We start from the raw sequence: 72,089 nt of genomic DNA, 5'->3' as shown, positions 1-72,089 counted from the left end.
CGAAATGCTGCAAATTCCACAAATGAGCATTTTCAGTTCTTTAAAACATATAAAATGTTTAGAAACTCTACTGTGCCTAATAATTTGGAACAGTGCATTTTGAGGGTTTTTTTTAATTTTGAAGATTATACTGTTATCTTTGGGAGGTTTCTTCAATAAAATTCGATGTATACTCTAACGGTTGATGACTTTTATTAGACTGACTATCATTTGCACTGACCATTTAGGAAAATCAGAGAAAAATATAATTTGTATAATAATTTGGAACATGGTGTAGTTTTACCATAAAGTGTACAGGAAAACATAAACAAAAAACCAAGTGTGGTGAAATTGCAAAGAAAATGCAATGCACAATTGTTTTGGAGTCTTATTTACCACGTTCACTATATGGAAAAACTGATGTATCTGTATAATGCCTCACATTGGTGTGAGTCCATTGATACCAAATATGTATACTTTTATTTTTATCTAAGGGGTGGAAAAAAATTCTGAAGTTTTTCCAAAAAAAGAATAGCACTTTTGTCGCCATTTTCCGAGACCCGTAGCGTTCTCATTTTTTGGGATCTTGGGCTCAGTGATGGCTTATTTTGCAGATGCTACTTTTTGATATCCTGTAATTGCATTTTAAAAAATGTTGCAGCAATCACAAAACACGTAATGTTGTCTTTGGGAATGTTTTTCTTGTAACACTGTGTACCGATCAGTTTAATTATTTAATACTTTGATAGATCGGGCATTTCTGAATGTGGCGATACCAAATACTATATGTGTATTATTTTTACTTTTTTAACTTTTATTGTTAGTGAGGCGAAAGGGGGGGTGATTTTAACTTTTAGGCTTTTTTTCATATTTTTTAAAACTTGTTTTTACAATTTTTATTTTACTAGTCCCCCTAGGGGACTTTATCACTGCACTATACGATCGCCTGTGCATTGCTGCCAATCAGAGTAGCAATCGCTCTGATTGGCAGAAATGCTCATCTCCTTCCTGTGGAGTGTCGGTGCTCTGTCGGCTCTCACAGGAAGTAAGTCATGGCAGCATCAGGGGTCATCAGCTGACCCCGTGTCTCCATGGCCTCCCATTGGCGGCCCGTGATTGCATCACAGGGATTGCCAGTGGTGGCAGCTGCAGCCATTTAAATCGCTATGTTAGTAATTGACAGGACCATCTAAGGGGTTAAAAAGCGCAGGTGGATCTCCAATCCACCTGCGCCTGTTAGCCTCACAAATCTGCTGACACAATCAGAAGACATGTGAGGGGATTACCTTGGGCTCGCCGCCGGAGCTTGTGGTAACTGGAGGCAGAGGCGACCAGGGACTTACCAGTAAGTCCTTGGTCATCAAGGAGTTAAAAAGACCTCTAAACAGCCTGTTTACCCGGTTGACCCTCACAGCCCTCATTGCTCAAGATCCACCACACCGCAATTAATTAAAATAGAGATGGACCACAGAAACCCAACAGAGTGCTCAAAAACCAGAAATGCAAGGAGCCTGGAAGTTGAAATTCACACTGCTTTGTTCATTTTTAAAGGGGCAATGCTGACAAAAGATGGCCAAACTCATCAGGTGCTACTCTGCGCTTTCAGCAGGGCATCAATTCTTTGACTACCTGTTTTAACAGTTTCCACGTAGCAGCAAATTTTCTGCTCCAGTGGTAGAAAGTCTAGATGCTGCATTTAAAAACACCACAGTTGGATTTGGATTCAAGCTGGAGGTACGCAAGCTAGACTTGCTACTGTCAGACCCAGACATTTAACCTTGAAGCGGCTCACCCATGCTACTCAGTTTCTATCCCGGGATTCTGAAGCATTTATTTTGAAAAAATAATTGGTCAAAGCAAGCAGCTCTGTCTGAATACGACAGCTTTGAATAATGGAATAAGACTCTGTTTTCTTTTTTGGGTTTGGTGGTACTGCGGAGTACACTGCTTGATGGTGGTTTTGACAGCTACTCAAAGCTGCTCGATGCACTCCTTACTCTCCCATGTGCCCAGTATAATTTTTCTATGCTGACCTCCCAGGAGAAGATGTCCTTGTATAAGCTGTGGAGTTCTGTTTGTTGTTTTAATTCAGCTTTGTTGTCTCTCTCACAGTGTTGTCTTATTGTAACAGTAAGGCTGCTTTCACACATCCGGCTTGAGCTCTGCGGCTCAATCTGGCTGTGAAGCCTATGCAACGGATGCGGTGAAAACACCGCATCCTTTGCATAAGTTTTTTACATGCGGCCGGTCCGGTTTTTGCCGCTTGCGGCATGCTACTGAGCATGCGCAGTGGCAAAAACCGCATGCGGCGGCCGGATGCGGTTTTTGCCGCATCGCGCCGCATCCGGCATCCATAGGGATGCATTGGGGAAAGCGCCGCATCGGCCGGATGCGGCGCGATGCGGTTTTTTTTGCCAGAGCAAAAAACGTGCCAGGGAACGTTCCATCCGGCCGCCGCATCGGCTAAATCTGCCGCATGCGGCAAAAACCGGACCGAACGCAAGCCCATGCGGCACAATGCGGCACTCATTAAAGTCTATGCAGGAAAAACGCAACCGGCAGCAAAAAAAAACGGTTGCGGTTTTCCTGCAAAGTGCCGGATTGTGCCGCATTGCAAAAGCCGGATGTGTGAAAGCAGCCTTAGGGGCACTTTGCACACTACGACATCGCAGCTGCGATGTCGGTGGGGTCAAATCGAAAGTGACGGAAATCTGGCGTCGCGGTCGATATCGTAGTGTGTAAATACTTTTTGATATGATTAAGGAGCGCAAAAACGTCCAAATCGTATCATCGGTGTAGTGTCGGTCATTTCCATAATTTCGGAAGGACCGATGTTACGATGTTGTTCCTCGTTCCTGCGGCAGCACACATTGCTGTGTGTGAAGCCGCAGGAGCGAGGAACATCTCCTTACCTGCGTCCTGCGGCTCACACCGGCTATGCGGAAGGAAGGAGGTGGGCGGGATGTTTACGTCCCGCTCAGCTCCGCCCCTCCGCTTATATTGGCTGCCTGTCGTGTGACATCGCTATGACGCCGCACAACCTGCCCCCTTAATAAGGAGGCAGTTCACCGGCCAGAGCGACGTCGCAGGGCAGGTGAGTGCATGTGAAGCTGCTGTAGCGATAATGTTCACTATGGCAGCTATCACCATGATATCGCAGCTGCGACGGGGGCGGGGACTATCGCGCTCGGCATCGCAAGCATCGGCTTGCGATGTCGTAGTGTGCAAAATGCCCCTAAGACTAAAGTCTTGCTACCCAGTTCACTAGCCAGGGCTAGCTCAGGGTCAGCATGTGTTTAAACAAATGACTGCTCACTGGGGATGAATCCATCTAAGAACGATAGGGAGTGCGGGGTTCAGACTCAGGTGAGTATTTAGGGGTCACCCCCTATGCCCTTTTTCTATCTTCAGAGTCCCATTTTACTTTTTTTTCCTGTTTTTTTCCCTTCTTTTGCGCCACATGCCTGACTGCCTAGAATTAAACATGCACTCAGATGAGGCTTGTATAGGGCGCTAGTCACACAGTTATGTTTGATGCACAGTGTCTGGCTTTCAGCCTATTGATGATGTCTATACTATTAAATCAGGCGAGCTGCCCAGCACTATATATGTGCACCACACAGGACAGACACCGCAATATACCCAACCAACAATAAAATTCCTGACAACATCCTGCATAGAAATGGAAAAATGTGCAATAAAAAGATGAAAAAGATAAAATGCAAGAGGTATTGGTCCATATCTTCACTAAAATACGCAAGCTCACAACCTATTTCAAGGGTCCCCATACTTGCAAGTCCATATGGTAAATTAAAAAAGGATATACATTTAAAAACATAACAGAAACAGCCATAACCAACATCAGTCCAGATTACCAATGCACTAGCAGGTTGCAGCAGACTCCCACGATAAAGGTAGGGGGCAGCACATGTGAATTGGTAGGTTGTGAGTGGTTGTTTCATAAGTATTTTGAACATGTGCTGCCCGCACCTTTATCATAGGAGTCTGCTGCAACCTGCTAGTGCATAGGTCATCTGACCTGGCGTTGGTAACGGCTTTTTATTTTCTGTGATTTTTTTTTTTAATTAATGTCCTTTTCTGTGAGCCATTTTTAAACCTCTGTAGGTTTTGGTAAAGGGTGTGAGGAGTAGACAACCAGTGGAAAAGATACTTCTTTGGTGTCCTAATAAAATTGCGGTGTTTTCAGCTTGTAATAAAAAAAGATGATTTAAAAAAGTGGAGATGAAATTAATAAGAGAAACAAAATCTCATTGTGTTTAGGTTCCAGAATTATCTTCAAAGGTTCAGTCACTTGATGAAGTGGACGTGTGCTCAGCAGGTATCCAACCGAAGCGCAGTTTAGATGAAAGCCTATTTCCAAATTTTACTCAATTTTTCTCACCACAAAATGATCATAAAATTTCCATTTAAGCCTGAGTCCACCATGCCATGGATGGATATCAAACCTGAGAATAAATACGAAACTTGATAGGAAAAAGGCTATGAAAATTTTTGTTTTCTTTTTTAACGCCTTCACGACCGCGGGCAGTAAAATTACGTCCTATTTTAACGTGACTTAACGACCAGGGACGTAATTTTACGGCCTAAACTTCATTTGATTGCCGTGGCCATAGCAACGGCTTTCAAATGATGTCCCCTGCTGTTTCTTACAGCAGACGACCTTTGCTTGACCCCAGGGGGGGTGGCATCGCCAACCCCCATCGACGATCGATGTGATTGGCTGTTCAAATCTGAACCGCCAACCACATCGTTCGCACTAATTTCGGCAAAAATAATGCCCGAATTAGTGCGATACTGTGAGATCCGGCTATGAGATGCCGTAGCAGCTACAGCAGATCATAGGTGGACCTCAAACATGTCGCCCCCAGCCCCTGCAGCACTGATTGGAGCGATCGTGCTATGACGCGCAATCGCTGCAATCAGTGTGCAGTGGGGCGGTCTGATCTGGAGGTGGCCGCCCTCCCCAGGCCTGTGCTGGTCTGGGGACTCTCCCCCAGCATGTCTGCAGCGTGCACTGGCTGGTACTTGTGGTACCATGCCACCGCTGCTGCTGCCGCCGCTGATGTTACCGCTTCTGCTCCTGCTCCAATGGTAAGTATTCCACTCCCCTTGCAGCCCGTGCGCGCTCCCGTGAAGGCCCGTGCGCGCTCCCGTGATGGCCCCTGCCCGTGCTCCCCCTGATCTGCGCCCTCCACGCCCCGATCTGCCCCCCGACATCCCGATCTGCTCCCCACGCGATCTGCCTGCCTCCTCTGTGATCTCTATTCTGCTTCCTTCCTTCTGCCTCTGCTCTCACCCACCTCTGCCCCCCCCCTCTGCTTTCCCCCCTCCCCCCTCTGCCCCCCCCCCTACTCCCCACCTGCTCCCCTCCCCCCCGACATCCCCTACCTGCCTTCATTGGGTCATCCGAGGTTTTCACTGCCCGATCTCATCTGCCTCCATCGCTGGGTCCTTCTGCTGATCTGTCCAACGTCCTGCCTGCTGCTTGTGTAAAGCTGTCCATCTGTCTGCCTTCTGTTCCTCCTGTCCTCCTGCAGTTCTTCTGGTCAGTGATCCTCCTGCTAATCCTCTGGGAACTGTGAGTATAATTTTATTTTTTTTTTTCTCGTATCCCCTGTCCATTTTTACACCTAACCTGTCCGTGCGTCCCGCCGATCGCTGATCAGGGATGCACATAACGGATCAGCATCCCTGCTCAATTTTTGGCGGGACTTTTTTCCGTATTCACAACGCTTTTTGTATCGCATCCGTCCGTGCGTCCCGCCAAGCGCTGATCAGGGATGCACATAACGGATCGGCATCCCTGCTCATTTTTTGGCGTGACTTTTTCCGTATCTGCGACACTTTTTGTATCGCATCCGTCCGTGCGTCCCGCCAAGCGCTGATCAGGGATGCACATAACGGATCTGCATCCCTGCTCAATTTTTGGCGTGACTTTTTTCCGTATCCCCAACGTTTTTTGTATCTCATCCGACCATGCGTCCTGCAGCGGCCGATCAGTGCACCGCGTCTGTGCGTTTGAAAAGTCAAATGGCGTTCCTTCTCTTCTGAGCCCCGCCATGCGCCCAAACAATTACTTTCCACCACATATGAGGTATCTGCGTACTCAGGAAAAATTGCACAATACGTTTTATGGTGCAGTTTTTCCTGATACTGTTGTAAAAAAAAAGCTATCTGGTTGATGCAAAAATTTTGTGGTTACAAAAAAATAAATAATTTTCACGGTTCAACTTTATCAACTTCTGGGGAGCCCCTGGGGGTACAAGGGGCTCACCAAACATCTATATAAATTCCTTGAGGGGTCTAGTTCCAAAATGGGGTAATTTGTGGGGGAGCTCCACTGTTTAGGCACCATAGGGGGTCTCCAAACGTGACATGGCGCCCGCTAATGATTCCAACCAATTTTGCTGTCAAATGGTGCTCTTTCTCTTCTGAGCCCCGCTGTGCGCCCAAACAATTACTTTCCACCACATATGAGGTATCTGCGTACTCAGGAGAAATTGCACACTACGTTTTATGGTGAATTTTTTCCTGATACCCTTGTGAAACAAAAAGCTACCTGGTTCAAGTAACAGTTTTGTGGTGAAAAAAAAAAAATTGTATTCATGGCTCAACATTATCAACTTCTGTGGAGCCCCTTGGGGCTCGCTAAACATCTAGATAAATTCCTTGAGGGGGTCTAGTTTCCAAAATGGGGTCATTTGTGGGGGAGCTCTATTGTTTAGGCACCTCAGGGGGTCTCCAAATGCAACATTACGTCAGCTAATGATGCCAACCAATTTTGCTGTCAAATGGCGCTCCTTCTCTTCTGAGCCCCGCCATGCACCCAAACAATTACTTTCCACCACATATGAGGTATCGTCGTACTCAAGAAAAAATGCACTATAAATTTCATGGTGAATTTTTTCCTGATACCCTTGTGAAAAAAAAAGCTACCTAGTTGAAGCAAAAGTTTTGTAGTAAAAATTTTTTTTTTTTTTTCACGGCTCAACGTTATAAACTTCTGTGAAGCCATCAGGTGTTCAAAGTGCTCACCAAACATCTAGAAAAATTATTTGAGGGCTCTAGTTTCCAAAATGGGGTCACTTGTGGGGGAGCTCCATTGTTTAGGCACCTCAGGGGGGTCTTCAAACCCGACATGGCATCCACTAATGAGTGCAGCTAATTTTGCACTCAAAAATTCAAATGGCGCTCCTTGCCTTCCGAGCCCTGCCGTGTCTCCAAACATTTGATTTCCACCACATATGAGGTATCTACGTACTCAGGAGAAAATGCACAATACATTTTATGGTGCATTTTTTCCTGATACCCTTGTGAAAAAAAAACTACCTAGTTGAAGCAACAGTTTTGTGGTAAAATAAAAAAATTTTCTTTTCACGGCTCAACGTTATAAACTTCTGTAAAGCCTCCAGGGGTTCAAAGTGCTCACCAAACATCTAGAAAAATTATTTGAGGGCTCTAGTTTCCAAAATGGGGTCACTTGTAGGGGAGCTCCATTGTTTAGACACCTCAGGGGGTCTTCAAACCCGACATGGCGTCCACTAATGAGTGCAGCTAATTTTGCGTTCAAAAATTCAAATGGCGCTCTTTCCCTTTCGACCTCTGCCGTGCGCCCAAACAATTGATTTTTACCACATATGGGGTATCAGCATACTCAGGAGAAAATGCACAATAAATTGTATGGTGCAATTTCTCATTTCTCCCTTGTGAAAATGAAAATTTTATGGCTAAACTAACATTTTTGTGTTAAAAAGTAAAATTTTCATTTTTTCCTTCCACATTGCTTTGTTTCCTGTGAAGCACCTAAAGGGTTAATAAACTTCTTGGATGTGGTTTTGAGCAGTGTGAGGGGTGCAGTTTTTAGAATGGGGTCACTTTTGGGTATTTTCTGTCACCTCGGCCTCTCAAAGTCACTTCAAATGTGATGTGGTCCCTAAAAAAATTATTTTGTAAATTTTGTTGGAAAAATGAGAAATCGCTGATGAACTTTGACCCCTTCTAACTTCCTAACGAAAAAAAATTTTGTTTCGAAAATTGCGCTGATGTAAAGTAGACATGTGGGAAATTTTATTTAGTAACTATTTTGTGTGACATATCTCTCAGATTTATGGGCATAAATTTTCAAAATTTTCGCAAAATTTCCTAAATTTTCACAAATAAACGCAAAAAATATCGGCCTAAATGTACCACTGACATGAAGTACAATATGTCACGAGAAAACAATCTCAGAATCGCCAGGATCCGTTGAAACGTACCAGATTTATAACCTGTCAAAGTGACACTGGTCAGGATTGCAAAAAATGGCCCGGTCATTAGGGTGTTTTAGTGGCCGGGGGTGAAGGGGTTAATATTGAGTGCAATGGAAGAAATTGAATGTATGACAGCATTCACAAGTTACATTGGTTCAGATGTAATTGTTTGGATCTGTACTAGAAATGGGTGAATAGTAAAGCCTGCTTTACACGGTACGACCGATTGTGCGATTTCACAATCGATCGTACCCGCCCCCGTCCTTTTTGCGTCACGGGCAAATCGCTGCCCGTGTCGCACAAAGTTAGTAACCCCCGTCACACATACTTACTTCTCGTGCGACCTCGCTGTGGGTGGCGAACGTCCACTTCCTGGAGTGGGAGGGACGTTCGGCGTCACAGCGACGTCACACGGCCGCCGGCCAATAGAAGCGGAGGGGCGGAGATGAGCGGGACGTAAACATCCCGCCCACCTCCTTCCTTCCACATAGAGACGGCGGCGGCCGCGGGAGGCAGGTGAGCTGCTCATCGTTCCCGTGGTGTCACACGGAGCGGCGTGTGCTACCACGGAAACGATGATCAACTAAAGTAAACGATATTATGGAACCTAACGAGCAGTACCCGACTCACGATTTGTGAGCGATACTGCGTCGCTAGGAGGTGTCACACAGGCCGGCATCGCCAGCGATGCCGGATGTGCGTCACAAAAACCGTGACCCCGACGATCTATCGCACGATAGATTGACTGGTGTAAAGCAGCCTTAACTATTCGTATTCAGAAAATGTTTACTGAATACCGAGTACTATTCCAGTATTCGTCACGACAAGAAAAATGCTCAGATTCCCCACTGACTTGCATTGGGTTGGTTATTCGTGACAAATATCGGAATAGTACTGTGGGATCTGTTACGAATAATCCGAACACGAATAGTTACTATTCGCCCATCACTAAACTCTACCACTGCCACTTTTTTATGTACTAGACAAGGACACTTAATAAGAAAATTATCTGATTTGCCAGAATAAAAAGATTGTTTTTCCCAAAGCCTCAGTTCTTTTCTATCAGTATTTTCACATTTTAATACGATGTCAACCTAAATAGGTACAAATTCAGATACATGAGATATTTTTCTTTCAAAATCTCTAGAACCAGTAGGTGGAGGAAATTAACGTTTCAATTAAAGACCTAAGCTAAATTCCACTTCTCTAGCGTCTAACTGCTGAGTTCACTAATTTGCTTTTAAGTACACTGTATAGTCTGTTTAAAGGAAAAGTGTCATCCAAAAAAAAAAAAAAAATTTAGCATCTGAAAAAATGTAAAGTATTAATATTTTATTGCTTTGCTTCAATATTATTTGTTTTTAGCTGAGCAAAATATAAAAAAATTAAAAGTTTGATATTTTCCACTCTTAAACACTAGGGGGAGCAGCTGCTGAAATCCTGCTGTAGAACTACTGTTGAACTAGCTTACCTTACAATTGCAGCAAAAGTGGGTGGAATCTGCTCTCCAGTGTGTGATGTCACCCCCCCTCCCAATCTGGGTGTTTGCAAAAAGATAAGAGAAGATGAAGGTTAGGATTACAGTGCGGAGCCATTTTGTTGGTGACCTCAAAGTGATCCTAATGTCTACAGTGTCACCAAGGACAGCTGCATAGTACTCCCCACATAGCGCTCTGCACGCCCCATACCAACAATGCTCTGCGCACACACACCCACAATGCTCTGCTGCATGCACAACTGCAATGCTCTGCCACACGCCAGCCTGCATTGCTCTGCCGCATGCACACCCCAAATGCTCTGTTGCAATGCTCTGCCGCAATGTACTCCAGCAATGCTCTGCCTCACGCATGCCCCCAATGCTCTTCCGCATGCACGCCCCCCAATGCTCTCCCGCACGCATGCCCCCCAATGCTCTGCAGAACACACGCCCCCCAATGCTCTGTTGCACGCACGTCCCCAATGCCTTGCCGCAATGCACGCCCACAATGCTTTGCTGCACACCAGCCCGCAATGCTCTGCTGCACGCATGCCCCTAATGCTCTGCCGCAATGCTCTGCTGCAATGCACGTCCACAATGCTTTGCCGCACGCACGCCCCAATGCTCGGCCCCACGTACGCCCCCCAATGCTCTGCCGCACGTGCACGCCCAATGTTCTGCTGTAATGCACACCGGCAATGCTCTGCCACAATGCACTCCTGCAATGCTCTGCTGTACGCACCCCCCAATGCTCTGCTGCAATGCACCCCTGCAATGCTCTGCCGCAATGCACGCCTGTAATGCTCTGTTGCAATGCTCTGTCGCACGCATGCCTGCAATGCACTGCCGCACACACGCTTGCAATGCTCTGCCACACGTACACCCCCAATGCTCTGCCGCACACATGCCCATGTATACCACTTCTCAGTATGCCGCACTCTGCTGAGATGAGGAGCGGAGGCCCGAGGTCAGCACACAAGAGTAGGGGGAGCGGCGGCAGGGAAGTGGCAAGGAGGGGGAGGGGAGCGGCGGGTAGAGGAGAGAGTGGCAGCTGAGGGGCAGGGGTGGGGGGACAGATGGTAGCAGCATACGCTGTGAGCTCCACAAAGATGGTGGTGATCTCCTCCCTCTGCTGTGATCTGGATAGCCTAGAAGGCGTATCCAGGTCACAGCAGGAAGCAGATACAGTGGTGGAGATAGGGTCGGAGAGCGACAACTGTCTTCTAAGCACAGGGGCTGCCATATTTGAGGTAACTGTCGTAAAACTAGAATTTAATAAAAACTACTGTAAATAAACAGTGAATTTAATTTTGTATTAAAAATACTTGATTTCATAATCACTATTATTAATACAAAAATAAAAAAGTGACACCTTACCGTTAAAGAAAAAATAGAATGTTACATATACAGTATTATTCCATTCATTATCAATCACCCACTCAATGACAGACTGCTTGCCCTGACAAAGACCTATCAATATAGCCTCTTCTATTGCAACATGATTAGGATCATCAAATACTTGGCTCATTGTTGCTAAGAATCCTGAATCAACATGCCGAGCCTAAATGAGAAGGCTTAGGGTACCTTCACACTTTAGCGATGCAGCAGCGATCCGACCAGCGATCTGACTTGGTCAGGATCGCTGCTACATCGCTACGTGGTCGCTGGTGAGCTGTCAAACAGGCAGATCTCACCAGCGACCAGTGACCAGCCCCCAGCCAGCAGCAACGTGCAAGCGACGCTGCGCTTGCACGGAGCCGGCGTCTGGAAGCTGCGGATACTGGTAACTAAGGTAAACATCGGGTATGGTTACCCGATGTTTACCTTAGTTACCAGCTCACACCGCTTAACTTAGCGTGTGCAGGGAGCAGGAGCCGGCACTGGCAGCGTGAGAGCTGCGGAGGCTGGTAACGAAGGTAAATATCGGGTAACCACCTTGGTTACCCGATGTTTACCTTGGTTACGGCTTACCGCAGGCTGTCAGACGCCGGCTCCTGATCCCTGCACATTCAGGATTGTTGCTCTCTCGCTGTCACACACAGCGATGTGTGCTTATCAGCGGGAGAGCAACAATAAAAAAATGAACCAGCACTGTGTGTAACGAGCAGCGATCTCACAGCAGGGGCCAGATCGCTGCTCAGTGTCACACACAGTGAGATCGCTAATGAGGTCACAAAAACCGTGACTCAGCAGCGATCTCAGTAGCGATCTCGCTGTGTGTGAAGTACCCCTTAGGCCAGAATCACACTTGCTAGTGCCTCGCGTGTTTCTCGCGCGAGTCTCTCATGGTAGAACCCGGCAGGGCCGCACACTATGCATACAGGAGCGTCTGAGCTGCATAGAGATACATGCAACCGACCCGCTCCTGTGAGAGGAGTGTGCGGCCAAGCCGGGTTCTACCATGAGAGACTCGTGCAAGAAACACGCGAGGCACTAGCAAGTGTGATTCTGGCCTTAACCAGGCTACAGCTTTATGTGTCAGTAGTGTAATGATAGCCCTTTCGATCTATCAGTAGGGAAGTGAGCATGGTGTGTGCACTGACTGATGTGTAATTTTCACTGGTTGATGATTTTATGAAATTTGTCACTATCTTTACCGAACATTAAAGGTTGGAGCAAATATGTGTGTGTATAGGACGAAGCTGAACCTCAATTTTGTAGTTCAAATATCTGCTCTGATTACTAAGACATTATTTGTTAGATTTACAATTATCTCTAATCCTTTGTAGCTTGTCCAAAAATTTGAACATTATGGTTGACCTGGCTTCCAATGGCAAATATTTTGTCTTCAATTTTTGCATGCTACATAGATGTTAGATAATGTATGTAAAATGATTGATTGCTCTCAGTGAGAGAAACAAAATTATAATCTTGTAGTTCTTCTGATACCTTTTAATGGCTAACTAAAATAAAATAAATGACACTACACAGCAAGCTTTCAAGACTTCTCTGGTCCCTTCATCAGGCATAGTATAACAAAATATCTGAAGAAACACAAATATATATACAAACAGAAGCAGAGGTGTGGCGCCCCTGAATGTTAGCTTCCATAGAGTACTACTTCTAACCCCGGATTCCTGGAAGACCAGTGCTGGTAAACGCCACAACACACACACAATCCACACCCTTTTCCCCAGACTGGGTGAGAGGCTAGAGATGGACCTGATGGGTGGTCACCTATTGGCTGGGACACATCCAATCCACTAGTCAGAAACCTGGGAGGAGGAGGGGCTCGTCAGTGAAGTGGACAGATGACAGACATCTTGTCAGAAGTGATAGTGGAAAGTCAGACAGAAAGTCAGTCAGAAGTTGACGTGCTGACAGGAAAGTGTAAAGTGACCACTGAGTAAAAGGAAGTACGGTTACAAGGGAGAGTACGGTGCAAGTACTCACTGGACCGAGCACCAACGGGGTACAGAGCCCTAGTTCAGGAAGACGCTTCAGGCTCACCTGATAACACTCTGCCCGGTGAGGGGACCATCAAGGACCTTACTGACGTTAGTGTCTGGGGCACAGCAGCAGAGAAGGAACCTGGGAACGGGAACAGAGGTCCGACCCAAGAGAGGTTCAAGCTGCCTGCCATATGGGCCAGGACGGAGACAACAGGAAAAGGACCCCAAAAACGCTCTAAGCCACAGGGACCCACCAACTACTACAGGGTGCATAGAAGTAAAGCTCACCAATTCACTACATCGGCACTGGAACAAAGGGAATACCAGATTGGTAAAGACCAGCACAAACCGAGTAGCAGCAACTTCAAATCAGTGAGTAAAGCACAAATTAAACTGCAGCCCCTGTGTTGTCTGAATTCTTCCTACACGTCTGCACCAATATACTACAACCACCATCATCCTCCCCTGGGGTCTAGCTCTACTTGCGGAGAGCCATTACATCCAAGCTGCCCAATACAACCAGCCCCAGTAGTGAGAGACTTTGTAGCAGCAGCTTTCCCCATTTAGCCGCATACCGCAAGTGGTGTCAAGAAAACCATTTTTATTTTTATTCTTCCCTTATACAAAACCCCTTTTAAGCGACCCCCAGGGTCACGGAACCGGGCAACGGCCACCCAGTGAACTTTCCCCATAATATACAGCCCAGGACCAAGAACCCCAAAGCCCTGGGGTGCGTCAGCTTTTTGGCGTCACAAACAGGATTGAAGTAGACCCAGTAAAACCGGGTGACGTGTGAGTTATGGACTGTGTTTTGTGATTGAACTTGTGGATTTGCCCACCATTTTGTGTGACCAAAAACAACTGCGCCACATAGAGGATGGTGGTGAAAAGGGCGCAAAAATAAGCTCCGCCCACGACACTGTCAAGGCCAGACGTAAGGGGTAGTGACCTGACCTGGAAGCTCCCGAAGTGCTCCAGTTCCGCGAGAGAGTGGTAAGAGAAAACCAAGGGGGAAGCAGGATGGAGGCGCAAGGCGACTAGGATGCCACGGGGCCTGGTCTGGCCGTGGAAGCGGCAGTGCCTGGAACAGTGGCACCGATCATGCCGATCACCCTGCCGTATGTTATAATTGTTATTATTATTTATTATTATAGCGCCATCAATTCCATGGCACTTTACATGTGAAAGGGGTGTACATAATAGGGACAAGTACAATAATCATAAATAATACAAGATACAGACAGGTACAGGAGGATAGAGGTCCCTGCCCGTGAGGGCTCACAGTCTACAAGGGATAGCTGAGAATACGGTAGGTTAGGGTAGAGTTGATTGTGCGGCGCTGTATCAGACTGAGGGTTACGGCAGGTTGTAGGCTTGTCGGAAGAGGTGGGTCTTCAGGTTCCTTTTGAAGCTTGTCAAGGTAGGCGAGAGTCTGATGTGTTGAGGTAGAGCATTCCAGAGTATGGGGGAGGCACGGGAGAAATCTTGGATGCGATGGTGGGAAGAGGAGATGAGAGGGGAGTAGAGAAAGAGGTCTTGTGAGGATCAAAGGTTACGTGCAGGTAAGTATTCGGAGACTAGGTCAGAGAGGTAGGGAGGAGACAGGTTGTGGATGGCTTTGTATGTCACGGTTAGTGTTTTGAACTGGAGTCGTTGGGCAATGAGAAGCCAGTGAAGGGATTGGCAGAGAGGAGAGGTCGGGGAGTAGCAGGGGGGACAGGTGGATGAGCCGGACAGCATAGTTTAGAATAGATTGTAGGGGTGTGAGACTGTTAGAAGGAGGCCACAGAGCAGGAGGTTGCAATAATCCAGGCGGGAGATAATAAGGGCATGCACTAGGGGTTTTGCAGCTTCTTGGGAAAGGAATATACGGATCCGGGAAATATTTTTGAGTTAGAGGCGGCAGGAGGTGAAGAGGGCTTGGATGTGTGGCTTGAAAGAGAGATCAGAGTCTAGGATTACTCCCAGGCAGCGACCACGTGGCACTGGGGAAAGTGAGCAGCCATTTGATATTGATGTATATGTCATGTGGAGGGGTTGAGTGAGGAGGAGGAAAGACAATGAATTCAGTTTTGTCCATGTTCAGTTTTAGGGATCGAGCAGAGAAAAAGGATGAAATAGCAGACAGACATTGTGGGATTCTGGTTAGTAGGGAGGTGATGTCAGGTCCAAAGAGATAAATCTGTGTATCATCAGCGTAGAGATGATACTGAAAGCCGTGGGACTCTATGAGCTGTCCCAGGCCGAAGGTGTAAATGGAGAACAGCAGGGGTCCAAGAACTGAACCTTGGAAGACACCGACAGATAGGGGGCGAGATAAGGAAGTGGTGTGAGAGTGGGAGATGCTGAAAGTTTGGTTGGTTACGTATGAGGAGATCCAAGATAGCGCCAAGTCTGTGATGCCCAGAGATGAGAGAATTTGTAGAAGAAGGGAGTGGTCCACTGTGTCAAAGGCAGAGGACAGGTCCAGGAGGATGAGAACAGAGTAGTGTCGCTTGGCTTTTGCAGTGAGTAGGTCGTTAGTGGCGTAGCTGTTCAAGTATGATGGCAAACCAGATGCCTTAATCGGGTTGAAAAAGAAAATATGCACCGTATTAGACATGTATGCAATGACTGGCAAACAAAGAGCGCCTGTTGTGCTGGGACATTTAACGGGTGCAGCAGAGCTGGAAGTAGAGACCTGGTCATATGTAGACCAGGAATCAGTAAACACCATCTTTGAAAAGTTGCAAATTGCTTTTGAAACCCGTAGAGAGGCACAGCTGAGAATGGGATTTTACAATTGCAGGCACAGGTCGCAGGACAGTATAAGAGACTATGCTCCAAGATTACAAGCAGCACTGCGGACCTTGAAACATGTAGACTCCATCAATGCCCAAGAAGGAAACAAAATGATGATTGAACAGTTCCTGCAGGGGTTGCAATCATTTGAGGACCGTAAACAGCTGTGCATGTGGGCTCTGGAACATCCAGATGGGGACTTTGTTGTCTTAAAGGACCTGGCAATAAAAGCACTGCAGCCTCCGGCAACCATAGATCCTGCTCCTCAGTCGTGGCAAGCCAATACCTCACCCCTGACAGTGGAACCCTCTTCCTTAACCATTGTGGAGACTAACAGACAGGCTGCGACACCTGGTGCTTCTGACGATCTGTGTTCCCAAGTGCAACAGCTAAGCAAGGATGTAGCCAAGATCCTAAAAGCGATGCAGCTCAAGCCAGAACCCAAGCCATTGGAGAAGATCCAGCTGGCTGACTGCCCTGAGGACATCCCATGGATGCGAGGAAGGAGGACCCCGTCATCTCGAGGAAGAACCACTGATCACTACGACTCATCTAGACAACCCATCTGCCGTTATTGCAACAAGGCAGGCCCTATTGCAAGAGCGTGTCCTTTAAACCAGCAATCCCTGGGGCCAGGAGCCAAGGGCCAACCCCCAGGAATCGGACGACAAGGTTCATCTGACTGGCATGACAGGTATGTGGGAGGATGACCAGTTCTGTCCATCATTCTGGACAGCATTCCCACATCTGCATTGTTGGACACCGGCTCACAGGTAACAACCATCCCGTATGTACTCTACAAAAGATTCTGGTCTCATACTGAGCTCACACGTCCTGATTCAGGCCTCATCGTTTATGCTGTTAATGGATTACCAGTGACTCAGATAGGGTTCAAATAGGTAACCAGAAAAGTGGGGAGGAAAGAGCTAAAGGGCCAAGGATTGATTGTAGTTAAAACTGATGCTAGTGAGAAAAATCCACAGATGATTTTGGGTACAAATGTAATTGAAAATTGTTTGGGAGAGGTGTTGTTCTTACTCCAACAGACTGCTGAAACAGCCGGCGTCAGGCAGCAGAGGGTCCTGCAAAAAGAAATCAGAGCCCTCCTGCAGAGGCAACAGGTAAACCTATCTGGTGGGGAAATTGGTAAAGTAAAAATAAAAGGGCATTTAAATAAACAAACATTGCGCTTAGAGAGTGAATCCTTAATTAGCTTTGATTAGTGGTGTGAAAGTTTTATTGTCCCAATATCCATGTAGGATCAGAGAGCTAGTGCCCTCACAGTCTCTGGCGCAAACCCCTCAGATTTTGTAGTGTGTCATAAATCCTCCTGACAGATTTATTCCTGTGTGGACAGAGTCAAACATTGTAATGAATTTGTATTCCCAGACCCTTTGATGATTTTGTGATCTGAAGTTACCTTTAACTTTCATGTGGTTTATGTTGTGTCCTGAAGCACAGAAATGTTTGGCCACAGGTAAATGTTAAATGTTTTTTTTTGTCTGTAACTGTGTGATGATGAGCCCTCATCCTTGCTCTCAGTCTCTGTCCTGTTTCTCCAACATAAAACCCCCAATAGGACATATAGTGCACAGGATTAAGTACACCACATTGGAGGACGAACATGTGAATGTCCCAGGAATCTTATAGTCCTTTTGTATGTTAGGGATCTATATCTGGTCCTTGGTCTTTACATGAATGCAAATTTTGCAACTCTTTACTTTGCGAGGATAAGTTCTTCTTGGTGTATCTGAGGGCATAGAACTTTAGATCATGATGTTTCTTAAATTAGGAGGTTGCCTGTAGCATAGCAAGGGAGGATCTTTGAATATTGTTTTTAACTTGTTATTCTTGTGTAGAACATGGTGACGTTTCTTACCCATTTTTCTCAGTACCTCAAGCTGTGTATGTAAAGAACTGTGGCATATGATGGTGCTATATACAGTTGAAACCAGAGGTTTACATATACTAAAAAGACACATATGCATTTTTTTCTCACTATCTGACATAAAATCATAATAAATCTTTCCTGTATTAGGTAATTAGGATTACCAAAATTATTTATACTTGCCAAATACCAGAATAATAAGAGAGAGAATGTTTAAAGGCATTTGTATTACTTTCTGCAAAGTCAAGAGTTTGCATATATTAAGGGGTACTTTGCGCGTTGCAACATCGCAGGTGCGATGTTGGTGGGGTCAAATCGAAAGTGACGCACATCCGGCGTCGCTGTCGACATCGCAGTATGTGAATCCTTTTACATACGATTAACGAGCGCAAAAGCGTCCTTATCGTCTGATCGGTGTAGGGTCCGACATTTCCATAATTTTGCAGCAGCGACGGTTCAATGTTGTTCTTCGTTCCAGCAGGCAGCACACATCGGTGTGTGTGAAGCCGTAGGAGTGAGGAACATCACCTTACCTGCGTCCCGGCTTCAATGAGGAAGTAAGGAGGTGGGCGGGATGTTTACGTCCCGCTCGTCTCCGCCTCTCCACTTCTATTGGCCGCCTGCCGTGTGACGTCTCTGTGACGCCGCACGACCCGCCCCCTTAGGAAGGAGGCGGGTCGCCGGCCAGAGCAACGTCGCAGGGCAGGTAAGTGCATGTGAAGCTGCCATAGCGATAATGTTCGCTATGGCAGCAATCACAAGATATTGCTGTTGCGACGGGGGTGGGGACTATCACGCTTGACATCGCAGCATTGGCTTGCGATGTCGTAGTGTGCAAAGTACCCCTAAGAGTATTATGCTTTTAAACAATATGGGACAGCCCATATGATGATGTCATGTCTTTCGAAGCTTCTGATAGGCCTATTGGCAACATCTGAGTTAATTAGAGACACACACCTGTGGATGTATTTTAATCCACATCTGAAACACACTGCTTCTTTGTGTAGCATCATGGGAAAGTCAATTGAAATCAGCCAAGATCTCCAGAACATAATTGGAGACTTGCACAAATCTGGTTCATCCTTGAGTGCAATTTCCAGATACCTGAAAGTGCCTTGTTCATCTGTGCAAACAATTATACCCAAGTACAAACCAGATGGAAATATCCAGCCTTCATACCGCTCAAGAAGGAGACTGGTTTTGTGTACCAGAGATGAATGTGCTTTGGTCAGACATGTGCATATCATCCCAAGAACAAAAGCAAAAGACCTTGTGAAGATGTTGGCAGAAGCTAGTGAGATTGTGTCATTATCCACAATGGAACAAGTACTGTATCAACATGGGCTGAAAGGCCACTCTGCCAGGAAGAAGCCATTACTCCAAAATAAACATAAAAAGCCAGATTCATATTTGCAAGTGCACACAGGAACCAAATCCTTAATTTTTGGAGACATGTCCTGTGGTCTGACGAAACTAAAATCGAACTGTTTGACCATTATGACCATCATTACTATTGGAGGAAAAAAAGGAAAAGCTTTGAAGTATAAGAACAACATTTCATCATCATGAGGAAAGAAGATTATGTGGGAATACTGAATCAACATCTCAAGACATCAGCCAAGAACATAAGGCTTGAGTGGAAATGGATCTTCCAAATGGACAATGACACGCAGCATCCAAAGTGGATTGCAACTGCCAAGATCTCACCTCACAGGAACAGGACGATCGCATCGCAATACTTGGATTGGCAGGCGGCTCTCCTGACTCGAGTGCGAGAGGTACATAGAAATACATGCTATAAGGTCAGGGTCAGGAGAGCCGCCGGCCAGTCTGAGCATTGCAATGTGATCATCGTCCATGTTATATGGATGTCTGAGTGCACAGTTTGAATAATAATTTTTGTTAGCATATACAGTATAGGATTTAAGAGTCCTCGCATTTGAGTGAAAGTCTATGGGTAGTCTGCATAAGAATACTTAAGAACTGAAATCTTTATTTGTTATTGCAGCCAATTTCATAATGTTTGAGTAGAGATATAATTCTAGACTTTAATAAAACAAGTAAAATTTCAATCATAATAATGAGATGCTTTTTTCAATCAGATCTTAGATTATACCAGGATGTGACCTACAGGGGCTCAATTATTAGGTTACAGGCCACAGGTACCAATTACTTGAGATGTTTCTTTCAATATTTTTGTAACAGTAATCTTGAGCACTTCTCCTTGCAAAACTGTGATAATGCCTTGTAATCTTGTAATAAAATAAATTATTAGTGGTAAAAATATAAAGCTATGCTGACTGTAATTAACCCACCGGCACTACCACCCAAAAAAACCCAAAATACACTGATTTCAGGATTATTAGGAATCCCCATGTCTAATGACATTGCTAAAAAAGAATGCAAATATATCTGTTTTAATAAAAATCCCAATGAGTGTCCTAACAGTCTTTGCTTTTTGTGTAAAATACATTTCTGTAATTTATTCTGTTAGTATAAAGTTAAATACTACCATCTTGTGGCAATAAAAGCATTACAACAATTATCCATTTATATTGCTATGTTTCCTTTTTGTTTTTAATATAGCACCCATACTAATGCTTCAATGAAACTAGCACCGTGAACCAGCTGTTACTTCTCCTCCAGGCAAGAAGCCAGAAAGAATACATTAAAGTAGAACCCCAGCTGTTCTTAGGCTGGGATTCCCCACTGTGGCAGCTGATGTGGTCTGCCCATGTTCAGTGGCTAAAAGGCACAAGAGTTTAAAGGTGATGCTTAAGCTTTACATGCAATGGTGTAGCCGGTTTTACCTACAAGGTTTCTGCCACATGCTTCTGCCACAGCATGGAAAGCCAACTTCATGAATAAGCAACAGTCCAAGGTTTCCCTGGGGACTTGTAAATTTTGTGTTACCCACTACCTATGGGAATAAAATCGAGCTGTATTCATGCATTATGGAGTCTGAATGAATCTCTATGAATAAGAACAATGGTAGCTTGTAATTGCCTAAAAACAATGTTATACTATTATATTAGAATATTTATGTATTTATTTATTTTTATTTTTGCTGTAAATAACTACTTTAGCTGTTAGTTGTGTTTAATTTAACACATAGAAAAAATGTTCATTCTTTTATGAATCCAAATATGTTCATGTGTCGCCCTGGGCAAGCCAGGGGACACAGATACAACACACACACACCCCACATTCCCTGCAGGTACACCAGCTAACCATAAATCCTTGTTGCCTTCCTCCAGAGGTTGATGATGCACACCAGGGGGTGGGCCAGGCGGTTGGCTCCGCCCACCAAGGAGCTCACAACTCTGGAGGCAGGAAGTTCCAGGCAGTTAGAGTCCAGCTAGGGACATGAAAGAGTGAACAGCAGATAGCTCAGGGGAGAGCTTGAGAGAGGAGTGTAGTGAGGGAGGAGGAAGTGGAAGGAGTGAAGTTAGCCCAGGCAGGGGCTAGAGTAAACAACAGTAGTAAAGGAGACAAGCAAGAAAAGTGACAGAAAGCCTGAAGTTGGTCTGTGGCTGTGTGCCCGGACGGAGTCAGCAAGGTCAGCAGACAGCGGTGAAGATCTGCAGTGGGACTGTCTGGAGGTTGCTGGAAGGGCCGCGGAGGCTGTGTGTATCCAGGGCCTGGAGCAGTATACAAAGGGCAGTCAGCACCAGAGCAGGGGCTTTCGGATCCCAGCAAGGCTTGGAGTCGCTGTAAATTGCTAAATCCGTTAGTGAAGGGGACGTAGATCTCCCAACACGCAAGTCCCGATTGACGGCAACAGCCCGACCATTACCGGGGAGACACCGCCACCGCCAAGGCACCAGTTTCCCCAGGGCCAGCGCCTGCGGGCAAAGTGTAGAGCTCCTCCGGCACAGATTGCAGTCGGGGAGCGGGTAACCGGAGGGAATCCACCGATACCACAAAACATTTCAAAGGTGCAGGGAAGAGACCGTCACCGCTAACTGCAGGGAACCGCAGCACCGTGAACCGTCCGAGGGACCCGTCCAACCAGCCGTTTGTTTACCGAGAACTGTGTCGTGTTTACTGGCTGAGTGAGTACCTCAGTGCCGCAAGGCACAGCGCTGCCCCTGCGCCCCTGCACCCCACTGGGCCCCGGGATCACCAACCCCTACCCACGGAGGGGTAACACAACACCTGGCTGCTCCCATCACCATCCCCGGGATCCCCATCCAAAGCAGCGGTGGTGCAATCACCACAACCGTGGGTGGCGTCACGAACTATAACCCCAACAAACATCCCCTTTTCACTCACGGGCGAGGAGTGTCGCTCGAGACACCCCGGGATCCGGCCCGCAGCTCGAGCCACCAGGAGCAACTGCCGGACCCGAGCAGAAGGGGTGAGCGCGGTGTGCTGACACCCTCCTCCCCGCCCGCGACAACTTGGCGTCACGAACAGGATCTTACCGCTCTGCCGTCAGGTAGAGGTGCGCCTTGTTACCGCCGGAGGCATCCGGCAGAAAAATTTCAGAAGCCGCCATCTTTGGCGCGAAAAGTTCCCGCTCGAGCGTCTTCTCGAGCAGTAGAAGCGCGAAGGCCAAAACCCCGCCCCGAGAGAGGAGGGGCCGGAAAGAGCTAAGGGGGACGGAAACAAGATGTCTGCGCCCGACGGAGCCGCTGGAGGAGCGGTGGTCGCAGCCGCAGCGGCACCCGCGGATGGGAATGGGCCTGCCCAGGTCCCGGCCGTACTGGCGGGAGGTGCCGCGGCCCCCGCGCTTGCTCAGGTCATGCCGTTTTCCTTGCCCTATGCGCCCGGAGCTGCCTGGCTACCGCAGTATGACGGGAAACCGGATGCCCTACAGGCCTTCCGGAAAAAGCTTAACCCGTTGCTAGAGCTGTACCCCCTGACTGATAAGCAACGTGCAGCGATAGTGCTAGGCCAGTTAACCGGTGCGGCGGAGCAGGAAGCGGAGACCTGGGCCGAGGGGGACCGGCTCTCTGTAGCCACCATCTTCGAGAAGCTGCAGACTGCCTTCGAGACCCGGACAGAAGCTGAGCTGAGGATGCAGTTTTACCAGTGCCGGCAGCGAGCTGGGGATAGCATTCGGGACTATGCTCTACGTCTGCAGACCGCCCTCCGCACGCTGAAGCGGGTGAACTCTATTAATGAGGCGGATAGCAACAAGATGTTAGTGGAGCAATTTGCGCAGGGGATGAGGTCCCCTGAGGATCGTAAACAACTCCGGCTGTGGGCCCTGGAACACCCTGATGTGGACTTTGCTGTGTTGAAGGAGCGGGCTATCAAAGCACTACAGCCCCCAGCTGCCGAAATTCTGGAACCCGTCCCGTGGCCCGTCGAAACAGCTCCTGTTGTGGCGGCCCCAGCCAAACCAACCTCCTTACTACCTGCAGCCTCGAGCAGTACAGTGGAAGAACTGGCAGCCCAGGTCCGTCGCCTGGACGGAGACTTTGCCAAAATCCTTGCTGCACTACAACCTCTGACCAGATCTCAACCCCCAGCACAGATACAGCTTGCTGACAGTCCCGAGGATGTCCCCTGGATGCAGCGGAGAAGCACTACCAACCCGCGGAACAGACTTCCAATCTGCTACAAGTGCCGTAAGCCGGGCCATGTTTACCGACAGTGCCCGTTAAACGAGCAACCCCTGGGGCCCCGGGCCAATCCTCAGGAGTAGAACACCGTGGCCCCCCGGACTGGCAAGACCGATATGTCGGGGCCCGCCCTATCATCCCTGTGGCTGTGGACGGCATACCCGTGATGGCTCTCCTGGACACTGGATCACAGGTAACTACCATACCGTATACCTTGTACCAGCAGTATTGGGCCACAGACGAGCTGGCGCCTCCCGACCCTAGTATAAGTTTGATTGCCGCTAATGGACTTCCATTGACCCAGGTGGGGTATAAAGAAGTGGCTATGACAGTGGGGCAAGCTGAACTGCAACATCAGGGCATGATTGTGATCATGAATGAACCCAGTGATCATAACCCGAAAATAGTGCTGGGAACCAATGTGATGGAACACTGCATGGCTGATGTGTTGAACCTTTTGCAACGGCTAGCCGCCACGGCGGCGGGGAGCCGGCAGAGGGCTGTGCAGCGTGAGATCCGCGCCCTGATGTACCGCCAGCATGTAAGCTCAACCGGAGGGGAGATTGGTGGAGTGCGAGTGATGGATGTTGCTCCATTGACTGTGCCCCCTAGGAGTGAGATGATGATCTGGTGTAGGGCAGCAGTAGGGCCTCAGGGGCGTGACTACCCTGCGATGATGGAGCCCATGCCTTCCGAACACTGGCCCACTGTGGTGGCCGCCCGGGGGGTGGTAGATGTGAAGAAAGGGAGAGTGCCTGTGAGAGTGTTGAACTGTGGGGAGGAAGAAGTCAGGCTCCCCCGGTATGCCACCATTGCCAAACTGCTCACCCTGGACCCTCACACTATCCAGGAAGCCCGTCCATCCACACTCCCACCTACCACCAGCACTTCCCCACCCAAGGGGGACACCAAGGAGTGGCACCAACAGCTACATGTGGGCACTGATGATACCCCTACACATCACAGGGCAGGGGTACACAGGGTAGTGCAGGAGTACGAACAAGTTTTCAGTAAGCACCCCCTAGACTTTGGGCAGATCAAGGGGGTCCAGCACCACATTCCCACGGGTGAACATCCCCCTATCAAAGAGAGGTATAGACCTATTCCCCCTGCACATTACCAGTGTGCCAAAGATATGTTGAAGAATATGAAGGAGGCAGGGGTTATTCGGGACAGTTGTAGTCCCTGGGCCGCTCCGTTGGTTCTGGTCAAGAAGAAAGATGGTACCATGCGGATGTGTGTGGACTACCGGAAGATCAACCAGATAACCCATAAAGATGCCTATCCCTTGCCTCGTATCGAAGAATCTTTGGCTGCACTGAGAACTGCAAACTACTTCTCGACCCTTGACCTCACCAGCGGATACTGGCAAGTGGCCGTGGCCCCCGAGGACCGGGAGAAGACCGCCTTCACCACCCCGATGGGGCTCTGCGAATTCAATAGCATGCCGTTTGGGCTGTGCAATGCCCCCGGGACCTTCCAACGGCTGATGGAGTGCTGTTTGGGACATTTAAACTTCGAGACCCTCCTGCTGTATTTGGATGATGTGATTGTTTATTCCCAGACGTATGAAGCCCATCTGGAGCACCTGGCCGAGGTGTTCGCGTCCCTTGCCAAGTTCGGGATGAAGTTGAAGCCCTCGAAGTGCCATCTGCTGAAACCCAGGGTACAGTATCTAGGACATGTGGTGAGTGCGGATGGTGTTGCCCCCGACCCTGAGAAGATCACTGCCATCCAGAGCTGGCCGAGACCGACCACAGTGAAGGAAGTAAGGCAGTTCCTGGGCCTGGTGGGGTACTATCGGCGTTTTATAAAGGGGTACACGAAGATGGCTGCCCCCATGCAGGATCTCCTCGTGGGACAGACCAAAGGTGGTAGACCCATTGTAGCCCCACTGTTGTGGGAGGACCAGCATGAAGAGTCCTTTGGCCAGTTGAAAGCGGCCTTGACCGGAGAGGAGGTCTTGGCGTACCCTGACTATGGGCGCCCGTTCATTCTCCACACGGACGCCAGTAACGTGGGGCTAGGAGCGGTCTTGTCCCAGCTCCAGGATGGAAAGTAGAAGGTGATTGCCTACGCCAGCCGGAAACTCCGGCCGACCGAAAGGAACCCTGAGAACTATAGCTCCTTCAAGCTCGAGCTATTGGCGTTGGTGTGGGCTATCACCGAGCGGTTTCGCCACTACCTGGCGGCGGCAAAATTCACCGCGTTTACGGACAACAATCCGTTAACTCACCTGAACACGGCCAAGTTGGGCGCGCTGGAGCAGCGGTGGGTAGCTCGGTTGGCCAACTATGATTTCACCATAAAGTACCGAGCTGGTCGTGTCAACATCAATGCAGATGCACTCTCCCGGATGCCCCATTTGTCAGAAGAGGGGTGTGAGGACGACGACCTCGAGGAGATTGAGTTACCTGCGTTTCACCAGCCGCCTACTGAGAGGATACAGGTATGTCAGCAAAGGGTGGATCTGGACCCGCGGCCCAGTCAAGAGTGGCAGGACGCCCAGGACCAAGCGCCGGCTGTCCGCCTTGTCAAGACTCTGGTGGAACAAGGCGCCATGGGAATGGACCCCAGCGCTCCAGCCGAAGCCCAACGCTTGTGGAAAGAACGAAAACGGCTTTACCTACACCAAGGGAGGCTGTACCGTGAGCTGATCAACCCGAAGACCCATGAGAAAATATGCCAGTTAATCGTTCCTCAGGCTGATGTCGCTACTGTACTGCGGGCATACCATGATGGTGCTGGCCACTTCGGGTGGAAGAAGCTGGAGATGCTGTTGAGGGAGCGGTTCTATTGGAGTGGGATGCGTGAATCGGTGGAAGCCTGGTGTCGAGAGTGCGGTCCTTGTACGCTGAGGAGAAAGGACGAGACTAGCCAGAGGGCGCCGTTACATCCCATCGTCACCCATCAGCCGCTAGAACTGGTCGCCCTAGACCATGTTAAGCTCACCCCTAGCCGAAGTGGGTACACCTACGCATTGACCATGGTAGACCACTACTCAAGGTTTATGGTGGTAGTCCCCGTCAAGGACCTGACTGGTCGAACTGCCGCTCGTGCGTTCCAGGCTTATTTCTGCCGACCTCATGGGTACCCCGAGAAGGTGCTGACTGACCAGGGCCCGGCTTTTGAAGCAGAGGTGTTTCACGAATTCTGCCAGTTGTACGGCTGCAAGAAGATTCGGACCACCCCGTACCACGCCCAAACCAACGGCATGTGCGAGAAAATGAATCACTTGGTCCTGGGGCTCCTCAAGACGCTACCGCTGGAAGAACGGAACATGTGGCCGGAAAAGTTACCCGACTTGGTCGACATGTACAATAACATCCCAACCAGCTCGACGAAGTGTACCCCAGCGTATCTGATGAGGGCTCGGCCTGGCCGCCTGCCGGTGGATCTGGAGATGGGGTTGGAAGCCCCGGAAGCACTCCCCTCCACAGCAGAGTAGGAAAGTCAGAGGAGGGCCCAGTACCGGCAAATCCAGGAGTATGTGGAGAAAACCCTCAGTCGAAGTCGAGAACAGCAAGAGCACCGGTTCAACCAGAAGGCGCCTGCAGGTCCTTTCCAGCCGGGAGATCTGGTGCTGAAACGGAAAAGAAAAGCCCACAAACTGGATGACCAGTGGGAGCAAGTCCCTTACGTCATACAACCCGCTGAGTGGGACAATGGGAAGACCTATCTGATCAGTCGTGACCAAGGGGACACCCTGGCCACAGTTTCTCGGGACCATCTAAAGAAATGCCCCCCAGCGCTGAAGGCAGAGGCCGAAGTCCCGGTTCCTCCACCAGTGGAGAAGGCAGCAGAGGTAATCCACACTGTAATGGGTGACTTCCCAGCAAACTGGCCTACACAGAACGGCGCGGTGATACTTCCAGTGATACTGTTCCCACAACCCGTGGATGAAGAAGTAGTGGAAGCGGTCAACCGTGAGCCAGAACTAGTGCCAGTGCCCAGGGATGAACCTGTACCCAGCTCCCCTGCACCTCCGCCTGCCCCACACTGTAGCAGTGAGGAGGAACCGATCGTTCCCTCTACCCCACTGTCTAGTACCACTGACACCGGGCCCCGAAGGTCCACCCGTTCCAACTTAGGTAGACCCCCACTTAGGTACAGGGAGACAGTTCTATGAATGAAAAGGGTCCGCGAATGTAAAAGAGTGTTGTTTGAAAAAGTTTGAAAGTTTTGAAATGATGAAAATGAAAATGACCGAAGAAGTTACCTGATTGTCTGCTTGATTGAACCGGCAGGAGCCGGCACCGTTGTCCCCGTGGGGACCGTTTAAGTTAATTTGCATGGGAACTAGCCATGGACAAGCCCGTGAACTCTGCAGGGCAACCACAAATGTTAGTGGCTTGTAAATATGTTGGGTACCGTTACCGTTTCCGCAATGCCGCCTCCGGAGAGGCAGGTTGGAGGGAGGGCCCTGAGCAGAGCAGGCCAGGGCCCAGCTGCCAAAGGAACCGGTGGCCACCCTCTGGAGGGGAAGGACAGATCCCGCTCGGGTGACTTGTGCTGGACTGTGGGTCAAGGGGTGCTGCCTGGGTTTTAGGGGCAGCATCAGGGCCAGGTTGCTTGGGTGGGAGAGAGCGGAAACCGTGACCGTACACCGTTGCAACGTTAAAGTAAATGTGCCTCCCGTTTTGGGAAGAGTTTGTGATTAAAAATGTATATTATTTACCGTTAATAATGTTATACCGTTTTACATTTTCAGAAAACAAAAAGGAAAATAAAACCGGTGTTGGACGGGCAGCCCGAGGACGGTCTGCGTTTTGCTAAGGGGGAATGTGTCGCCCTGGGCAAGCCAGGGGACACAGATACAACACACACACACCCCACATTCCCTGCAGGTACACCAGCTAACCATAAATCCTTGTTGCCTTCCTCCAGAGGTTGATGATGCACACCAGGGGGTGGGCCAGGCGGTTGGCTCCGCCCACCAAGGAGCTCACAACTCTGGAGGCAGGAAGTTCCAGGCAGTTAGAGTCCAGCTAGGGACATGAAAGAGTGAACAGCAGATAGCTCAGGGGAGAGCTTGAGAGAGGAGTGTAGTGAGGGAGGAGGAAGTGGAAGGAGTGAAGTTAGCCCAGGCAGGGGCTAGAGTAAACAACAGTAGTAAAGGAGACAAGCAAGAAAAGTGACAGAAAGCCTGAAGTTGGTCTGTGGCTGTGTGCCCGGACGGAGTCAGCAAGGTCAGCAGACAGCGGTGAAGATCTGCAGTGGGACTGTCTGGAGGTTGCTGGAAGGGCCGCGGAGGCTGTGTGTATCCAGGGCCTGGAGCAGTATACAAAGGGCAGTCAGCACCAGAGCAGGGGCTTTCGGATCCCAGCAAGGCTTGGAGTCGCTGTAAATTGCTAAATCCGTTAGTGAAGGGGACGTAGATCTCCCAACACGCAAGTCCCGATTGACGGCAACAGCCCGACCATTACCGGGGAGACACCGCCACCGCCAAGGCACCAGTTTCCCCAGGGCCAGCGCCTGCGGGCAAAGTGTAGAGCTCCTCCGGCACAGATTGCAGTCGGGGAGCGGGTAACCGGAGGGAATCCACCGATACCACAAAACATTTCAAAGGTGCAGGGAAGAGACCGTCACCGCTAACTGCAGGGAACCGCAGCACCGTGAACCGTCCGAGGGACCCGTCCAACCAGCCGTTTGTTTACCGAGAACTGTGTCGTGTTTACTGGCTGAGTGAGTACCTCAGTGCCGCAAGGCACAGCGCTGCCCCTGCGCCCCTGCACCCCACTGGGCCCCGGGATCACCAACCCCTACCCACGGAGGGGTAACACAACACCTGGCTGCTCCCATCACCATCCCCGGGATCCCCATCCAAAGCAGCGGTGGTGCAATCACCACAACCGTGGGTGGCGTCACGAACTATAACCCCAACAAACATCCCCTTTTCACTCACGGGCGAGGAGTGTCGCTCGAGACACCCCGGGATCCGGCCCGCAGCTCGAGCCACCAGGAGCAACTGCCGTACCCGAGCAGAAGGGGTGAGCGCGGTGTGCTGACACCCTCCTCCCCGCCCGCGACATTCACATTTCTTTTATGAGTATGAGATAGCCTTTGTTGATATGTGTTGATTCGAGGTGCGTTTTTTTTGCTCTATTCTAGAACAGAGAATCTGAACTCATGAGGAGGATGACTCTATTACTTAAAATGAATCTGTCAGCAGTTTTTTACTATGTAATCTGAAGACAGCATGCTGCATGGGTTAAAATATAGAATTCAGGGTTGCCTGGCTTGTCAAAATTCGATGTGTTGTTTATTTTCTATGTTTGTGTAAGCAGCAGCACTTTTTATTGCTTGAACTACCTTGTCACATGCAGGGCAGTCTGGCATGTCGCCTCCTCTGATTGACACCTCCCTGACAATGTACAATCTCCATTGAGATCATGGTGTAGGCGGGTCAGCTCTCCCAGCTGTGCTACATGACTAAATCTAAAAATTCTGATTGTGTCAGAATGACTGCACCCAGTAATCTAAAGCGTGCTTTACACGCTACAAGATATTTTACGATGTGACGGTGGGGTCACGTCATAAGTGACGTACATCCGGCATCGTAAGGTATGTTGTAGTGTGTGACAGCGACGTGCAATTGCGATTGAACGAAAAAACGTTCATCGCATGCACGTCGTTCAATCCTGACGAATTGAACGTCAGATTGTGCATCGTACCCGGGGTAGCGCACATCGCAGTGTGTGACACCCTGGGAACGATGAACAGATCTTACCTGCGTCCTGCGGCACCCGGCCCACAATGCGGAAGGAAGGAGGTGGGCGGGATGTTTATGTCCCGCTCAACTCTGCCCCTCCGCTTCTATTGGCCGGCTGCCACCTGACGTCGATGTGACGCCAAACGTCCCTCCCACTCCAGGAAGTGGACGTTCGCCGCCCACATCGAGGTCGTATGGACGGGTAAGTACGTGTGACGGGGGTTAATAGTTTGTGCGGCACGTTCAACAAATTGAACGTGCTGCACATACGATGGGGGCGTTGCAAATCGCATACGATATCGTATGCAAAATTGCAACGTGTAAAGCAGGCTTAAGTCATAGATCGTTCAAATCAGGATCTCTTTGCCTACATTATGCTGCTCTCAGATGAGACAACAAAAACCTGCTGACAGATTCCCTTTAACGGATGCAATCCTTAACAAAAAGGCTTCTGACGTTAAAGAGGTTTCACTAGTTTCTGACATTGCATCTGTTATTTTACCTAAACAAATAGTATAATCCTTTAAGGCAATTGCCGGTAAAGTAATGTGTCCTAAGCCATTAACAATATTACAAGAAAAGGGACAGAATAAATGTCAGACAAAGAATAAATGAAAAAATGTAAAACAAATGTTATTAAATTAAATATAAAACACAGTTGTAATAAAAAGCAAACCATGGCTATATCAGGCATAGAAAATAAACACTGGTGAATAAAGTAAAAAAATCGCAATAAGACAAACTAAGTGCATATGGAATAATGTATAAAAGTGGACAGTGGTGAGAGATTAAATAGTCAAAATTCCCACTCCCCAGCACCTGCACAGTTTGAACATTGCAAATAAAATGGCAGTAAATAATGTAAAAAAAAATCAAATTCCTGAAAAGGATAAGCGAGAGATATGCGGGCATCTGTGCAGTAGAATCTTGATGATGAACAGGAAGCGTCTCTCTTGCTTATCCTTTTTAGGTATTTGGCTTTCTTTGCCATAAAGGTGTTATTTATTATCAGATCCTAATCCGGATTGTTCCTCTTCCAATTATATTATTGCTCCGACCATTCATTCCATACCCCAGAAGAAGCCTCAGCAAAGCATGTGTCCAGTATGTTCATCCTTGGTTTGTGTATGTATTGTACAGTCATCACCAAAAATGTTATCACTCTTGAAATTATTCAAGAAAATGAAGTATTTCTCCTAGAAAATGATTGCACTTACACTTGTTTTGTCATACATATATCTATTTCCTTTGTGTGTATTGGAATAGCACCAAAAAACTCAAAAATTTCATAATCTAATATATATAGCTGAGTTTATGTGTGTATGTATATATGTGTGTATGTATGTATGTCCGCTAAAGGAATCCGCACTGTCGCATTTACAATCACGAAATTTTGCACAGACACTCCATGTGACTCAGGGAACGTCATAGACTATGTTTGATGGGAAAATGTAACCCCGTGCTTTACAGTTACTCTCCAAAATCCTGCCTCCATTAAAATGAATGGAGGTGGGAGCTACAGGCTATTAATAGCAACTGTCAGTGGTTGCTATAGGAACAAAATAAATTGTTAGTATAAGAAGCTTATGTGTGAGGTAATAAGATGTCAGAGGGGAGACGAATAGAGAGCGACAGAAAGAGACAGAGACAGACAGAGAGACAGAGAGAGGGAGACAGGGAAAGAGAGGACAGACAGACAGATATGGAAAGAGACAGAGAGAGAGAGAGAGACAGACAGTCAAGGAGACAGACAGAGGCAGACAGACAGAGACAGACAGGGAAAGAGACAGAGACAAGGAAAAAGATAAGGAAAGAAACAGGCAAGGAAATAGACAGGGAAAGAGACAGGAACAGAGACAGACGGGAAAAGAGAAAGATGGGGAAAGAGACAGACTGGGAAAGAGACAGATGGGGAAAGAGATAGATGGGGAAAGAGACAGACGGGGAAAGAGACAGAGAACGAGAAACACGGGGAACAAGACAGATGGGGAACAAAACAGACGAGGAAAGAGACAGACGAGGAAACTGGGTGAACTGGGGTGTCTGTATTGTGGGATGCACTTATATAATGCTGATCTAATAGTATGGGCATAATTAATAAATCGTAAGCCAGACGCTGTGCATCACACATACCTGTGTGACTGGCGCCCTATGCAAACCTCATCTGTGCATATGTCTAATACTAGCAGCCAATGAATTGATAGGTTGTGGGTAGTTGTTTCATCAGTATTTTTCCCCTGTGCTGCCCCTACCTTTATCATGGGGGCTGCCGCATCCTGCTAGTGTATTGGTAATCTGATCTTGTGTTGGTAATGGCTGTTTCTTTTTCTAGGATATTTTTTCCAATTTATGACAATCCATAAGCTGTCGCAAGGCTGGGAGAGGCATATTTGATAAATATTCGATTTAGAGTACTATCAAAATAGATACACCTTGTCACGATTGGTGTGAAAAATAGGCCAATTTGTGCATTAAATACCTTCCTTTTGGTAGAATATTCTATTTAGTAGGAGTGCAGTCCAAATGTCATATATTCAATGTTTGTATACAGGTATTGCGGTATTCTTTTCTTTCTATGCCATTCATTTTAACAAAGAAATCTAGATGTGGGGAACAGAGTGGACAATAGGGTGATACCCTAGGGAGGGACAGTGGGTAAGTGCTTAGTTAATGCTCACTTGGTGGACTTGTGACATTCACAACTCCTAAGTATGCATGAAGAAAAACAGCTGCTGCTGCCCTGTGGCTGGTGGATGAATCCCCTCAAAAATATTGGATTGGGTGAAAATACAGTAGGTGGGCTGTGCTACTGCAGCAAATGGATTCTTCAACAATGATAGTAATAACGTTTTTTATTCAGAAAGCGTTTCAACACCTTAAGAGCAACTTTATCAAGTGAAAATAGCAAATGCCCACATTTGTTTTTTTTTCATTTTATAAAGGTATGTATGCTGCGTTGAAATGCATTGCTATAGATAGGTAGATAGGACCATTGCAGTGTCTGTGTTACCCTGTCTGATATTTCTCCTGTTTCTTTGATGCGTCCATCAATAGGCCTTTCATAACGATCAATTATATCATGATCAAAACTCTTTAATTTGATTTCTCTATCCTTGATGTCATCTTTAAGGCTTGTTAACAGAGATTGATCATGTAAGATCAGATGAACATCTGAACAATCAAGACTTCCAAGCTTGGTTAAAGTCGCGATCAACCTCCTAACCTGGGAAAATGTGTACCCTACGGCCTCTAGCGGCTATATTTATTTCAAGATTTCATTACAAGCTTTTGATTTTCCACCAAGTTTTGACAACTGCTTTGTGTAATTAATTTGAGAGCGAATTTTTGAAAAGTGCTATCAGTGTGAATTGTCACTATGTGCATCAAGATCACTAGTACAAAAAACTCCTGAGACCTGATCACTCCAGGCCGCCTCCTTGGCTGCCAAATCCATCCTAGTAAAAATTGTGTGCCATCTCTCAGAAGAGCTGTGGATATAAGATTCAACCAGAAAAACTGGAATGAATAAGAAAGGTCTGAAGGCACTACAAATGTGTAGAGATCAACCAGTGTGCATACCAAACACTATGTAGACATGAAAAGAGAAAAAGAAGTATACAATAAAACCAAGATCACCAAATAATTGAAAATTATTTTATTGAAAATACAAAAACAGAGCACAAATGAAATTATTTTAAAAACACTTTAAACTTTGACTGTAAGAAACTGAGATGTTCCTGTAATAAAGCTACACCTTGCCACCTCATCCCCCAAAAATATTACCTATGGATGTACACAGCAACCCAAAATATATGAGAGAAAAAAAACAAAAATAAAAAAATACAAAATGAAAAAATACAAAGCTACAGAATTGCCCACTTGAGTAGCAGCTAAGCAACCAATACATTATATAATATGAGAGACATTTAGTAATGAAAAAGGAAGTGATAAATGATTATAGCGGATATGCCAGAAGGAGAGCTAACAATCATGTAAGAAGCAGAATGTTGCATGTGATTCATGCAATATAATAACATGAAATGAATGACATGCTCAAACCAACTAGTAAAAATAGAAACAGTAGCTGGTGGTTGCATAAAACCCATGTGTTTGAAACTTAAAAAAAAAAAATATGGAAGAAATATGGAAGACATTAAAGCACATGGCAAAAAAAAGCAACATACATATTAGTAAAGCAGAAAAAATAGGAACATACGAAAATAGGAGAACCCAGGCTGTACATCATCTGTATCCACAAGGCTGACAACATCTGCTGAACCTGGAAAAAAAATTAAGAGTTGGTTGGGGGAACCTGCAGTAATAGGCAAGTAATTAAGGGTTGAGGTGATGACTAACCCCGCATGTATCGCCATCTGTGATGTGGCTTCTTCAGGTGATGTGATGTGTGATGAGTATTCTATATATGCAAAGAACTAATGCATCATTGAATTATTCAGCAATAGGATAAATTACTGGATAGATGACCAAATAATAATTAAAGCTTGTGCACTTACATGTAAATCAGGCACCGTAGAGTAGACTTGTACTGGCATCTGGAACTAACCAGTGCCCAGGCGCAGGTAAACCTATGTGTGTGTTCATGAGTAACTACTAGAGCCGCACTTACGTGGATATGGTAACATTACGATGCTAGCATTCGAAATTGAAGTGCCGCGATGTGGACTTACACGTGCCTCCAGGTATAATCAATGCGAATGCGTGTATAACTCTGGCAATGAAGATGCATGGCTTTATGTGTGCATGAGTAAGTGGCAAGGTCACTCATACACAAGTATATCAATGGAGCTATGTTTGTGAACAGATTGAAAATACATTGATTAGTCAATTGGAGCAAGGTGGTTATCATTATAGAGATTATATTGATCATTATAGTTCAAAAAAACTCACATACATGAATATAACCATTTCCTAGCAACCATATAAACATAATGGCGCTTGATAACTATCTGGTTCGTAAACATGAGTCATGAGTACAACTATTGCCTAGCAAACATGTGACGGCGCTTAATACTAAGGTACAATTGTTCAGATGGACAAATCTGTTACATTGATCTAAGTGAGAATCAGTAGTTATTACTACAATACCTGAGTAATTAAAAAAGCAAAGGAACTGAAGTACCAATATTGCCTAGCAACCATGTAATCATGACATCGTTTAATACTTAGGCGCAGTTTTTGAGATGAATGAATAGAAGATGGCATTCACAGAGATTGCCACTGGACCTAGGGATGGAGGGGACCTGCCAACCCCAACACCTACTTCAGCTGGATGTGCATCTGAGGAAGCACATCCAGCTGAAATGCATTCCTGCACTGAGACCCATCGGATTCCTGCACTGCAATACATGCCATCAGCCAAACAGAGACCGTTAGCTGACGTCAGTGTGCTCGTGACTTGGAGGAGCATAGCAGTGATGTCATAGTTCCCCATAGCAGACATGCTGATGTCAGCTGCTGGCCACTGCGCTGGCTACAGAGGAGGACACCGCGTGATGTGCGAGTCAGGGAAGGTGAGGAGAATGTTATGGGGGTTTTTATGCTTTTGATGAAGAACAGGGACTAAGTATACCAAGAAGGGTCCAGGCTACAGAAATACATATCTGGTGTGTCGGATTAGTGCAGCACTCAGAATACCGCCCTTCCCTTTTACAATTACCTACTGATTTAGCTCCCAGTGTCAGGGAGTGGGTTGCTGGTGTGACAGCGTGATCCGGAGCCTGCTGGCCCAACAGAGATCCTCGCGCTGCATTACCAAGTGGGCAGCAGTGGTGTATGTGATTGATCCCTGGCAAACTTGCTCCACTGGATTGACCTTGCAGGGAAAAGGAGGTGGAAAGAACTAACGATTATGCTTTGTTCCAAAATTGTGCCTGCTAATACATCGGGAGGGGGTGAGTGGAACTGCCATTGCACCTCACATGAAATGGTACAGATTGACACAGGAGCGCTTTCTCTTTTCTTTTATATCTGGATGCAGAACATATATATATATATATATATATATATATATATATATATATATATATATATATACCACTATAGCGACATATTTACCAAGATAAGGACATGTTTACTAGGATGGGGCCTAGAATAAGGACATATATACCAGGATGGGGGACATACATGCCAGGATGCGGCCCTACATGGGGACATACAGTGGGGAAAATAAACACTTGATAATCTGATGATTTTGCAGATTTTCTCACTTGCACACAATGGAGAGGTCTGTAATTTTTATTATAGGTACACTTCAACTGTTACAGACAGAATCCCCAAAAATCCAGAAGATAACATTGTATGATTTTTAAATAATTAATTTGCATTTTATTGCATAAAATAAATATTTGATACAATAGGTATACAAAACTTATAATATTGGTACAGAAACCTTTGTTTACAAATGCGGAGGTCAGATATTTTTTGTAGTTCTTGACCAAGTTTGCACACAATGCAGCAGGGATTTGGGCCCACTTCTCTATACAAATATTTTTCAGATCTTTCAGGTTTCTGGGCTGTCGCTGGGTAACATTAAGTTTCAGCTCTCTCCAAAGATTTTCTATTTGGTTTATGTCTGGAGACTGGCTAGGCCACTCCAGAACCTTGAAATGCTTCTTATGGAGCCACTCCTTAGTTGCCCTGGCTGTGTGATTTGGGTCATTGTCATGCTGGAAGACCCAGCCATGACCCATCTTAAATGCTTTTAATGAGGGAAGAAGGTTGTTGACCAAAATCTCATGATACATGGCCCCATCCATCACCAATTCAATACAGTGCTGCTGTCCCATTCTCTTGGCAGAGAAGCACCACCAAAGTATGATGTTTCCACCCCCATGCTTCACAGTTGGGACAGTGTTCTTGGAGTTTTACTCATCCTTCTTCTTCCTCCAAACAGTGAAGTTGATACTAAAAAGATCTCATCTGACCACATGACCTTCTCCTCTGCCTCCTTTAAATCATCCAGATGGTAATTGAGACCCATTAAATGGACATGTGGTGGCATGACCAGGGGGACCTTGCAGCGTAGTGTGTTACTAACGGTAATCTTTGAAAGTGTGGTCCCAGCTCTCTTCAGGTCATTGACTAGGTCCTCCCATGTAGTTCTGGGTTTATTCCTGACCTTTCTCAGAATCATCCTTAACCAATGGGGCGGGATCTTGCATGGAGCACCAGATCAAGTAAGATTGACAGTCATCTTGAGTTTCTTCCAGTTTCTAATAATTGAGCCAAAAGTTCATCCCTTTTCCCCAGCTGCTTACCTATTGTCCTGTAGCCTATCCACCCTTGCGTAGGCATATAATATTGCCCACGGTGTCCTGAGACAGCTCTTTGGTCTTGGCCATGGTGGAGAGATTGGAGTGTGATTGAGTGCATGGACACCCTGCCCAAAATAGTTTACAAGCACTGGCCCTCTCTGACGAAGGAGTGCGGTTCCCTCATGGCCCAGCATTCGCATATTCCTTCAATACTAACAATTGCAAAAATACCCACAATACTAACAGTACTGACAATACCAACTATAGCCACAATACCAACAGTTCTTTAGAATTCACTTCTCTTAAGAGTCAGTGAAGAAACACAATGTCAATGAGCCTACAAAGAAATATAGCACAGGGAGCAGATACTGAGCATACGTCAGAATTGATAAACAACACATGTTCAATAGAGCAGGGACTAGCCCAGTCCCTGAAATGGACGTCACTGAGGACATTACATTCAGGGTGGGTCAGCAGATGTGACAGTGACAATACCTGATGACCCTGATGATGTCCCGTTTAGTATTCCAGCATGCATTATCAAATGAAACATAATCGGAGGAAAAAAAAAGCAAAAAAGATATTTAGCCTAGAAAGGAAACAGTAGGGAATTATGAAGTATATTAGAAAATTGATTGGGTTATTATATTAAATTCATAGACTTTTAGCAGGGCCTAATGATTGTGGTCGCAGAGGGTGGAGGGTGCCTGCAGACCGCAGCACCTAGTTCAGCTGGATTTGCATTTGCGGATGCACATCCAGCTGAAATGCATTGCTTCACAGAGAGGCTGACAGCTAACTTTGGAGCCAATTACGGGGGGTGCATAGCAGTGACGTCATGCGTCGCCATAGAAGGCATGCTGATGTCAGCTGCCGGCTGCAGATGAGTATGCCGAGTGATGTTGAAACAGGGAAGGTGAGTAGAAGGCAGAATACAAAATATATTTACCAGGAGGGGCCAAGGATGGGGGCAGGTATGCCAGGAAGGGGCCCAGGATAAGGACATATATACCAGGATGGGCCCAGGATTGGGACATAAATACCAGGAGGGGGGACATATTTACTATGATGATGCCATAGGATGGGGGGCATATATACCAGAATGGGGGACCTTTTTAGCTGGAAGGGGCACAAAATGGGAGATATATATACCAGAATAGGGAACATATTTATTAAGAAGGGGCCCAGGATGAGGGACATGTATAACAGGATAAGAGGCATATATTTACCATGAAGGGGCTCGGGATGGGAACATATACCAGGATGGGAGATATATTTACCATGAAGAGGCTTTTTATTACTATTTGTAATATTTATTTATAGAGCAACATTGATTCCATGGTGCTGTACATGAGATGGGGCTACATACAAAATACATATATAAATTACAGACATGAACAGAGAACAAAGCTTTTGTAGTGCAAAAAAGAATGAAATTTATTATGGCAATGGTGACAATTCATTTTAGGTTAAAATCAATAAAAACAGAGACCAATCATTTGCAAGTTAGTGCATATTATTCCCCTATTTATGAGTACAGACAACGATTCCACTTGGATCACACATGGGAATTTAATGGTAACACATATGTATTTGTATACACCACGTGGTGTCCAAACAGGAATAAGGTCAGTAACATATAGATAGAGTCACAGATATATATTGCATATTGCCCATGGGAGAAGGGTATAGGGGAAAGTCCCAGGAGATTGAGGAAGTAGCAAGCATTCATGGATATAGCACTGAGAGTATTAGCAGCGATCAATCATAAAAGGATCCTCAAACCTGCCTAGGGAAATGCCAGGTACAGAAATGTTAACGCTGTGGATGGTAACAGCGGTCAGCATCATCAAAAAGTCCTCAAATCAACCAGGCTGGTTTGAGGACTTTTTGATGATACTGACCGCTGTTACCATCCACAGCGTTAACATTTCTGTACCTGGCATTTCCCTAGGCAGGTTTGAGGATCCTTTTATGATTGATCGCTGCTAATACTCTCAGTGCTATATCCCTGAATGCTTGCTACTTCCTCAATCTCCTGGGACTTTCCCCTATACCCTTCTCCCATGGGCGATATGCAATATATATCTGTGACTCTATCTATATGTTACTGACCTTATTCCTGTTTGGGCACCACGTGGTGTATACAAATACATATGTGTTACCATTAAATTCCCATGTGTGATCCAAGTGGAATCGTTGTCTGTACTCATAAATAGGGGAATAATATGCACTAACTTGCAAATGATTGGTCGCTGTTTTTATTGATTTTAACTTAAAATGAATTGACACCATTGCCATAATAAATTTCATTCTTTTTTGCACCACAAAAGCTTTGTTCTCTGTTCATGTCATTAATATGTTTATAAGCTTGTGCAGCAGGTGGGCTGCTGATTACAATCAGGCCCCCCGCTTTCTTTGTATGGCCTTGTGGAGTTTTTCCCTAACATATATAAATTACAGTAGACAGACTGATAGAGAGGTAAGAGTGCCCTGCCCTTACAGGTTTACATTCTATAGCATAATTGGGAGGAGACAGTAGGTAGGGTGGCTGATTATGGCAGTTCCGGTGGTGGTGAAGAGGCAGCGGGTTTATTGCAGACTGTAGATATTTTTAAAGAGATGGGTTTTCAAGGTCTGTTTGAAACTTATGAGTGTAGCAGATAATTTGACATGTTGAGGCACAGAATTCCAGAGGATAGGGAATTCTCGGAGGAAGTTGGAGACAGTTGGATGAGGAATGGATAAGTGTAGGGCAGAGAAGAAGGACTGGAGATTACATGTATATCGGGAGATTAGCTTGGAGGAGATAAATTATGGATGGCTTTGTAGGTCAGTGTTAGTAGTTTGAATGCTGTGTGCTGGGGAATTGGGAGCCAATGAAGGAATTTCCATAGGGGAGAAGCGGTGGAGTAGCAAGGAGAGAGGTGGATTAATCAGGCACCAAAGTTAAGGTTGAGTTGAGGAATGGACAGAGTCTGGAAATATTTTTCAGCTGCAGAAGGCAGGAGGTGGTGAGAGATTGGACAAGGCAGAGGGTTACTCCAAGTCAGCGGACTTTGGATACTGGGGATGTTGACGTATATACCAGAATGGGTGACACCATATAGACCAGGATGGGGGACATATTTACCAAGAAGGGGCTCAGGATGGAGACATATAAACCAGGATGGGGGACATATTTACCAAGAAGGGGCTCAGGATGGAGACATATAAACCAGGATGGGGGACATATTTACCATGAAAGGGACAAGGATAGGTACAGGATTGGGGACATTACTACAAAATGAAGGGGGAGGAGATAGCAACACATATCTTTACAGGGTTTATAACGCTACAAGGGCCCATACATCTGACCAACATGCTGAGGTGCTCAGGTCCAAATTTTGCATCAGGGATCATTGAACTCTAGTTACACCACTGACTTTTGTACATAGCTCCAGGGAACTTTATAATGAGAGCTTGTTTTATCTTTGTTTTGATTCTTTGGTTAGAAAATGGAAAATAATGTAATCCACAAATGTTAGAGCAAGAAGTCAGCTTTCTGACAAATAATAAAGCACAACACTAGGTGGTACTGTTGGCCTTTCAGCTGAATATTGTAGTCAAGCTACTTGGCATTTCATAAGCAAAGTATTTCTTCTCGTTTTCAGAAACGTGTGAAGCGTGAACATATGCTGCATATATCAAAGCAAGTGAGAATAGCTACACTTACATTTACCCTTGGGCTTATAGTTCACATAGCTTGCCAATCATTGTACAATATAAAGGGAAATTAACAAGGAGACCTAATAAAGCTTTAGGCAGATCAGTGATTTTTTTTATGTTCATTAACGGCTATTTACAGTATAGCTTGATAACATCTGTAGCTGTATTCTACACATATAGTATTATACTGATTCACAATAAATGCACATTAAATAAAGCACCTACTGCCTTCCATTTTATTATTTGTGGTTTCTGAGTTCTTATTTCATGTCTGCCATCAATCTGCAATACAACATGTGCTCGAGAAGTCTGAGATGGCCCCTTTTTTTCTGGGTTGATCCCCCTGAATGTGCAGTGGAGTGTTTCAGACTACAAAAGAACATTATGTGACTAGTCTAAACTCAGATGTCCCCCTGCTCTTACAGACTTCCAATGTGCATAGACAATGCTGGCAGAAATTTTACATACATGAAGTAAGACCTGAGAATCAGAGAAATTGCACCAGAAGTAGTATCATAAGTAGTATTATCGCTTTAAATGGAATCTGTCACCAGGCTTTTGCTACCTCATCTGAGAGCAGCAATGACACTCGAGAAAAGACCCTTACTACAACGATGTATCTAGTTTACTGAGAGCAGCAGTTGTGACCACAATCAGAGTTTTTTGATGTACCATGTGTGCAGAGCTCAGAAAACTAATCCAGCCCACACCACTGTTGTCTGTGTACATTCTCTATTAACAGTAAGCTGCTTATCAGTGCTGGGCATGTCATTGGAACAGGTCTCACAAGGAATCCAGTCTCCACAGTGATAATTTCGTGCTGATAAAACACTTATTATATTGAAACAACACACAGCCTAATAAGTGAAACATTTCTAAAATCAGTGTCTCTGGCCCTACCTCACGCAGTCCTCAGATAACATAAACAATACTGAGCCAATCTCCACTAGTAAATGCAAAATGGTGGAACAGTATTCCTTGTGAATTAATTGAAAATTCAGCTAATAGTAATAAAATATACCTTTTAATACATAATTTTAAAATTATGCAAGAACATAAGCCAACAAATTTAGTGCAAGACATCAGTGCAATAACACCACAACATATATATATATATATCTACTGCTCAAAAAAATAAAGGGAAAACTAAAATACCATTTTGTTGTTTAAGTGTTCCCTTTAATTTTTTGAGCAGTATATACAAATACATACCATGTTTCCCCGAAAATAAGACCTCCCCCAAAAATAAGACCTAGCAGGAGTTTACAGGGAGGCTTAAATATAAGACATCCCCAGAAAATAAGACCTAGCCACGGTCAATAATGTAGTGTCATGCAGCGGTAAAAAAGTTAAAGACATTGCAAGACACTTCATTATAGACAGCGGAGACCCCCAAAGAAAGAGGAGAGAAGAGCGAAGACCCCCCCAATCATACTCACCAGATGCCGACCGAGATCAGGTGAGCGCATCAAGGTCCTGCGGCGGAACACACACATCACACACACACACACATACACACACACATACACACACACACACACACACATCAGATCACACACACATCAGATCACACACACACACACACACACACACACACTACAGATCGCATCAACACACTCACCACATCCAGCAATATCGTTTGCTTCTCGGTGGCGATACTGTGCAGTGCAGTTGTACCAACCCCGTGTCAGCGGCCGAGCCGCTCGGATCCAGAACTGCGGTGGTTCAAGGGGTGGGGGGGTTGTGCGATCATGGGTAGAGGGTTTGCCCCAGGGCCCGGTGATGGTAGTAAAGGGGTGCCGTTGTGGAGGAAAGGGTTTTCTGCGTAGTCACTCAGTCCAAGAATACTGACACCGACAACTTGTAAACCAGAATTCTGAGATCCGCTGTAGCAGGGAGGGAGCACGCGTTGATCCGTGCCCCTTGGTGTTGCTTGTTAGCCTGTGACCTGTTCCGTGGCACTTTCTTCACTATTTTGACCCTGTAGTGTGGAACTAGTCGGGTCCCGCTTACCCGTATGGCTAACGGAGTGAGCTTGCTCTCAGGGTTCACGCTTGGGATTTTCTGGACTATGTATTGGGAAAGTCCTATCCCCTCGTTGCACTAGTACCCTGATTTTGGAGCGGGTGGAGTATGAATCTTAAAGACTTCACCCTCGTCGGGAAAATTTCCAGGACGCGTGAAACTACTTCCCGGCCTAGGGTCCACATACCCAGTCGTGCCCTGGCCCCTGCCTGGAGATGGCTCAAGGCCGGCTGACCTCCTTGGCAGATCCGTGTCCCTTAACACAATCCCCTGCGACCTGGGTTCCTGCTCCTACCAGGCCCAGACCAACATCTGCCACCTAGTATTTACAGGGAACCCTACTCCTCACCTCCTCTCTCCTTCCCCTCCCACACTCTACTTTTGCGACCTTTTTCCTCTTGAGAGCCATCGCTCACTCTCCTGCTCCTAACACCTCTGACTCTTCCCTACCAACCCCCCAAGTGGGTGGCCCTATTCCCTTCAGGCCCCCAATGGTGTGCCTGGTGGGTGTGGTGCAAAGTCTTCCTAGGGTTTTGACTGGCTCTGCTCTTAGCAACACCGAAGGCCAGGGATCCATAACCAAGGAGGATTTGGATACTGTGCAGAAGGGCAGATTGCACGTGGTATCTCCGGATGTTGTGTGTGCACACGATTGTACCGGTATGTGCAATATCGTGAGTGTGTGTGACTGTATGCGATCGGATGTGTGCATGTATGCTGTCTGATGTGTGAGTGTGTGTATGTGAGTGAGTGTATGCGATCTGATGTGTGAGTGTCGGCAGGAGGCAGTGGAGGACGGCGTGCAGCACAGCTGATGGGAGCACCCACCGGAGAGCACAGGGAGGAATGATGTGAAAGCTGTCTGTATGTTTATGTATGCTGTCTGATGTGTGACCGTGTTCTGATGTGTGAGTGTCGGCCAGACACAGGGGAGTACAGCTGCTGGGAGATGACAGGGAGGAATGATGTGGAATCTGATGTGTGTGTCTGTATGAGTATGAGTGAGTGTGATGTGATCTATGCAAGTGTCAGCCAGATGCAGGGGAGGCATGCAGCACACCTGCTGGGAGATCTGGGAGCCATTCAGACTCCTGGGGCTGGTAAGTATGACGATCCTGGGCAGGGGGGGTCTGCTTTTTGTGGGGGGTAAACTTACCCCCAACCATGTCTCCTCGAGAATAAGACATCCCCTGAAAATAAGACCTAGTGCTTTTTTCAGGGCAAAAAAAAATATAAGACAGTGTTTTATTTTCGGGGAAACCGGATAGAAACAAATTGTTTGATCTCACCCAATCCGTAGTTGAGATCTTCCATCAGAGTTCTCCAGATGGAAACTGCAGAACAGGTAATATTACATTATACCCTGTCATGTCGGGCAACACTAGGCAACACGCATATCACTGCCCACACTTGCTCCGCATAATCAACACATACCGTGTTGCCCAGCAACACAACGCAGGCACCGGTAGATGGATCACGTGCCCATCACTGCCAGACAACATGACGCCACTGTGTAATGTATAGCATAATCTGAGTGCTTGTGTGCCATCTAGTCTTTTCAGGCAAACACGCTCAATAGGTAATCCTAGACTGTTACGACAGTGTTATAACAGAGAAAATAGGGATTAGCTGGCCACTATCTCCAATGATGGGGAGTCCTGTCAATAATGAAGACTTTCGATCACCTTATCATCTTATTCCATAAAGACTCACTTTTCAGGCTAAATTAAAGTCATGCAAATAAGGCTAAAGATTTAAAAAATCATTTAGATAAAAGGCATTTTTTACTTTTTAAAATATAGACTCAAAGGAAATCTAACAGCTGATATGCACAATCCATGAATGTATGATTTCAGCATGTATGAAAACATACTTTTAAAGCCTTTCAAAAGGCAGGTACTCTGTGGATTCTCTCCACCTGCTGCCAATTACTGATAGTTCTCTACTGATAAACACAGGGCGAGACCCATCACTCAAGGGGAGCAAGCAGGGAGAAGCAACCGGGGACCTACCTTTTGAATAGTCTTGTATGTGGCTTGGTTCTGCCATATTTTAATGCATGTTTTTTCTCTAAAACACTCAAGGCTTCAAAGTCAAATATACAAAAGCGGTTCTTGATTGAGCATTGGGATGCTCGAGACACTCAATTCTTGATTGAGTATTCTTCTATTTGGGCACTATGCTAGAGACCCCGCTCCACATTTTTTGTGGCTTTTTTCCCCAGCTATTAAACATTGCTTGACAATATATAACACCCAATACACCAGGCTGAGCGCACTGTACACAGAGATAGTGTAGGGAGAGTTTCTGTTGGAGGAGGGAAAGTGTGTTATAGCAGCACAGCACCTGCTGGTACAATATTAAACCAACATTCCGTTTCAGGGCTACTTCAAATAGATTCTATTCTCTAATATTATAGCTCTTAGTAGCAATTAGTGTAGGGTTAGTTTCTGTAGTAGGGTTAGTGTATTAGAGGCATTTAGGCAGGGCTCACTGCGGTACAGTCCTTAGTGCTGCCACATACAATCAACAGTCCTTTTTAGGTCAAATTTAAATGCATTCTATTCTCTAATAATACCACTCTTAAGCGGGCTTTACACGCTGCAACATCGCTAGCGATGTCGCGAGCGATAGCACCTGCCCACGTCGGTGGCGCATCACGGGGTGATCGCTGCCTTAGCGAACAATATCACTACGGCAGCGTCACACGCAATTACTTGTTCACCGACGTCCCTGTGGCCGCCAAACAATCTGTCCTTTAAGGGGGCGGTACGTTTGGCATCACAGTGGCGTCACTAAGCGGCCGCCCAATAGAAGTGGAGGGGCTGAGATGAGCGGCCAGAATATCCCACCCACCTCCTTCATTCCTCATTGCTGGCGGCCGCAGGTACGATGTTGTTCCTCGTTCCTGCGGTGTCACAAATAGCGATGTATTCTGCCGCAGGAACGACAAACAACCTGCGTTCCAAACGAGGAACAATTTTTTAAAAATGAACGACGTGTACACGACGAACAATTTGACACCTTTTTGCGATCGTTACTGATTGTAAAAAGGTGTCACACACAACGACATCGCTAAAGAGGCCGGATGTGTGTCACCAACACCGTGACCCCAACGATATCTTGTTAGCGATATCATTGGGTGTAAATGGGCCTTTAGTCTGCAATTAGTGTAGCGTTAGTTTCTGGAGTAGGGATAGTGTATTAAAAGCATTTAGGCAGGGATCATTATGTTACAGTCCTTTGTGCTGCCCCAGACAACCAACAGTCCTTTTCAGAGCTAATTTAAATACAATCTGTCTTAGTTGTGAACATACTTTAAAAAACTCAAGATGTATGTGTGGTAAAGGACAGGGAAGTGGTTGTACCACTGAAGGGGGTGCATACAGAGGCCGTGGCTATGGGCCAAAGCAAACTGAGCCTGCTGCAAGAGGGCACCAAACACATGCATAATCTAGTCGAAGCTTCCTGTCCTACTTTGTATGAGGGCACGGGACACCACTGTCGAAGAACAGTGCGAGCAGGTTGTGAGCCTGATGGCAGATAATGCTTCCAGTCTGTTTACCACCACCAACCTGTCTTCCATACAGTCCAGTCTCACTAACCAAGTGTCTAGACCACATAATTCTCACCCTGGTCTTTCTTCCTCCAGCATGGTGAGTCCCAGGAAACAAGTAACCCCACATTTGAACACTCCAAGGAGCTCTTTACCTTTCCATTTATGGCTTTTTCTGGCCTCTCACTCTGCATGTTTACACATGTGAAGATCGTGTGTGGTGATGCCCAAAAATTTGAGCAGCCACGGTTAGACAATACCAGTAAAACATATAAAAACACACAACCCAAAAAAGCAAGTCCCAAATGCCGCTGGTACATACAAAAATGAGTATGTTGGACAACCAAGTGCTGGAATAAAAAACAGACCCAGCCAAAATGGAGGATGGACCCCTAATACTTTATTGTTTTGAATTGGACTTTAAGGGAGTTTTGGAGCCTTGCATGATGGACCCCCTGCTAACTGGATCCTTGCGTGGCTTTGTTCACACTTTTCTCACTCTGCATGTCCCTTGTATTGTGATGGACTCTCTGTGCCTCCTCATAGCCTACCAGTGGACTTCAAGAGATGTCTGGAACCTCATCTGATGGATTCCTTGCAAACAGATTTTTTATTTTTATTTTTTGGACTATACCATCATTTAGATCATGTTTTCCTTGGTGAATATATGACTTCTAATGACACATTTTTCATTATGATCATTTAATCTTTTCTTCATTTTGCATCATTATATATACCTTTTTTACATATACTTTTCTGTGATGTATATTGCCGTGTGCTTCATTCAGTAGGTGTTTGGTCCCAATACCTCCGATTTGTTTGCTGCTTCTCCTATATAACTTTATGGATACACCTTCTTTTGATATTTACAATAACCTTTTTTGTAATTCTTAAATCATTGTTGTAGATTGCGGTTCACCATTAATTCTTTCATCTTATTGCACCACCTGGCTATTTACCTGAATGTTATAATAGCAGGCAAATAGCTAACAAGCTGGCTTAGATTGTTTCCTCGTAATCTTAATGATTGAACTGCGCATGCGCAATCACGCTTGTGCATTCCATTGGGATTCCTGTGTAAATGCGGTTACCCACTCGCGCATGGGTGTCTCTATACCCCCTTGTAGTGCTCTGTAGTGCCTTCTGCCTTCATCACGTCATTTCTGACAGGCGTGGACGCACACCTCCAACTTTGTCATAACGTGCAGCTTTAACACATCGGCGTCTGCGTGGACTAGCACACCTGATAGCGATTTGCAATCATTCGTGTATATAAATATATGTTCTACACCAGGTATGACATGCACTCTCTATACCTCCCCTGATGAAGCTGCCTTGAGCAGCGACACGCGTGGCGTCTCCCCTGCTACTGGATTATGCTTTGTCTCCATTCTCTAGCTATATGGGCTACTATTTTCACATGTAACGAGGTATTATACCATTACTCGTGATTTTACAATTGTGTTTTGAAATATATTATTATCACTGGACCGAGATTGTCTTTGTCCAGGTTATTTATACATTCTCTTTGGCCCTTGTGGTTACTTTTTAGGGAATCTGAGCTTCTGTACTTCATGGTGACCCTTACCTTGGCCCTCCTTTTTGGACTAGTCTGCTTTTTTTTTTTGTTGTTTTTTTTTATTCCAGCCACACATACTCATTTTTGTATGTACCAGCAGCATTTGGGACTTGTTTTTATGGGTTGTGTGTTTTTACATGTTTTACTGGTATTGTCTAATAAAAATTATATTGTGGGACATTCTGTGGGGTGCCTATTTTTTCTGGTGCTTTCCCTCCAGCAATTGAGCTCCCCTTTTCTTTGTATGTATATTGCATTGCAGTGCATTTCTGTTTCTTCTCAACCACAATTGCAAACAAGTCATATTAAGTCAAGAAGTCAGGAGGAGGACCAGAGTGCGGAAGTGAAACACAAATTGGTGGATGATGAAGTCCTTGATCCAATCTAGCAAGGTGGCATTCAGAGCAAGCACAGCAGCATGGAGAGGAAGGAGTCTGCAGCACTGCAGCAGGCAGGAAGAGGCAGTGGGATGGCAGGAGGGAGAAGGTGGGCAACTGTTTCCCAGAGCACCCACACACGTCCAGAACATAGGCCAAAGGTTTGGTGTTCCCCAGTCTCGCTATTTTTTACTGACAGTCCTGAAGCCAAAGGTCAGTTATTTGTAGCATCTGCATACTCTTTCCCAGTTTAGGAGTCATAATGTTTTTAATATTGTACAAGAATTGAATCACAGTCCACCCTCTTCATCTCTTCCAGGGTGTACTGCAATGCCTCTTTGTAATTTTAGCTAGGCCTTGCACTTTGTACTGGAATAGAATCACAGTCTCCCATCTACTTCTCTTGCTGGCTGTATTGCAATGCCTCCTAGTCTTCTTAGCTAGGCAGTGCATAGGCTTTCCCAGTTTGAGAGTCAGAATGTTTTGAATATTGTACCAGAATTGAATCAGTCTCTCCTCCACATCTCTTGCTGGCTATATTGCAATGCCTCCTTGTCATTTTAACTAGGCCTTGCACTGAGTGCACAGACTTTCCCAGTTTAGGAGTCCAAATGTTTTGAATATTGTACCAGAATTGAATCAGAGTCTCTCCTATGCATTACTTCTAAGGGGTTTAGTAGTTTCTCCTAATTTTTTGCAGACCTTGCACTTAATCCATAGGCTTTACAAATATTAAAGTTTCACTACCTAACATTTTTAACAGAATGAGGCTCTCCTTTATTTCTAATACAAAGTTTATCGGATCCCTCGTCCTTATAATCTTTACCTGTTCTTGCATTGTCTACATAGGCTTTGTGATTTTGTGTCCCTCCTTCATATATTAAACAGAATGTGTCTGACCATGTCACACACACCACATGCCCAGATAAGGCAGTAATGTTAAAATTACATTTATCAGTGAATGTTTTTTTCACAATTGAAAGTAAGAAAAAGTATAAAAACACAGAAGTTTTTATATAAGTCTGTTTAATTTAGAAAATTGAGAAAATCAGATGTCTGAATGAGACCTTACTGACAGTAATCAATCTTTTCTTCAACTAACATGGTATCAAAACCTTTTTTTTTTCTTTTCAGCCTGTGAAATAAGTGTCTTGTGAAAATGCACTCACATTAAGGGGTACTTTGCACACTACGACATCGCAGCTGCGATGTCGGTGGGGTCAAATCGAAAGTGACGCACATCCGGCATCGCTGTCAACATCGGAGTATGTTTATCCTTTTTGATATGATTAACGAGCGCAAAAGTGTCGTAATTAGAGTTGAGCGGATCGGCTATGATCCGGGTCCGACGGATCCGGATCGGGTTGACGCTGAAGTCCGGATCCGATCCGGAATCCGCGGCTATGTAAATGAATGGGGAGTCGGATCCGGGACACGAGAGAGAGAGAGAGAGAAAAAAAAAAAAACGGATCTGGATCGTTTACCCTGGATCCCGGGTACTGGTCGGACTCGGATCGGAACCTCAAACCGTGCGGATCCGGATTTTTCAGATCCGGGTCCGCTCAACACTAGTCGTAATCGTATCATCGGTGTAGTGTCCAACATTTTCATAATTTTGCTGCAGCGATGGTACGATGTTGTTCCTCAATCCCCTGCGGCAGCACACATCGCTGTGTGAGAAGCCGCAGGAGCGAGGAACATCAGCGTACCTGCGTCACCGCGGCTCACGCCGGCTATGCGGGACGGAGGTGGGCGGGATGTTTCCGTCCCGCTCATCTCCACCCCTACGCTTCTATTGGCCGCCTGCCGTGTGACGTCGCTGTGACGCCGCACGACCAGCCCCCTTAGGAAGGAGGCGGGTCGTCAGCCAGAGCGACGGCACAGGGCAGGTATGTGCATGTGAAACTGCCATAGCGATAATGTTCACAATGGCAGCTATCACAAAATATCGCTGCTGCGACGGGGGCGGGGACTATCGTTCTCGGCATCGCTGCCATCGGCTTGCGATGTCGTAGTGTGCAAAGTGCCCCTAAGTCTCACATGTAACGTGCATAAACAGTTACAATTTTCATACACATTTCCACAGTATGTATAAACATCACTCTAAAAGTAATTAGAGATTTTCAATTAGTACCACAAGATGTAATCTGAATTATGGTCATTCATAATAGCTATACAAAACTGATTTTTTTACATGAAATCACCTTCAGAATAGGACAATTTCAAGGGAATCTCTGAAGTCGGATAACATTATTAAACTGAAAATATATGGCTAATCTGCAAGTTAATAGCATTATGAAGGTGCCCGGCCGCAGTGCTGAAAGTGCATCAACCTGGAGAAAATTAAAAGAGTTGTCTACGAGGACAAGCCCTTCTGATTTCACTTATTTTCCCCAGGTAAAATAAAAGACCCTGTACTCACCTCTCATACTGGCTTTGTTCAAGCTCTGTCTGTAATCACGATTCAGGGCTCACGTGACATTGTGACATCATGCGAGCCCCGTTAAAAATCACCACCACCTTCTCTCATCATGCCTTTGGAAGAAATATGCAATGAACAGGAAGTGAGTCGTAGCCACAGCATCACTTCCTGTTAATTAACTCATTTTGTCCTAAGGAATGGAGAGAGAAGCCAGCGGTGATTGGATGAGGAGCTCATGTGACATCACAATATCACGTGATCCCCGAATCACGATTACCGACAGCATCTTCAGAACAGGAGGTCCGTACAGGGTCTTTTATGTTACCTGGGGGAAACAAGTGGAATCAGAAGGGGTTGTCCTAGTAGTGGACAACCCCTTTAACTTTATTTCTCCGTGGAGCTGCCAGCTTTCAATCATAGGGTGTGCACCCAATGGCTACAATCATCGCTCACAGCACTTAGACTGGTGGCTGTCAGCACAAACCAGCACTTTGGCTGACAACCAGCTAAACAGTAAATAAGTACAGATACGGTTGTCAATCAAAGTGCTGAGAGGTGCTTACAGCTGCCACTCACCATATAGTGAGGGATGATTGTTCCAGAACAACTGTATGACTGAAAACCAGCTGCTCCCGGGAGAAATAAAGGTAATTTTCCTCTGGATGATGCATTTTCATTACAGCGGCCAGGCACCATCCTAACACTATTAACTTGTAGATTAACTCTATATCTGCAGGTTTTTAGCATTACCCAACTTGACAGATTCCCTTTTAAAACCAAAAAATATAATTACTGAATACAGTAAATTAGCTATAAACAATCAACAAAAAATATATCTAGTATAAAGTTGTGGGAAAAATATCACATTGTAGAACAATATGCTAAGGGTAGAAGGGAAAATACTAAACTAAACACCAATAAGTGGTTCTCTATTAACTAGTACACCAAATTACATTAGTATCACTGTTCGGCAGCTTCCACAGGCGACTAGCACATTTTGTAACTTCTTACTGTACCACAATATTTGCTGCAACAGAACACAAATATATACATTAAGAAATGAAAGACCAAGTGTTAAGCTCGTGTTTCCTAAAATCCCTCATAATCCCTGCAAAATATTTTATATTTGGTTGTAAAAGAAGTCAAATTTAACTCCTTTACATCTCCCCACGTAGAAACATCTGCAGCAGAGGTTAAGCATCAGAGAGGACATGGAGCCAGTAGCATATGGTGAAATTGTGGAATCTCAAGAGCCATATGTGCAGACATACAAACCACCGAGATGTTACACGCTGCAGATAATATCCATGATAAATTATTCACTTAACCAAAATCTGTATATCAAACCTCAACAGCTGCTAAAAACTGGCTCCTTGCCCAGCACATTAAGGAAGTTTGCTTCCCCAAAGCTCTATTGTTCTTCTGGGGATTTAATTATGCATGTTACCATGAAAGCTAATGCTGTACATATGCATTCTGCGTTATTATTAACCTCATCAGGAAGAGAGGGAGGAAAAGGAGAAAGCAGCTGTTTTGCAAGTATTGTATGAAGAATGCCGACGTATTTGGCAAAGGATGCAACGAGATGACCAGATGGTTCAATATTTTAATTTATTGGCTACTTTACCAAAACATTTTATACTTGTGGCAATTTGACTACAAACTCTGAAATAAATGACATCTCATTAGATCTTTTTTTTAATGCAAAGAAGAAAAACCAAGCAGCAACTAGGCACAAAACACAGAATAGATTAAAATGGAAGGATATTATAAGCTCATTATTAATATTGGTGCACTGTATAAGGGGTGTGCCTGTGTATATACTCTATGCAACATAGGCCAAGATTAGTAAATAGAATCGCATAGACAGAAGGGTAACGTGAGACTTCTGGACCCCAATATAAATTCGATAACAGGGACCCTTAACTATCATGATATACAGTGGAACCTTGGTTAAGAGTAACTTGGTTTGAGAGCGTTTTGCAAGACAAGCAATGCTTTCTAAAAATTTGTAACTTGGTTTAAGAGCAATGCTTTGCAAGAAGAGCAAATACTCACCGTGCACATTTCTGGTTCTGTCCTTTCACCATGCTCTGACCCGTGCTGGAGGTAACTTTCTGTACATATGTACTGTATACTGTACACAGTATACCATTGTACAGTACAGTATATACTATACAGCATGTCTATCAATTTGCATTTGTGGATATAGTATTGTACTTTCTTATTGAGAACCAGTACAGCACATTGCTTATACTGTACCTCCCACACACCAACAATTTTATTGTAAGCTAAAGTGCAGTTTAATTTGTTTTTATATTTTTTACTATACTGCACAGTATTTTGTATTAGTGTATAGTAATAATGTTATACGAAAACAGTACATTAGTTTGTGGTATTGCAATAAGTTTGTATAAATACAGCAAATATTTTTGATTTGTGGAACGAATTGTCTGTGTTTCAATTATTTCCTATGGGAAAATTCGCTTTCATATAAGAGTAACTTGGATTAGGAGCACACTCCCGGAACCAATTATGCTCGTAATCCAAGGTTTCACACACACACACATATATATATATATATATATATATATATATATATATATTTTTTTATGTGACGCCCTGGCCGAGCCAGGTAGTCACAGATAGGACCCCGCATTACACCTGTCCCCTAACAAGGTGACAGCAGCCAAACATATAAAACATATAAAACCCTAGTCACCTCCCTCAGTGCTTAATGGACACACCAGGGGGCGGAGCCAGGCGGTTGGACACATCCACCGAGGAGTTTGGATGGCCTGAGTCGGGAGAAACAGTAGTTCAAGTCTAGAGTTCAAGTTGGAGAGGTGTGTGGGCTGGAGCTGTGTGCAGCTCCAGCGGAGGCTAGAACCAAACCTGAACCAGTGAGAGGGTAGGAGCCCTGGTACTGCTGGCTAGGAGGCAGACGGCAGTCTCTGTCTGCAGGAGCCGGGAAGATGGCTCGGTGGAACCGAGGTGGACCGGGACAGGGTAGTGGCCCGCCGCTACCGACCCGGGGAACCGACTCGGAAACTGGAGCACAAAGGGGGGTACTCAGACCCTGAAGCTAGGTCCAGAAGCTACTGGGGGCTAGCTAATTAACTGATTGCGGCCAGGACTATAGCTCCTGTCCCACCCAAAGTCCCGACTGAAGGCAACAGCCCAATGAGGGGGATAGAAAGCCTCCACCACGGCAGAGAGATCCCACGGGCCAGCGTATGCGGGCAAAGGGCTCCTAAGGCAACCACAAGCTGGGAACGGACTCCTGAAGTTGAAAGCGCCGGTAGTCCACCATCACAAAACAGGTGCGGGAGAAAGACGGAGACCACCAATCGGGTGGGGGACCAGACTGCAGCCGGCTGCGGGCACCGACCATCATCATCTTGGTTTACTAGAGACCCGTGTGTTTACTAATAGTGAGTACATCAGTGCCCTCTGGCCGCCCATCTCCCTGCACCGCCCAACTCCCCCCAACGGGTCCCGGGGCGACCATCCCTACCCACGGAGAAGTTAACAACTCACTGCGTAACATCTCCCCCGGGAGCCCCGTAACTGCAGCGGTGGTGTCCACCTTCACCACATGCCGTGAGTGGCGCCACGAACTTAACACGGCTCCGGCCGTACACCTACATCCCCAAGCCACAAGCCCCTTTTTGATCGGAGTGACCGCAGGACCCCCGGGTCCGGAGACCCTCGAGGGACCCACTGAAAGTCCGGACCAGAGCGGCTCGGCTGCCGAGCACAGGGCAGCACACACATATATATATATATATATATATATATATATATATATATATATAAAATCTAATATATAAAGCTGAATGTGTGTGTGTATGTGTGTGTGTGTATGTCCGGGATTGGCATCCGCACCGTCGCAGCTACAGCCACAAAATTTTGCACACTCACACTTCTGGACCCCGAGAGCACCATAGGCTATGTTTCGAGGGGAAATTTTAACCCCGCTCTTTACAGTTATTCGCCAAAAAACCGGCCTCCATTTAAGCAAATGGAGCTGGGAGCCACAGTGCAGCCAGAACTTCAGAAAAATGCGCAGCCATGCCCTTATATGGAATGCTGGCATGTCACAATGCAGCCAGGGAAAGAGACAGACAAAGACAGGGAAAGAGGCAGACAGAGACAGGGTAAGAAACAGACATAAACAGGGTAAGAGACAGACACAAAGAGACAGACAAAGAAACAAACTGACAGGGAAAGAGACAGACAGGGAAAGAGACAGACATGGAAAGAGACAGACAGGGAAAGAGAGGGAAAGAGACAGACAGGGAAAGTGACAGAGATAGATAGACAGACAGGGAAAGAGATAGATAGACAGACAGGGAAAGAGATTGAGACAGACGGAGAAAGAGACAGAGGACAGACAGGGAAAGAGACAGACAAAGAGAGAGAGACAGAGAGAGATATACAGAGGGGGAGACAGACAGAGAATGGGAGAGAAACAGAGAGTTACTATCCTGAGCAGTGCTGGGTGCTATGTTGTGAGGTGAAATTTTAACCCCGCGCGTTCCAATTTACAATTTTGCCCCTATCTACATAATGGGGAAAAAGTGAAACGAAAAGTGTTGGGGGCAAATTGACAGCTGCCAGATGTGAACAAGGAGGACTTAAAGAATGAGAGCGATGGCGCCAAAGAGTATATACCGTGGAGTTGCTAAGGTGGGGCCCCGACATGGGATACTCACCACACTCGGAGATATGAACACACACACAAAATGCGCCACACACTACCACGTGCTTGAACACATATACCACCCTCAGCACACATTTCACCACACATACACCAACCTCGCCACATAATCGCCCTAAACACACACAAGTCTGGTATTATCCTTCAAAAATAAAAATCTGTTTAATAAGCAGCCAAACTACAAGAACAACAAATGTACCATATAGGAAATACGGCAGCTGTCAGTCACGTGACCTGTCTATTATGTGTATGTGTGAGCTAATATATACTGTCAGGGGGGAGGGCTTTCTGTTGCCTGGAGATTTATCAGGCTGCCAATAGCAACCAATCACAGCTTAGCTTCTAATTTGCTATAGTTAATTAATCTGAGCTCTGATCGGTTAATATAGGCAACAGTTTAATAATTACATTTCTTTCTATTTGTTTTGTGGTGTTTGTGTGCAGAATACATTTTTGTTAATACATTCTATTTTGTTAACAGCAGTTATTAACCCGGGCGAAGCCGGGTAGTACAGCTAGTATATATGTATATACACACACATATACGGTGTATATATATACAGTATATATATATATATATATATATATATATATATATATACAGTACATACATTCATGTACTATTGGTCTTCTCATTAGGGGCTTCAAGAAATGCTGTAGCTCCAGAACCCAGTTGTAATAACCTCTGCACCACCTCTTTTTAGTCTGCTTGACGTAGACTAGATACATTTTGGTTAATTTTAATGTTATATTGGAATCTGTAGTTAAATTAATGGTTACTTTACTTTAAAGGTAAAATTTATTTTTTTAACATATTAATGTACTATAAACAATGGTCGGACCAAGCTATAAATTAAGATATTTAAAATAAAAATGAATGTACTCGTCTAGAACACATGATGGCATTCAGATTTTACCATGTTCTAGCTTGTAGTAGAAAAACACTGAAAATCCCTGAACTAAGGTTTTGACTGTACATAATGTGTATAACCACATAAGGTAAATAAATGGATAACACTAGAATGTACTTTATTTTTTACGCCTCTTGCACATCACAGACCTGAGAGCATGGAGATCATCTAATTAAACTCAGGTTGTGCAAATCATAATCTATATTCAAATTAAATAAAACTCCTTGAGTGGTATTATGCAGAAGTCAAAGATTTAGTGCCAGGATAAAAAAAAATAGAAAGGTCAGGTTAAAAGGAACCTGTCACCAGGTTTTTTTTTCTCTCATGGGCTATGGCCACCACCAGTGAGCGCTTATATACAGCATTCCAGAATACTGTATATAAGTGTGACGCCCTGGACTAGTCAGGTTGTCCCAGGTAGTCCCATGCACACACACCCCCCCTCCCTAAAAAGGTGACAGCATCCAAACTTAAAAACCTTGTCACCACCCTCCAGGTTTGATGTCCACACCAGGGGATAGGAGCCAGGCGGTTGGCTCCGCCCACCGAGGAGTTCACAGGCCTGGAGGCGGAAAAAGGACACTAGTTCTAGGGGAGTCTAGTCTTGACAGTGAAGGAGAGAGGTTGAGTTCAAGGGCAGACCTGTGACCAGGCCTGCCAATAGTCTACACAGGTGGCTGGGTCGGAGCCCAGTCACCCATGGCAAGGAGGCAGACGGTGGTGGCCGCCTGCAGGAGCTGGGATTACAGCCGGTGGAACCGTAGGGACCGGGGTCGGGCGGTGGCCCGCTGGTACCGAACCAGGGATTCGATTGGACATCGGAGCACTAGAAGGGGTACTCAGACCCAGTACAAAGCCCCAAACCAACAGGGCCAAGTCAAATCAACTAATTGAGGTCAGGACTTAAGGACCTTTCCCACACAAGACCCGTTAGAAGACAACAGCCCAACCATACAGGGTAAAGCCACCGCCAAGGCATAGAGACCCAAGGGGCCAGCGTCTGCAGGCAAACAGGGCTCTTCCGACACCCAGCAAGCTGGGGAGCAGACTACCGTTGCTTAGGCATAGGAGTCAAACATTTACACAAAGAGGTGCAGGAGAAAGGCAGAAACCACCAACCTGACAAGGGAGAAGCTGCAGCCAGCTGCGGGCCCCGTTCATCATCCCGTTTGGTTTACCAGAGACTCCAGTGTATTGTGTCATAGTGAGTACACAAGTGCCTTCGGGCCGCGCACCGCGCCGCACCAGCATCCAGTACGCACCTGCTCCCACGCCTCAGCACCTCCCTTGGGCCCCCGGGACCATCACTCCCCTACCCACGGAGGGGTCAACACCAAGCTGCACAACATCGTCCCCGGGAGGCCTAGTTAACGGCAGCGGTGGTGTCCATCCATTCACCACAACCCATGGGTGGCGTCACGAACTTACATCCCATTCCAAACCACTGCGGCCCCGGCCGTGGAACTCCCCCACCGACGTCCCTGCATGTAGCGCTAACCCCTTTGCAGAGCAACGTGACCCCCGGGTCTGTGAGGAGCTCGAGCCACCCACCGTACGAGCACGGATCCCAGCGGCTCGGCGGTCGCAGCCGAGCCCGCGGGACGGTACATACGTATAACATAAAACGTATAACGTAAAAAACACCTTTAAAATAACACCTAGGGGGAGGTCTGGCCCTATGGGTGTTGCTGCTCTTAGTCCAGTGCCTCCTCCATCTTGTGCAATTGCTGTCCTCCTGCGCAGCCCTGTGTGCATGACGCATCTTGCATCATTCACAGAGAGGCCTTTGTTCTGTTCATGCGCACTTTGATCTGCCCGGCTGAGGGCAAAGCAAAGTACTGTAATGTGCAGGCGCGAGAAAAGGTCAAAGAGCGTCCAAGCATGCGCACTACAGTGCCTTTGTCGCGGGCGGGGAGGAGGGTGTCGGCACACTACGCTCACCCCTTCTGCTCGGGTCCGGCAGCTGCTCAGTGGTGGCTCGAGCTGTGGGCCGGATCCCGGGGTTTCTCGAGCGACACTCCTCGCCCGTGAGTGAAAGGGGTTTGTGGTTGGGGTGTGGGGATTGTTATAGTTCGTGACGCCACCCACGGTTGTGGTGATTTCACCACCGCTGCTCAATTCGGGGGTCCCGGGGATGGTGATGCGGAGCAACCAGATGTCGTGTTGCCCCTCCGTGGGTAGGGGTTGGTGATCCCGGGGCCCGGTGATGGAGAAGTAGGTGCGGGGCCTGGTGGGCGCAGGGACGCGGGGGCAGCGCTGTGCCTTGCGGCACTGTGGTACTCACTCAGCCTGAGACATGGACACAGTTTGTACGGTAAACCAAACGGCTGGTAGGACGGTCCCACAGACGGCTGCACCTGCACTCCCGGTAGGTGACGGTGATGTCCCTCTTCCTTGCACCTATGTTTGACTTGTGGTAGCGGTGGATTCCCTCCGGTTACCCGCTCCCCGACTGCAATCTGGGCCGGAGGAGCTCTACACTTTGCCCGCAGGCGCTGGCCCTGAGAAACTGGTGCCGTGGCGGTGGCGGTGTCTCTCTGCTTCAGGTTGGGCTGTTGCCTTCAATCGGGACTTGGTTGTTGGGGGATCTACGTCCCCTTCACTGACGGATTCGGCAAATTTGGCGACTCCTAGCCTTGCCGGGGTCCGAGAGGCCCCTGCCCTGGTGCTGACTGTCCTTCGGAACACTGCTCCAGACCACCGGGCACACAGCCAACAGGGTCCTTCCAGGAACTTCCAAACGGTCCCCCCTCCAGACAGTCACCGCCGTCGCTCACCTTGCTGATCTGGCCCTACACAAAGCTGGACCCTTCAGGCTTTCGTTCTTTACTGTCACTTCACTTGCTTTCCTCCTTTACCACTTTTCTACTTTCACTGCTTGTTGACTCCTTCACTCTTGTTTACTCAAGCTCGTCCCTGAGCTGACTCTGTTGTTCACTCTTGCCCTGCCTGGGCTAATCTCCTGGTTTCTCCCGCCTCCAGAGTTGTGAGCTCCTCGGTGGGCGGAGCCAACCGCCTGGCCCACCCCCTGGTGTGCATCATCAGACTCCTGGAGGAAGGCAACAAGGATTTGTGGTTAGCATTGATGTGCCTACCTGGAGTGTGGGGTGTGGTGGTGTGCGACCTGTGTCCCCTGGCTTGCCCAGGGCGACACACCTTGATCTGCTCTCAGCCGGGCAGATCAAAGTGTGCATGCACAGGAGTGCAGTAGAAGCTTCTCTGTGAATGACGCAGGATGGATCATGCATACGGAGTTGGGCAGGAGGACAGCAATCGAAAGAAGAGAGGAAGCGCCGGACTGAGTGCCGTGACACTGATCAGACCAGACCGCTCCCTAGCTGACTATTATAAAGGTGTTTTTAACATTATACAGCGTGGCCTGGGCTCTTATATATAGTATTCTGGAATGCTGCATATAAGAGCTCACTGGTGGTGGCCGCAGCTTATAAGGGAAAATCCTGGTAACAGGTTCCCTTTACGAATTATATCATTCAAGTAAGCATTTTTAAACACTTAAAAAGAAAAACAAAGCTTGATGCATTGATGTGAAATACCATAGAGACCCAAAAAATGCTGATTATAAAAAAACAAACATTTTTGAGGCAGTTTGAGGTACAGTTTTTAATGCATTTTCTTTAGGGAATACCTGGCAGCATCATATCTAAAGTACTGTGTGAATATGTGGACATCTAACCCTAAAATTAATATATTGATAAAATAAAATAGATCCATAAAATTAGTGAATTGTCTCAAGCTAAAACTTTATTAGGAGTGACTGAAAGAGAACCCGTCAGCACGATTTTATAATGTAAAGTAAAGAAATTGCTGTAATACTGATTAAATTGATACATTTCTGTGAAGCAATCCATTTTGGGGTTCTTCCTTAAGCAGCATTTGACGTTTTCTAATTAGATATTGCTGCATAGGGATTGTACAATGGGTATTCTCCTCCCTGTCTGTGATTACTAGGCCACTCTCCCTGCCTTCATCCTTGGAATTACAGGTTACTATGTTTTTAGTAACTTTAGTGACTTTTGCACCGGTGCCATCATTGTCATGAGGCGCATGTGCAGATTGAGTTCTCAGTTAAAATATGTCTTTTAAAGATGACTGTGCATGCACGACCTATGGCAATGATGGTGCCTCTTTATGGTAGGCCGGCCTGGAACACAATCTGCACTTACACTACACATGGCAATGAAGTCGCCAGCGCAAATCTCCGAGGAAGCAGGTCATTAAAAAATCAGTAACCTGTTATTATAGCCATGTCTTTATATTACAAAATTTTGCAGACAGATTCATTTTAAGTTTTTCTTAATTAAATTTGTGATTGAGACGATCCACCATTTTATTTTATCAAAATTATTTTTTTGACGTCTAGATGTCCACTTATTCACATGGTACTTTGGATTTGATGCTGCCAGAGCTTCACTAAAAATGCATTAAAAAAAACACTTTAAAAAACCTCTAAAATGGCATGTATGTTTACTGCATAAAAGTTAATAGATACCTATACCATGTACTCATATGTACTCATATGTACAAGCCTAGTGCACCATAAAAAGGTACATATATTAAAAGAAAGAAGTGCAAAGCAAATATCTGAGTTAAAACCTCATATTTACAATTAAATCTAAAATGTAACAAAGATGGGATGGGAAAAGCCTGTATAAAAATATACACACTGCTAATTCAATGTGTACAAGATGGTATCACAAGTGGAAAAAAAAAATAAACATTTGCATGCTGTCAAGGAGGCTATGTGCGCACGTTGCGTACTGTCAGTTCAGAAATTTCTGCAGCGATCTGAAGAGCACACGTGCGCTTTAAATCGCTGCAGAAAATGTCCGTAGTGAAAAAAAAAAAGCCGATTCCATGCGCTCTGCCTGCAGCTCCTGCCATAGACAGAGCAGGGGCTGCAGGCAAAGTGCACGGAAGAAGTGACATGTCACTTCTTAGAACGCGCGCTTCGGGCAGCAGCCGAAGCGCTGTGCTCTAAGACACCACGTGCGCACGTCTCCTGCATAATCTCCATAGATTATGCAGGGGACGCAGGATGCATGCAATTACGCTGCGCTACAAAGCGCAGCGTAACTGCATGTAATTATGCAACATGCGCACATAGCCTAAAGGAAATAAATTAAAGCCAACATATTCAGTTAGCTCCAGAAATATTTGGACAGTGATATAAGTTTTGGCATTCTAGCTGTTTACCAAAATATATTCAAGATTCAGTTATATAATCAATATGGGTTTTAAAGTACATTCTCAGCTTTAAATTGAGTGTATTGACATCTTAATTGGAGTAAGGGTTTAAGAATTACAGCTCTTTAAAGGGAACCTGTCAGCAGATTTGGGGCCGATATCTGCAGCCACCACCAGTGGGCTCTTATACACAGCAGTCTAACATGCTATATATAAGAGCCCAGGCCGCTCCTCTTTTGGCCATCTTCATCCTCTTTCTGAAGCCTGTGTGCATGATGCATCCTACGTCATACACACTCGCCGGTCCCGCGTAGGCGCACTACAATACTTTGCGCAGGACCTCAATGCCGGCGAGTGTGGATGACGTAGGACACATCATGCACCCCGGCTTCAGAAGAAGGACGACAAAGATGGCCGAATGAGGAGGCGCCGGCACCCGAGAATGGAGACGCCCATATGACCCAACTCCACCGCAGCGACCGTTTAGGTAAGTACTATAAATGGATTTTTACATTCTACACAGCGGTCTGAGCTCTTATATACAGCATGTTAGAATGCTGTATATAAGAGCCCACTGGTGGTGGCCGCAGCTTAAAGGCCCCAAATCTGCTCACAGGTTCCCTTTAATATGTAGATGCATCTTTTTCAAGGGACCAAAGGTAATTGGAAAATCTCAAAAGTTCTTTAATGGGCTGCATAGGCTATTCCCTCATTAATTAAGCAGGAAACAGGTCTGGAGCTGATTCCAGATATGGCATTTACATTTGGAAGCTCTTTCTTTGAATCTACATTATATGCTCAAAGGAGCCTTCAAAGGAAGAGAAACTGACCATCATTAGGCTGAAAAAAAAAATCAGAGAGAAAACAGAAATGTTATGACTGGCCAAATCAACAGTTTGGTACATTCTGCAAAAAAAAGAGCATAATGGTAAGCTTAGAAAATTAAAAAGGCTTGAATGTCCATAGAAGACAACAGGGGTGAATGATCACAGAATTCTTTCCATGGTGAAAAAAAACCTTGACAACATCCACCCAAGAGAAGAACATTCTCCAGTAAATAGGTGTTGTAGTATGTAAGTCAACCGTAAAAAGAACAATTCATGAGAGCAAATACAGAGAGTTCACGGTGGAAGCCATTGGAGGAAGCCATTAATCAAATGAATACAAAAATTATAAAACACTATTGCGCTAAGAGCAATAATAATATCACGATGAACGTTAATCCAAGAGAAAGAACCTACCTTTGTGTAATAACAATACAGCATGCAAAAGTAACAAGCCTAAATACAAAATCTAAATGAAACTGATAATGTAATGATATATATGCTGTATGCCGTTTGACCTAAAAAAGAGGGATGACGCTGTACAAACACAGACTGACTTAGAAGTACAGGGGAGTATCAACAAAGCGAATCCAATATGTGGTTAAAATATCTGCAACCAAAAAGAGTTGCAATCAGGTCTTAACATAACTTTAAATGGATAGTTTTTGCACACAAAAGATGACATAGCATATTTAAAATCAATTAATGACTGGTATTGCTAACAGCTAATGCATATAACAATTGTATTATATAACAACCTAGTAACAAAATGGAGACAGCTGCACTCTGCAGTGCTAAGATATGTGGAACAATGAATATGGGAATATAGACATGCATTACTGCTATGAAAAACATGTAAAACTTGAGATACTTAGCACACAAAAATGGCCAAATTATATGTGAGCCCAACAGCCAGTAGCAAGGCAACCTCATGTTTGTTGGGTCCCTATCAAACTAATGCCTCTCTCTCTGGGTTAAAAAAAAGCCCCTACAATTTATGGGCAGACAGGAACCTACAAATGAAGACTTAAAATCACTTGAGGCTGAAGAGCAGGAGTGCTCAATCAGAAGACATAACCCTGTAATCTAAGAAAAAGACTGATGGTGGCACATCCCACCTTTCTAATGTGAACAGGTGCAAAGTGAATATGAAGCACAGTAACAAAAAGGAGACAGTTGCACACTGCAGTGCTAAGATATGTGAAACAATGAATATGGGAATATAGACATGCATTACTGCTATCAAAATGCATTCAAACAACCAATCGCAGTGGAGAGATTAAACTTTATGTGATCTGTGTATGATTTTAATATGTTAAATAAAAGTTAATTTTAGGCCTAATACTTTCCAGTGTTTTGTTGTAATATGAATTTGAGTTCATGGTTTTTCATATATTTAAGAAAGGATATATAGTGCTAGCTACAGGAATACAGTCAATGTTACATACGGTAGAACCGCAAAGAATTAGGGACCCATCACACCTGATAAAGATTTCCAAGTAAAATGTGCATCAGGGGCCAATGGGTTCCTGGCTCCATATTGTTGTACCTGTTTTAACACAAAACTCCATTCCCACTTTAAGATCCCTAGAATTCCCTTCAGCTTTAGTTTAGTCTTTTTATGTGTATACGTATGCCCGGTTCTATCGTTGTTTTCCCTTTGAAATAATATCAAAATGTTATGTTGCAATCTAATATATAAAGCTGAAAGTGTGTGTGTGTGTGTGTGTGTGTGTGTGTGTGTGTGTGTCCGTGTGTGTGTCCGGGATTGGCATCTGCACCGTCGCAGCTACAGCCACAACATTTTGCACACTCACACTTCTGGACCCCAAGAGCGTCATAGGCTATGTTGTGAGGTGAAATTTTAAGTCCGCGCGTTCCAATTTACCAATCAATTTTACCCCTATCTACATAATAGGGAAAAAGTAAAACGAAAAGTGTTGGAGGCAAATTGACAGCTGCCAGATGTGAACAAGGGGGACTTAAAAAATGAGTGCGATGGTGCCAAAGAGTATATACCGTACAGTTGCTAAGGTGGGGCCCCGAGGCGGGATACTCACCACACTCGGGGATATGAACACACACACAAATGCGCCACACACTACAACATGCTTGAGAACATATACCACCCTCAGCACACATTTCACCACACATACACCAACCTTGCCACATAATCGCTCTAAAACACACACAAGTCTGGTACATATGTACCGCCCCGCGCTCGGCTGCAGCCGAGCCGCTCGGATCCGGGCTCATTGGTGGGTGGCTCGAGCACCTCCAGACCCGGGGTCACTTCGCTCTGAAAGGGGATGCTGGCGCATGGTGGGGGGTTAGGTAGGCGCACGGCCGGAGCAGCGCTTGAGTTCGTGACGCCACCCACGGGCTGTGGTGAAGGTAGACACCACCGCTGCAGTTACGGGGCAACCGGGGGAGATGGTAGTGCAGCAAGATGTTAACCCCTCCGTGTCTTCAGTCGGGACTTGGGTGGGAAAGGACCTATAGTCCAGACCGCAATCAGTTAATTAACTCAGTCCAGTGGATTGTGGACCTTGTTTCAGGGTCTGAGTACCCCCTGTGTGCTCCGGTTTTTGAGTCGGTTCCCCGGGTCGGTACCGGCAGGCCACTACCCTATCCCGGTCCACCATGGTTCCACCGAGCAGTCTTCCCGGCTCCTGCAGGCTAAGGCCACTGTATGCCTCCTAGCCAAGGTTCCAGGGCTCAGACCCTGGCACCTGTCAGACTGTCAGACTGCTGCAGACCTGCTCCACAGGACTGCTTCCACACTGTTCAACACTAAAAACTAATCTGCTTGTGTTTCTTGCCTCAGGCCCTCTGAACTCCTCGGTGTGCATGGCCAACTGCCTGGCTCCGCCCCCTGGTGTGTCCATCAAGCACTGAGAGAGGTGACTAGGTTTTACTGGTTGGCTGATGTTACCTTATTGGGGGACAGGTGTAATGCGGGGGTCTACCTGTGACTACCTGGCAAGTCCATGGCGTCACACATATACCACCCTCAGCACACATTTCACCACACATACACCAACCTCTCCACATAATCGCCCTAAAACACACACAAGTCTGGTATTATCCTTCAAAAATAAAAACTGATTAATAAGCAGCCAAACTACAAGAACAACAAATGTACCATATAGGAAATACGGCAGCTGTCAGTCACATGACCTGTCTATTATGTGTATGTGTCAGCTAATATATACTGTCAGGTGGAGGGCTTTCTGTTGCCTGGGGATTTAGGAGACTGCCAATAGCAACCAATCAAAGCGCAGCTTCTATTTTGCTACAGTTAATTAATCTGAGCTCTAATTGGTTAATATAGGCAACAAAGGACATTCTCAGTATAACAAAGCTTGGGTGAGGTAATAGGATGTCAGTTAGAGTGTGTTCGTGGAAAGGCTGATGTCAGTCACATTACCTCTCTGTGAGAGGATATAGAAACTGTCAGTTACAGACTATTTTTACCACAATAATGCCTCATAAGAAAAGGAATTCCTTGGCATGAATGTCAGCTGATGCAAAAAGAAAAGCTGCATTACGGGCCAATGAAAAATGTAAAGACTGAGAAACAAGGCTGACACACATGAGAACAGCAGCTGCTTCCTCAAAAGCCAATGAACTTTCTGAGGAGAGGGAAGCAAGGTGTTATGGTTGCTGTGGCTCTGGAGACTATGTCCGGATTTCTTGCTACTGCACATGTGCAAGCACTGGAGACTAAGTCCTATCTTGGAGCCATTGCACATGTGCGGGTGACATCATCGCTGACACGAGGTCACATGTCTCTGACACCTTCTAAGCTGATTGGCCACTGGTCATATGCTTGTGACACGTGGTCACATGTCTCTGACACCTTCTATGCCAATTGATCGCTGGTCATGTGCTTGTGACGCTTTGTTCGGTGATAGGCCAGCGTGACGTCATTGCTGTCATTCTGGCAGCGGATTGGCTCTGGTGTCCTCCATCTTGGATGAGGCACAGAGTCTATATAAGACCCTGACGCACGCCGCCCGGCGCTCAGTCCTCTTGGTTCATGCATGAGGGTAGACACCCTGTGCACGTCCCTCTAGGCATCTCTCTGTCTATGTTAGGTGAGCGCTACCGGCAGGGTAGCGTTCTTATACCTTACAGCTTCGGCTGCAGTCCATATCCTTACCTCTTAGTGGAGCGGACATAGGCAGGTGCCTGAGGCACATGGTCCGGCTGGGCCTTGTGATTCTACTCGTAGGTGGACGTTGCCGCTAGGGTAACGTTCCTTATACTGCGTCTGGCAGTTGTTCGTATCCTCGCACACTAGGGGAGCGAACAGAGGTAAGAGCTTTGTGCGGCTTATGCTGCTGTCCGTCTCTTTTGCACCACTAGAAGAGCAGACCTAGGCAGGTGCCATATCTAGTGGTTCGTGTCCTCGCACACTAGTGGAGCGAACGCAGGTAGGAGCTTTGTGCGGCTTACGCTGCTGTCCGTCTCCTGGCACCACTAGAGGAACGGACCTAGGTAGGTGCCATTTCACACTCACTGCTTTTGTCTCTGTGATCTTTAACAGAGACCATTCCACACACCCTCCAAGTAAGGGAGGAATTGCTTTATTTTCTAATTATATTCCTCTGTGAGTTTAACAGAGGTATTGCACTCTGCACTTGTGCTATTATTTTTTACAGTGGCACACTTATATACCCCTTATCCTCTGCCATAGTCTGCAGCAGAGTCTTTGCACGGTGGACCCTGACTGTCTGACATTCCTTTAGGTTTTATTATCAGACAGCCCCCCGTAACACAAGGCTTGCAGACAAGAGAACAAGAACTGCTTCCTCAAGAGCCAATGAACTTTCTGAGGAGAGGGAAGTGAGCCTTGCAGATATGAAAACAAGAGCTGCTTCCTCAAGGGCCAATGAACTTTCTAAAGAGAGGGAAGCGAGGCTTTCAGACAAGAGAACAAGAACTGCTTCCCCAAGAGCCAATGAACTTTCTGAGGAGAGGGAAGTGAGGCTTGCAGACATGAAAACAAGAGCTGATTCCTCAAGGGCCAATAAACTTTCTGAGGAGAGGGAAGTGAGGCTTGCAGACAAGAGAACAAGAACTGCTTCCTCAAGAGCCAATGAACTTTCTGAGGAGAGGGAAGCAAGGCTTGCAGATAAGAGAAGAAGAGCTGCTTCCTCAAGAGCTAATGAACTTTCTGAGGAAAGGGAAGCGAGGCTTGCAGATATGAAAACAAGAGCTGCTTCCTCAAGAGCCAATGAACTTTCTGAGGAGAGGGAAGCGAGGCTTGCAGACATGAAAACAGGGCCTGCTTCCTCAAGGGTCAATGAAATTTCTGAGGAGAGGGAAGTGAGGCTTGCAGACATAAAAACAAGGGCTGATTCCTCACGGGCCAATGAACTTTCTGAGGAGAGGGAAGCAAGGCTTGCAGACAAGAGAATAAGAACTGCTTCATCAAGAGCCAATGAACTTTCTGAGGAGAGGGCAGCGAGGCTTGCAGATAAGAGAAGAAGACCTGCTTCCTCTAGTGCCAATGAGTCCTCTCAGCAGAGAGAAGGCCGACTTGCCACTAAGAGAATTGCTATTTCTTCCACCAGGGCACAGGAAATGGTTGGAGATTTGAAACATGCTGCCTTTTGTTACCAGTCAGACATAAACTATCAGGATCATCCTAAAGTTCATATAGGAAAAATGGATGTGGTCTGCATGTACTGCAGTGCCCTGAAATGGAAAGTTGAACCGACAGGTTTATGCTGTGCAAATGGCAAGATAAAACTTCCACCTCTCCTGTCACCACCAGATCCCCTAAAGTCTTTGATGACAGGTACCAGTACAATATCAAAGCATTTCTTGGACATTAGGAAGTACAATTCCTGCTTCCAAATGACATTATTTGGTGCAACAAAAGAAATGTTTACAATAGGATTTATGCTAACAGGATTTTTGTTAACAACAGTTATTAACCCGGGCAAAGTCGGGTAGTACAGCTAGTATATAATAAAATTATTTAATTTACGAAATAGCAAGTGATAGTAATTAAGAAGTAAACACAAGAATGGCTCCTGCTCAGGATTTATGAGATGTTTGGCATTTATTCACAATGTCTTTTATTAATAAGTAGAGTTGAGCGCGGTTCGTGGTTCGTGGTTCTCCAGTTCTAGGCTCGAGTGATTTTGGGGCATGTTCTAGATCGAACTAGAACTCGAGCTTTTTGCAAAAGCTCGATAGTTCTAGATACGTTCGAGAACGGTTCTAGCAGCAAAAAGCAGGGCTTTTTACAGCTACAGTGTGCAGGAGCCATCGCTGGCAGCCTGCCACAAGCTGGTAACCAAGATAAACATCGGGTATCCAAGCAAAGCGCTTTGGTTAGTAACCCGATGTTTATCTTAGTTACGTGCAGGAAGCCCACACTTTCCCGCTCAGCTCGCTCCGCCCCCTCCTGCCCGCGGCATGTACACATACATACACAAACACACACACACACACACACAAACACCCCCCCACCCCCCCCCACCCCCCCCCCCCCGCCCGCCCGCTCACTCGCTCACTCGCCTTACCTGCGGTGATGAAGTCCCGCCATCCCGACCTCAGCGCTGTCACTGTCCTCCATGGCCGCCGCTTGTCACATCACCTATCGCTTCCGACCCGAGACTGACTAGCGGTGACGTCACGGACCTCTCGCGATACTTGCTGTGAAGGCGCCGGTCATTGACCTCAGTGACAGGGGCTGTCAGTGTGCTGGAGATCAGCGCAGGTAATGTACCTCGCTGACAGCAGCACTTGTCACCCCCCTGCAGTGACCTGGGCTGACCCATTGATGTTAGCTCAGGTCACTGCACTGCTCTCCCAGCCAATGGGGAACATCCTGCTCTTCATTGACTGGGACAGTGTGGATCGTCATGGCAACCCCTTGGATTACACCAGACCTGGATTTGTTTTTCAATCTAATAAATTGGTTAAAGAGGGAATGTTTTGGGGAGTGTTTTTTCAAATAAAAATGTGTTTGTCGTCTATTTTTTTTTATTACTGACTGGGTTGGTGATGTCGGGTATCTGATAGACGCCTGACCTCACCAACCCCAGGGCTTGATGCCAGGTGACATTACACATCTGGTATTAACCCCAAATATTACCCCGTTTGCCACCGCACCAGGGCGCGGGATGAGCTGGGGCGAAGCACCAGGATTGGCGCATCTAATGGATGCGCCACTTCTGGGGCGGCTGCGGCCTGCTATTTTTAGGCTGGGGAGATTCCAATAACCATGGACCTCCCTAGTCTGAGAATATCAGGCCCCAGCTGTCTGCTTTACCTTGGCTGGTGATCCAATTTTGGGGGACCCCTACGTGTTTTTTTTTTTAATTATTTATTTAATTTAAAATAACAGCGTGGGGTGCCCTCAGTTTTGGATTACCAGCCAAGGTGAGGTTGCCAGCTGTGGTCTGCAGGCTGCAGCCGTCTGCTTTACCCTAGCTGGCTACAAAACTAGGGGGAACCCTATGTTATTTTTTTTTCATTTTTTTGGCTAAATACAAAGCTAAGCACCCCTTAGTGCCACATGAAAGGTACCAAAGGGTGTTCCACTTTTTCTCCATTTTTTTCTCCACTTTCTCTCCACTTTTTCTCCACTTTTTCTCCATTTTTTTCTCCACTTATTCTCCACTTTTTCTCCTCTTATTCTCCACTTTTTCTCCACTTTTTCTCCACTTTTTCTCCTCTTATTCTCCACTTTTTCTCCACTTTTTCTCCACTTTTTCTCCATTTTTTTCTCCACTTTTTCTCCACTTTTTCTCCACTTTTTTCTCCACTTTTTCTCCTCTTATGCTCCACTTTTTCTCCTCTTAATCTCCACTTTTTCTCCACTTTTTCTCCACTTTTTCTCCACTTTTTTCTCCACTTTTTCTCCTCTTATGCTCCACTTTTTCTCCACTTTTTCTCCACTTTTTCTCCACTTTTTCTCCTCTTAATCTCCACTTTTTCTCCTCTTATGCTCCACTTTTTCTCCACTTTTTCTCCACTTTTTCTCCACTTTTTCTCCTCTTATGCTCCACTTTTTCTCCACTTTTTCTCCACTTTTTCTCCACGTTTTCTCCACTTTTTTCTCCACTTTTTCTCCTCTTATGCTCCACTTTTTCTCCACTTTTTCTCCACTTTTTCTCCACTTTTTCTCCTCTTATGCTCCACTTTTTCTCCACTTTTTCTCCACTTTTTCTCCACTTTTTTCTCCACTTTTTCTCCTCTTATGCTCCACTTTTTCTCCACTTTTTCTCCACTTTTTCTCCACGTTTTCTCCACTTTTTTCTCCACTTTTTCTCCTCTTATGCTCCACTTTTTCTCCACTTTTTCTCCACTTTTTCTCCACTTTTTCTCCTCTTATGCTCCACTTTTTCTCCACTTTTTCTCCACTTTTTCTCCACTTTTTTCTCCACTTTTTCTCCTCTTATGCTCCACTTTTTCTCCACTTTTTCTCCACTTTTTCTCCACGTTTTCTCCACTTTTTTCTCCACTTTTTCTCCTCTTAAGCTCCACTTTTTCTCCACTTTTTCTCCACTTTTTCTCCACTTTTTTTCCTCTTATGCTCCACTTTTTCTCCACTTTTTCTCCTCTTAATCTCCACTTTTTCTCCTCTTATGCTCCACTTTTTCTCCACTTTTTCTCCACTTTTTCTCCACTTTTTCTCCACTTTTTCTCCTCTTATGCTCCACTTTTTCTCCACTTTTTCTCCTCTTAATCTCCACTTTTTCTCCTCTTATGCTCCACTTTTTCTCCACTTTTTTCTCCACTTTCTCTCCACTTTTTCTCCACTTTTTCTCCATTTTTTTCTCCACTTATTCTCCACTTTTTCTCCTCTTATTCTCCACTTTTTCTCCACTTTTTCTCCACTTTTTCTCCTCTTATTCTCCACTTTTTCTCCACTTTTTCTCCACTTTTTCTCCATTTTTTTCTCCACTTTTTCTCCACTTTTTCTCCACTTTTTTCTCCACTTTTTCTCCTCTTATGCTCCACTTTTTCTCCTCTTAATCTCCACTTTTTCTCCACTTTTTCTCCACTTTTTCTCCACTTTTTTCTCCACTTTTTTTCCTCTTATGCTCCACTTTTTCTCCACTTTTTCTCCACTTTTTCTCCACTTTTTCTCCTCTTAATCTCCACTTTTTCTCCTCTTATGCTCCACTTTTTCTCCACTTTTTCTCCACTTTTTCTCCACTTTTTCTCCTCTTATGCTCCACTTTTTCTCCACTTTTTCTCCACTTTTTCTCCACGTTTTCTCCACTTTTTTCTCTACTTTTTCTCCTCTTATGCTCCACTTTTTCTCCACTTTTTCTCCACTTTTTCTCCACTTTTTCTCCTCTTATGCTCCACTTTTTCTCCACTTTTTCTCCACTTTTTCTCCACTTTTTTCTCCACTTTTTCTCCTCTTATGCTCCACTTTT

The sequence above is a fragment of the Anomaloglossus baeobatrachus genome, chromosome 1 (genome assembly GCF_048569485.1).
Source record: "Anomaloglossus baeobatrachus isolate aAnoBae1 chromosome 1, aAnoBae1.hap1, whole genome shotgun sequence".
In the NCBI taxonomy this organism is placed as follows: domain Eukaryota; kingdom Metazoa; phylum Chordata; class Amphibia; order Anura; family Aromobatidae; genus Anomaloglossus; species Anomaloglossus baeobatrachus.
The sequence above is the reverse complement of the archived record's forward strand: the minus strand, read 5'-3'. Positions refer to the sequence as shown.